Source organism: Neovison vison, chromosome 2 (assembly GCF_020171115.1).
Source record: "Neovison vison isolate M4711 chromosome 2, ASM_NN_V1, whole genome shotgun sequence".
In the NCBI taxonomy this organism is placed as follows: domain Eukaryota; kingdom Metazoa; phylum Chordata; class Mammalia; order Carnivora; family Mustelidae; genus Neogale; species Neogale vison.
This window is the reverse complement of record NC_058092.1, coordinates 17,409,439-17,481,176: the sequence shown is the minus strand read 5'-3', so window position 1 is coordinate 17,481,176 and position 71,738 is coordinate 17,409,439. Positions and strand designations below refer to the sequence as shown.

The 71,738-nt window shown below is 47.3% G+C and overlaps 1 protein-coding gene and 1 pseudogene across 1 annotated transcript; both read right to left on the bottom strand.

Annotated features, from left to right (window-relative positions):
• Positions 1–28,268: 28,268 nt before the first annotated feature.
• Positions 28,269–32,719, bottom strand: RPL11 (ribosomal protein L11). The gene is made up of 6 exons (XM_044237420.1): positions 32,690–32,719; positions 31,761–31,911; positions 30,439–30,545; positions 29,908–30,039; positions 28,784–28,894; positions 28,269–28,347 (listed from the first exon to the last, which is right to left on the bottom strand). The coding sequence occupies exons 1-6, from the start codon at positions 32,693–32,695 to the stop codon at positions 28,318–28,320; spliced, it is 537 nt and encodes a 178-aa protein (XP_044093355.1). The 5' UTR covers positions 32,696–32,719; the 3' UTR covers positions 28,269–28,317.
• Positions 32,720–35,027: 2,308 nt separating this feature from the next.
• LOC122899085 lies at positions 35,028–45,317 on the bottom strand (annotated as a pseudogene).
• Positions 45,318–71,738: the final 26,421 nt, after the last annotated feature.

The following is a 71,738-nucleotide window of genomic DNA, read 5'->3' as shown; positions in this document are numbered from 1 at the left end:
AAGCCCTTTGACCTCACTGCCCGTCGCGAGAGAAGCCACCTGGGAAGACACCATCCAACTGACACACTTCATTCATTCAATCCACCATTCATTCAATCAATGAATTTAGATTTGGTGAGTATGCTGGAGTGGAATGGGAAGGAGGAGATGCATTTTGATGAGGAAGGCAGATTAAGAAGGGTCTTAGAGGCCATGGCAAGGAGTTTGTATTTTACTGTAACCTTTTGAGGATTCAAGGTAGGAGAGTGTTAAAACCTATAAATTAAGTATTTTAACACTGTAGACAATGTGCCAAGAGTTAAGGACTACAATTAATCGGATATTGTCCTTTAAAACAAACTCCTCAATCCCTTTTAAAAGTCACTCAAGGGGCACCTGGGTGGCTCAGTGGTTAAGCCGCTGCCTTCGGCTCAGGTCATGATCTCAGGGTCCTGGGATCGAGCCCCGCATCGGGCTCTCTGCTCAGCGGGGAGCCTGCTTCCTCCTCTCTCTCTCTGCCTGCCTCTCTGCCTACTTGTGGTCTCTGTCTGTCAAATAAATAAATAAATAATCTTTAAGAAAAAAATAAAAATAAAAATAAAAGTCACTCAAGGGGCACTTGGGTGGCTCAGTGGGTAAAGGCCTCTGCTTTTGGCTCGTGTCATGGTCCTGGAGTCCTGGGATGGAGGCCCCCATCGGGCTCCCTGCTCAGCGGGGAGCCTGCTTCCCACCCCACTGCCTGCCTCTCTGCCTACCTGTGATCTCTGTTTGTCAAATAAATAAACAAAATGTATTTTTTTAAAAAGTCACTCAAAAAAATAAAGTCACTTGATTGTTGGCTCAGTTGGTTAAGTATCTGCCTTTGGCTCAGGTCATGATCCCTGGGTCCTGAGATCAAGATCGAGCCCCACATCAGGCTCCCTGTTCAGCAAGGACTCTGCTTCTCCCTCTCCCTTTGCCTGCTGTTCCCCCTGCTTGTGGTCTCTCTCTCTCTCTGCCAAATAAATAATTAAATAAATAAAATCTTTAGGGGGAAAAAAAAAGTCCCTCATTCAGAAACCTTATCTAATCACCCTATATAAAATAGCACATGCACAGATGCACACACACATCTGTCACTATTTTCAAAAAACTTACATCCACCTGGTATACTTGTATATAGTGTCTCTCTTTCTCTACTCTTAGAATATAAATTCCATAAAAGCAGGGACTTGTGTTCACTGCTTTACTCATTACCACCTAGAATACTGCCTGGCACATAGCAGTCAATAAATATTGAATGAATAAGTAAGAAAGGTACATTATACCTCCCCTAAAATACAGTCTACATTTGTCCAGGCTTGTTCCTCTCCTCAATGCTGTATGAATGCTGGTTTCTATTCTCACCACTCTACTGGAAACAACTTTTCTAAGGTCACCAGTAAAATCCCAGTTGCAAGCTGTTTTTCTGGTGGCAGACCTCTCTGCTACATACAGCTGACATCAGGGATTTCTCCTCTCTGGGAAATGCCACGCTATGGGCTCCCATGACACTTCTCTCTCCTGATTCTGTTCCTTCTCTGTCTCCTTAATGGTCTCTTTTCCCACCACTTCTGTCCCTTAAATGATGTAGTTCCTCTGGGTGTAGTACTGGGCCTGCTACTTTTTTCATACTATAGTCCGGGTGTTCTCAACCTCTCTCATGGTTTCTACCACTCTCTATAGGCTGGTCACTCTCAAATCTATAGGTTTAGTCTCAACCTTCAGAGTGCCCGGATGGAGTTCTGAATTTGTTGGGATGGGCATTTCCTCCTGGATGTCCCCCTGCATGGCCCTATGACTCAGCAGATTCAAGATGGAAATCGCCATCTTCTCCTTAAACCTCCCCTCCTCGCCCTTCTCCTCCTAAGAGCTCTTGAGGCAGAGATGACTAAGAGCACCATTGTCCCCTGGAAACTCCAACACTCCTCTGCAGGGGAGGGCAGAGACCTGTTCTCAGGCTGGGAGGATTTGTAGCAAAGCACACACCCTCACTACTCTACCAGAGGGCTTACACTGTCAGCTTCCAGGACCGTCTGTACCCAATAGCTCTGTTCCAAAGCCTCACCCGGCTGTCTGTTGGGTATCTCAACTGCAAGATGTACAGAAGTGACCTTATCCACCCACCCCCTTCTAAATTTGTGTTTCACCACATCTACAGCTGGAACCACCATCTACCCTCAGCCTTCCAGGCTAGACATTTGAAAGCCATTTAAAAATATATATTTTATTTATTTATTTGACAGACAGAGATCACAAGTAGGAAGAGAGGCAGGCAGAGAGAGAGGAAGGGAAGCAGGTTCCCCGCTGAGCACAGAGGCTGATGCGGGGCTCGATCCCAGGACCCTGAGATCATGACCTGAGCCGAAGGCAGAGGCTTTAATCCACTGAGCTACCCAGGCACCCCTGAAAGCCATTCTTGATTCCCCTTTTCTCTCCTACCACATCTCATTAAACACAGTGATTTTCATTCCCAAATGTTTCTCGATTCCATCCTCTCCTCAAAATCCCTGCCATGATCTTTCTTGGGCTCTTAAATGATGTCCACTCTCTCAGACTTTCCAGCGGCAAACTTCTCTAACAACTGTAGAGACCTCTCTTGGGGGGACAACTTTTAGGCAGAACACGGCGGGCAAGACGATCTAGCAAGAGTTTTGTTTTCAGAGCTTCTTTTTCTGTCAAATGATTTATACTTTTTTTTCCATCTTGACATAAAGTTTCCTTTTTTTTCTTTTTAAAGCTTTTATTTATTTATTTGAGAGAGAGAGGATGAGCAAGGGGAGGGAGAGGGAGAAGCAGACTCCCCACTGAGCAGGGAGCCCGATGCGGGGCTCTACACTATTTCTTTTCTCTGTGCCTCTGCCTGAGCCAGTCCCTCCACTTGTACACCCACACACTCTTAAGACTCAGGCCACCACCTTAGGAAACCTCCCTGCCATCTGTCCCCCAAGGCTGGTGTGGTGCTCCTCGTCAGTCCTTCCCTAACACAGTCAGCTTCTCTGTCCCCATGTTTGCATCAGTCTCTCCTGCTAGCCCGTGAACTTCTTTGGGGCAAGAACTGGGGTTTTTGTTTTTGTTTGTTTATTTTTTAGTGAGTCCAATAGCCTCTCCCTAGCACACAACAGACCCTCGACTAAGCTGTAGTTGACTGAGTAAGGGAATGAATGAATATGGACCAGGAAGAGAGGGCTAACTGCACTGGAGGGCCAAAGGAGGCTTCAGAGAGGGACCATTTAATCTAGCTCTTGAAGGATGAGATGGAAGGAATTTGCCAGGGGGAGAATGAGTGGAAGAACACTCCCGGAGAGACAACAGCAGGTATAAAGGCACTGGGGTTCTGACAGAATCTGCAGTAGTGGAGGAAATGGAAGTATGGCTTGCGTGGAGGGTAAATGAAGGAGAGCCAAGGGAAAAAGCAGTGCTCACAGGGTACTTCCCCTTTGCTTCAATCTTGACCAAGACACCCTGAAATTGATAAACACATCCACGGCTACTTCCAGTGGTATCGTGAGAGGGCCTATTCTTCTACCTTAAAAACAGAAAGCAGGTCATCTGAGCACAGGTGCAAAACCAGCCACGTAGAACACAGAACCACCATGTTCAAACCAGCATGACCTGCAGCCATACAGAACCACTGGGTTCAAACCAGCGTGACCGCCCTGCAGCCCTCAAGGAACATACTCTCGAGAGAAGTTGTTGTGTACGTAACCAAGAATCAGAGAAACTGCCACCACAGAGAGCAGGCTTGATCAGCAAATCAAATATTGGAAGACCACTCAGGGGAACAGAGATGCCTAAGACAGGTTGGCTGATTTAGAGTCACCCATGGGCCTAGATTCCTCCCTGCCCGGTAAGAGGTCCCGCTGACCTGGAATGAGGGAATACTAGTTACGGTAACATCAACAGGAAAAATCAAACGGGAGACATAGTATTATTATTATTTTTTAAAAGATTTATTTATTTATTGGACAGAGATCACAAGTAGGCAGAGAGGCAGGCAGAGAGAGGTGGAAGCAGGCTCCCCAGTGAGCAGAGAGCTCGATGCGAGGCTCGATCTCAGGACCCCAAGATCATGACCTGAGCCGAAGGCAGAGGCTTTAAACCCACTGAGCCACCCAGGCGCCCCGAGACATAGTATTATTAACATAAGTGAATGCTTTATATGCTTTCTCTTTTGTTGTTGTTGTTTTGTTTTCTCATTCAAAGGACAGCCTCATGAGTCAGGTTATTACTGTCCCCATTTTACAGAAAAAGAAACTGAGGCTCGGTGAGTTAACAGAAACCACTGGCAATGGAACCCAGGTCTCTGGCTGTGAAAACAATGTCTTTTCTACTTCACCGCAGAAAAGGCTTCACTCTGTGCCTGAGCGATGAAGGAGGGAGAACCCTCTGTGTGGTGGGGAAACGGGCACATTCAATTCCGGTGTTAATGGGAAACACCAACTCCTGAGGGAGCACTCACCTCTCAGCCTTATTATCCTCAGGCTCCTGTTAGGATAGTTTCTATGCAGATGATTATCAGAGATCCAATCTTGTCCTCTCTCAAGTGCCAATACTCCTTTCAAAAGATACTTCCCTAATCACCTAAAAGAATCACAGCTCCCTTAGCGCCGGTCAGTTCCTCTTTTTACTTTCTGGTCTTAATGGGGCAAGATACAGGTAAGTCTTTCTCAGTCTGTTTTCTCCTCAAAGAAAGGGAGTTATACTTGTCGAATAAGTTGATAGCTCAATCAGTAATACTTGTGTCAAGAACAGCAAAATAAATAAATATCATGCTCTTGAAATAGTCCTTGAGGGCGCCTGGGTGGGTTAGTCCATTAGGCAGCTGCCTTGGGCTCAGGTCATGATCCCAGGGTCCTAGGATGAAATCCCGCATCAGGCTTCTTGCTCAGCAGGGAGCCTGCTTCTCCCTCTGCCTCTGCCGCTCCTGCCTGTGCTCTTTCACTCTCTCCCTGACAAATAAATAAAATCTTAAAAAACAAACAAACAAAAAGAAATAGCACTTGATTCATTCAACTCTTTAGTGAGTCCCTACTCTGCCGCAGTGACTGTGTTTGGTGCTGGGTGTGCTGGGTGTCCTAAGACGGACAGACAGACCCCAACCTACACAAGGAGGCCCGTCTAGCAGGTGTGATGTTATTCAAAAAAAAATTCCATGAGGGAAGCTCTGAATCTATCAGCAGCTAGAGGACGAGCCAAGGACTCAAAACAAAAATTCTACTGAGGAAGAAGAAACACCTACAGATACATAAAAAAGATGATCGATCGTAGCAGTAATCCGGGAAATGCAAATTAAAGCCACAATGAAATGCTATTTCGAGCCCAGCGGAGTCAGTACCTGATGGGAATGGTAGGCTGGCAAACCTGAGGTGACGGGACGGTGAACGTGAGCAGGCACCGAAGGAGCATGGGGAGAGCAGGCACTCGGTCACTATTTTGCCAACCCCAACACAGGAAAGCTACAGTGGAGACGGAAACAGGAAGCTCGAGGGCTACGTACAACTGGCTGCCATGTTTTGTTTGCCCTCACTGAGTTTACAACATCAACATTTGCCAAGAGGAAAAATCAGAGAATTTCACAACTTCTCTCCAAAAATGGTAAAATCTGGCAGGTCTTGGGCCAGTCTCCACCGGACATGTGCCGGAGCTGAGTAGCAGCAGAAGTCTGCCTTCTCACCGCATCCCCACGAGTCCCCCAGCCTCTGGCACTGGGGCTGCTGGGCCCACTTCAGTTACTTTGAGCTCTGAAAGCACTGAAGTGTGCTCCCCCTTGACTGGAGATTTAATGGAATACACTCTCGGGTACAGAATCCAGAGACTGGGATTACCAATTCTGCAATGGGGCCAGGAATTGGAGCCAGAGACAACTTCTTCAGCGAGATATTTACTTACTATTATCCCAAATCCTTACAACTTTGTAGGAAACCAAGGCTCAGAGAAGTGAAAAAATTGCTCAATGAATTGCAAAGCTGGGATGCAAACTCAGGAATCTGATTTAGGGTTTAAACACTGTTAGGAGCTGTGCAAGAATTACATCATTTAATTCTCACTTCAACTCTGTAAGATGGGGACAATCACGATCTTCATTTGACTTAAGAGAAAATGAAGCCACAGAAGGGCAATGACTTGTCAAAGGTCACAGAGCTAGTAAGAAGAATGGGGCTGAGCCACAAGGCCTCCCTGTAGAGCCCGAATCTCAGGGCTACATGAGCAGGTTTCTGGAGCTTCGGGGGATCACGTCCCTGCCTCCCGAGTCTCACCAGTTCAGTCTTCAGGATCACCACTGCTCACAGGTCAGTGCCTGCCTTTCAAGACAGAAACACTTTGTGTTTGCCTTTACTGCTAAAAGGGGACACCGCATACCAACCTTCAGCGGGCCGTCTGCCGTAACACACCACGGAGCACTTTCCATATCGGCATCGGTCCACCTCAGTGGAAATACGGTGAATTATTTAACTTAGCTCCTTATAAGCACTTAGGTTGTCTCCCGTTTCTTCTTCTTTTATTAAATGAGATAGTAAACACCCTGTTCACCTGAATTTGTGTACACTTGAACATTTATTTCTGTAGGATAATTCCAAGCAGAATTATGGGGTCAAGGTCATGCCTATATAAGATTTTAGTAGATGTTGTCAAGTTTCCCCCCAGAAAGGCTATTGACGTACATTCATTCCCACCAACAACGTATGAGAGCCTGCTTCCCACGCTCCTGTCTCCACCGGATATCGCTCTCCGTTGCTTTCTCTGCACCACACTCAAGCTGCCTCCCTACGGCTGCCTTGTCATTTTTGTAATCAGTTCAGTTTCACCAGTATGATTACAACTATAAAAGGAGCAAAACAGAATCATCTATGTGTAGTGAAACGGGGGAGGGGTGCAGGAAACACACCAGAACAAGGGCGGCGACTGGATTACATGGATCTGAACGGATTAGACTTTTTTCCCCAGTATTTTCCAAATGTTCTTACATGAGGTGTGCTTAGATGACAATAGGGGGAAAACTTCTCCCTTGCTTCCCCCTTATTAATTTTTTAAAGAAAAGAGGCCCAGAGTGTGTCTTAGGGATGGCATGGAGGAGAAGAGCTAGGGACTGCTCCCTGTGAGCAGGATTTTGTGGAAGAAGTGTCATCCCCTCGCCTCAAGTGGATAGGATGGGTAGTGACCATGGTGAAGAAGAAAAGGAAGTGGCTGGAGCTATACTCAGGGCCTGAGGCAAGAGGAAAGAGATTAGGAAAAGCCTAGAGTTCAACAGTCACTCAATGTTAAATCACACTTAACATTATTCACCTAAATTGCCCAAGCCTGATGTCAGTGGCCTGTCCTAGATTCTTACCCAACCCCCGCCCCAGCCACCAGATCCTGCTGACTCTATCTTCCTAGACTCTCTCCAAATCTACTTGCTTCTACCATCTCCTTGAGTTGAGGCTCTTATCCTCTCTCACCTGGATCACCAAAATAACCTCTCAACAACCACCACCTTGGCCCCCAGCCCCATTCATTTCCCATAGAGCTGTCATTTCAGAGCATTTCTAACATGCAAATCTGATTTTGGGTAAAACCCTTCCCACAGCCTCCTATGGCCTGCAGCCCCGATTCTTCGTCAGGGCTACACATTAGAATCACCTAGGGAGTTTTTCAGATGATCCCAAGGAACCAAGTCCCCATATGCTGACTCAGACTAAACTGGTTTGGGGTGGGCCCAGATTTTTAGTTTTTTTGTTTGTTTTAAAGATTTTGTTTATTTATTTGACATAAAGAGAGATCACAAGCAGGCAGAAAGGCAGAGGGAGAGGGAGAAGCAGGCTCCCTGCCAAGCAGAGGGCCCGATGCGGGGCTTGATGACCTGAGCTGAAGGCAGAGGGTTTAACCCACTGAGTCACCCAGGCGCCCCAGATTTTTAGTTTTTAAAACCTCCCCCCCAGGTGATTCTAACGTGCAGCCAGGGTTGAGAACCACCGGGATCCATGGTATAGATCACAGCTTCCTTCCCATGGTTTTCAGGGACTCCATGTCACTCAATCTTTCAGCAAATTTTTTTTTTTTTTTAAGGATTTTATTTATGGGGCATCTGGATGGCTCAGTCGGTTAAGCATCTGCCTTTAGCTCAGGTCATGATCCCAGGGTCCGGGAACTGAGCCCCATATCTGGCTCCCTGGTTGGTGGGGAGCCTGCTTCTCCCTCCCCCTCTGCTGCTCCCCCTGCTTGTGCGCTCTTGCTCACTCTCTCAAATAAATAAATAAAATATATATAAAGAAGATTTTATTTATTTATTTGTCAGAGAGCACAGAAAGAGAGGGAGTGGCAGGCAGAGGGAGAAGCAGACTCCGCCCCTGAGCAAGGAGCCCCATGTGGGACTCGATCAGACTCTGGGATCATGACCTGAGCCAAAAGCAGACACTTAACTGACTGAGCCACCCAGGCAGCCCTCAGCAAATATTTATTAAACACCTGCCATGTACCAGAGAATCTGCTGGCACAGACGCTAAGCGAAGAATAACACTTAGGCCTATGGTTTATCAAGGGCAATCCAGATCTTAGTATTCTGAGCCTTACTTCTGCCTCCTCTTACCTCCCACTCTGTTCTATGATCATGACCTGACACTTGCCCTTCTGCGGCCTATGAACATGCCATTGTCTCAACCCAAATTCCATCCCTCAGCCTCCTGGCCTACTTAAGACTCAGCTTGAGAACCACTTTCTCTGAAAAGGCTTGACCTAACCCCAGCCCTGGATCTCCCCTGATGATCATCACACTTGCCACTGTACCTACTGTCATCATTGTCCATTTCGCTGTCTGGTGCCCTCACTATCCTGAGAGCTCCTTGGGGACAGGGAGAGTGACTAAACCATCTCCCCATCCCCCGTGGAGGTGCCAGCTCTTGGGTCTGTAAAAGAGGTACTCACACGGGGGCAATAAATGGTATGAGCAAGGGATGAGCAAAATGGAAATGAGTTAGAGGAGAACTGCAGCCTCAGAAGCTTCGTGAAGCCAATTTCAATTTCGAGATGGGAGTTTCAAAAACAGGCAGCCCTGTGACCACCAGGGAGGCAGGGAGATAAACACAGTATTACAACTGAGAAAAACAGGCGCACCTGGGTGGCTCAGTCGGTTAAGCATCTGCCTTTGGCTCTGATCATGATTCCAGGGTCCTGGAATTGAGAGCTCCCTGCTCTGTGGGGAGTCTGCTTCTTCCTCTCCCACTCCCCTTGCTTGTGCTCTCTCTCTCAAATAAATAAATTGCTAAAACAACAACAACAACAACAGAGTAGAGCAGTGGTAGCAACCTGTTGCCTTCCTTCTTGCATGGTGAAGTCTGTGTTCTAACTTGTACACTTATTATGTGACTTTGGGTTAGGTCTCCCCTACTATATGCAGGGCTGGTGGCAGGAGTACAAACGGAGGCCCATACTCCATATGTCCAAAGAGCTAAAAATTATAAACTAACAAACCATTGCGTATAGCTTCTATTCTATTCTCCTACTTTAATAAATTTACCTTCATAATGACCTGGAAGACTGGGTTTAAATCTGGACTTCTCAGAGTTGTTGGGATTATGATGGCGCAAAGAAAATTAGTCCCTAACCTAGCCACTTCTCTTCCCACCCGTGGTAGGCAGGATAACGTCCCCTTTGCCCAAGGTATCCACAGCCAAAGCCCTGAGGACTATGAATCTGTTATTTCACACAGCAAAGAGGAATTAAGATTGCTAATCACCCAACCTGGAGATAGGGAGATGATCCTGGATTATCTGGGTGGGCCCAATGCCATCACAAGGATCCTAACAAGGGAGAGAGCTGAGGCAAAAGAAATCACTGGAAAAGGCAAGTAAACGGACTCTTCTATAGAGCCTCCGGGAAGGGGCAGAGCTCTGCCAGCACCTGGATGACAGCCCACTGAGCCCCACTTCAGACTTCTGACCTCCAGAAATGTGGATACCTCTGTGATAATTTTTTACAGTAACGCTGGGAAACTAGTACACTGCCTGAGGCTCTGCCCTGCATGAGGGCCTCAGGCTCACCTGTGGGGCCATTTCAGCCACAAAACCAAAGTCACACTCCCCCAAACAACTGCCCCTTTGGTACCCCTTGGGCCCGGGGGGACACATACTAGCATTCTTGGGAGGAAAGACACACAGAAGAGACTCTGGAAGAGGGCTGAGGCTATTTGAGCAAGGAAAGGTGGCGTTTTGGCACTTAGAGTAAGGTCTGGGCTCTGGGTTGGCACAATTTCTGGACCACTTGGCTTTCTCACCCTGTAGGGAGGTACACAGCTCCTAAAGGGGGTCCAGGGAAGGACCCTGCAACGCACAGAGCCCAAGATCTCATACACAGCACTGTCATGGGTCAAATGGCTTTGCCTCCCCAAGCCTCATCTGTAAAGCCAACCATTCAGATCATTACCCAGTACCTCCTCTGTGCCACGTGTTACGCTTAGTGACAGCTGAATGGTAGGTAAAGCAGCTAGCCGATACGGAGGAATCCCTTGATAACATTAATTTACTTCCCCTCCTGCTTAATCTCAACTGAGTCAGTGGGCTTGCAAATTAGAAATAGAAACCCCATGCTCAAACTTTTCAGGGGACTTCATCTGCTCCTGGGAGGAACCTAAAATCCTTTGCAAGGCCCTGCAAACCCAATGTGCCCTCCCCACTCCGCCTCCTCCTGTGCTCCTCTGCACAGACCTTGGGAGTCCCCAACTGCACCAAGGGCCTTCCCTGCTCCTGCCTGGCCTTCCCTTGCTGTTCCTTCTGTCTGCAAGGTTGTGTCTTCCACACATACCACCTCTCTACCACCAATCTCTTTTAGGGCTTAGTTTAAATACCATTCTCTTGAGGAAGCCCTTCTGTTTCCCCCACCCCACTAACTAGAGCAGCTTTACCTGCTATCTTCTCTTCCAGGTCCAGGGAGCCCTCTCTGGCCCTTACCATGATGACCATCATATAACCATCTGGGTGACTTTTTATGGTTAATAGAAGATGAATCTATTTTTGTTAACTTTTCATTTTTTTCAAGACAGAGTCCCAAATGTATTATTTTTCTTTTTTTACTGTGGCAAAATAGACACAACATGAAATTAACCATTTTCACCATTTTTAAGGGTCCAGTTCAGTGGCATTAAGTACATTCATGGTCAAGGGACCAGCCCCTCTTTCCCACCATCCCAAACTGAAACTCAACCCCATTGTCTCCTCCCCTTAGTTCCTGGGGACCACTGTCCTACTGTCTCTGTGAATCTGACTAGGGACCTCATATACGTGGAATCATACAATACTTGTCCTTTTGTCACCAGCTTATTTCACATGGCACAACGCCTTCAACGTTCCTCCAACTTGTAACGTGTCAGAATTTTGCTTTATCTTATTTTCTCGCTCCCTCTTAAGGCTGAATACTGTTCTGTCGCTGTGGATGTGCAACATGTGTTTATATACTCATCCGTCGATGGGTACTTGGGCTGCTACCACCTGTTAACGATTGTGGCTAGTGCTGCCATGAACATGGGCGTGAAGAGTTCTGTTCCCTTGCTTTCAATTTTTCTGTGTCTATATGTGGACGTAGAATTGCTAGATCAAATGGTAATTCTATGATTAATATAGGTTGTTTTTTATCTGTTCTTCTACTCTCCTGGCTCCCTTCCTCCGCCATAGCCTTTAGCCCCGTGAGGGGAGGAACCATGTCTGTCTTCTGGGACCAGCATGAGCCGGTGCTTCAATCAGTGTTTGTTCAGTGAATGAACAGAAGGCAACTTAGCTGATTTGGGGGCAGGGGAAGCCTGAAGCAGATGGAAACAGAAGATAAGGGGCAGCGGTCCCTGACAGGTTTTCTGTCCCAGAGGGCGCCACACCAAAGACGGTGCCCACAAGCGGGTCCGTTTTGTTCCAGGTTTTTTTTGTTTTTTGTTTTTTTTTTAAAGTTTCCATGCCTTTTTGTGGGGCTCACCCTCCCTCTGGTCTTAAAGCTTTTAGAAGGAATCATATAAAAGGGAGTTCAAGTATCTTTGCCTCTCTTTTCTTCTTGAGGCAACAGGGCATAATGTGAAAGCTGTTTTTTGAGTCAGAGAAATGAGCTTAGAATTCAGGCTCCCCTGCTTCCTGGTAGTGACTCTGAGCCCGTCTTTCGTCATCTGTAAAATGGGAATATTATACAATTCATAGTGCAATTTTAAAGATTATCTCAAATATGTAAACAGCCTGGAACAAAGGAGGTGCTGTCAATGCTGGTTCTCCCTTATCTCCTTTTCTAAGAGCCACTACACACATCATGTGTGCTCAGCTGGCCGGCATGATAAGCCCTGTTTGAAAGCCTTTATGGTTTTGATCACCATGAGGCAACTTCTAAAACAGAGACCAAAGGAACGTACTCCGGCACAGAGGAGCTCATTATACACCCTGCGTTCTCTCCACGGAGGCCGAGCCCACAATTAGAGGTGGACTATTCTCAGGTCAAAAACGTTAGGCGCGTTGACAAACACTGAACACATCCGAAATGATGACAAAACACCTCTCAAGGATGCGCCATGCTGGACTTTGCATGGCACTTCCTCATAGGTTCTCTCTTTCAAGCCCGGCAGGAAGCAGACGGAGAGCTGGAGGGGTTGTCTCAGGTTACAAAGGCTGCATACAGCAGTGGGGTATAATGAAAAGCATTCAAAAGATCTGGGTTCAAATTCCGACTCTGCCCTTCATTCATGCTGTGATTTTAGGCAAGATCAAGTAAATGAGACCCAGCTCAGAAATGATCATTACTGAGGCATATGACTTTCAGTCATTTGTCCTACAATGCATGGTGTTTTGCTTCTTTGAGAGACAGGAAGGAAAAACTGAATACACAGGGGGAAAGGACAGCAAGTTCTACTCAGAGTATGTTTGAAGACCATCACCTGTGAAATGCAGATTCTCAACACCGCCGCAAATCTACTGAATCAGAATCCTTGGGAGGTCCAGGATCCATGTTTTCATAAGCTCTAGGAAATTTGCAAGCCTGCTAATGGTGTGAGAAGCGCTTTGCTATGCACAATGCATAAAAAATGAATTTATTTTGTATTCTGGTAACTCCCAACTTTATACTAACTTCCTCCACTTGTAACTGCTTACCTGACATCTTCATATAGACATCTCAAATATAATGTGTCTAAAACCAAACTCTTGATTTCTCTCTTTACACCTGCTCCTTTTGTAGGCCTTCACTGGGAACCGGCTCGGCAGTCACCCAACTATTTAAACCAAGAACCTAGGTGCCAATCTTGATGTCATCCTCTCTCCAGGGTCCCTTTATCCAATCTGATTCATCAACAAATCCTGTCAATCATCTTCAGGTAGATGCAGAATGAAACATCTAGAATCCTTCCCTACTCACCACAGCTGCACCACTACCAAGCTGAAGTCCCTCACACTCGCTGAAGGGTCTCCAATCCATCCTCTGCCCTCAGAGCCTGTGGTCCTCACTGCTAATCTTGGAAAAACATGCATGACGACTCTGTAAGTCTAAAATTATTCCAAAATAAAAAGTTAACGGGGTGCCTGGCAGACTCAGATAAAAGAGCACACGGCTCTTGGTTTCGGGCTATGAGTTCAAGGTCCCCCTTGGGGGAAGAGCTTGCTAAAATAAATAAACTTAAAACAATAATAAAAAGTTAAAGAGGGACGCCTGGGTGGCTCAGTTGGTTGGACGACTGCCTTCGGCTCAGGGCGTGATCCTGGAGTCCCGGGATTGAGTCCCACATCAGGCTCCCAGCTCCGTGGGGAGTCTGCTTCGCTCTCTGACCTTCTCCTCGCTCGTGCTCTCTCTCACTGTCTCTCTCTCTCAAATAAATAAATAAAATCTTTAAAAAAAAAAAAAAAAGTTAAAGAAAAAAGGTAGCTGATGAAACGCCACAGCAGGGGTACCTACTTCAGACTCCTTCAATCCCCTTTCCAGACCCACCCTCTGCCACCCTTCCGCCACACAACAAATCCAAAGTCTTGTCTTTTCTATTTTTTTTTTTTTTTTAGATTTTATTTATTTACTTGACAGGCAGCACAAGCAGGAGGAGCGGCAGGCAGAGGCAGAGGGAGAAGTAGGTTCCCTGCTGAGCAGGGAGCCTGCCATAGTGCTCCATCCCAGGATCCCGGCATCGTGACCTGAGCTGAAGGCGGACGCTTAACTGACTGAGTCACCCCAGTGCCCTCTGAAGTCTTTTCAACCACAGCCTCTTTTCCTTCCTTTCTCTCACTCTCTTGCTGTGCTTAGCATATTGGCCTTCTTGCTGTTTCTCAAAGCAGCCAAGTCCTTTCTCATGTCAAGATCTCTGTTAGTTACCCAATCGAGAATCAGCGCTGCCCTTGGATATTCACAAGGCTGCCTCTTTCACGTCCTTCTTCTGCTGGAATGTAACTCCCCTAACTTCCAAACACCTTCCATCATTCTCTACCGAGTTACATTTCATACCACTGCATTGTTGTTTGATGGTATACATTTGTTTACTAAATGTAAGCTCCACAAGAGTATGTACACCCAGAGATTAAACAGTACCTGAAACATAGCAGCCTCTGAGAAACATTTGTGAGACGAGTAACGAGACTGATGCTATCTGCTCCGTTCTATTTGATTGAATTTGATTCTAAACAAAGGCTGTTAAGAAGTTGCTGATGCAGGGCGCCTGGGTGGCTCAGTCTGTTAACTGTCTGCCTTTGGCTCAGGTCATGATCTGGGGGTTCTGGGATGGAGCCCTGCATAAGGTTCCCTGCTCAGCAGGGAGTCTGCTTCTCCCTCTCCCCTCTCCTCCTCCCCTTTATTCGTGTGTGCCTGTTCTCTCAAATACATACATACATACATACATACATACACACGTACACACATAAAATCTTTTAAAAAATGTTTACCTTAAAAAAAAAGTTGCTGATACTTGTTGGGGACCTACTATATGGCAGACACTATACAGGAATGGTCTTATTTAGTTCTCAATGATCTTGTGCAACAGTATTTTCTCCATTTTTTTGGACAAGGAAACTGAAGCTCAAAGAGGTCAATGCGTAAGCTCAAGTTCAACAGTACATGGCAGGTCTGAATTTAAGGTCCCTTTATCTTAGTTCTAACTGCTATTACAGCCCAGTAGGAGTCAGTCTTGGCAGAAGCCACCAGTCTGTACAATTATGTGTCTCTAGTTTAGATGAATGAGGCATATTTAAGATTTCAGATGGTCTAGACACCTTTTATACTTTTTACCTGGAGACCCTCCTTGGATCTTACTCTAATATGTCAACTTCTCTCTTAAAATATAAACCCTCAAACTGACTCGTCTTCCAAATATTCTCTAATCAGTGGCTAATGCTTTGAAAGACTGGACCAGGGTACTAGGTTAGTGTGTCTCAAGCTAAGCTCCCTGGCCTGTAACTGCTTTTCAGAACTACACTCGATGACTTCATTTGTTGTTTCCACTTTGATAAAAGTGGAATATATTTTTCTCCACAGAGAAAAATATAGCCTTCAAAGTTATAGACCAAAGCCTATCATATCTATAGAGAACTCCTGATATTCTGGAGGCATAGAAGACTTTTGAGAATTCTCCAAATGTATACTTCTACATAACTGCCTCCAAAACATGAAATAAAGTGTACTGGGAAAAAGGACCATCAGATAACTGCTGATCATGTAAATCCAGGGCTACGGTGCTTTGTAAAGCTAGGAAACTCTCCAACTTTCGCTTGACCTGTTCCATCTCCTCAGATGTGTGATTTTTACATTGGATTAAAATTTTTTTTGAAGATTTTGTTAATTTATTTGATAGTGAGAGACACAGCAAGAGCGGAACACAAGCAGAGGGAGTGGGAGAGGGAGAGGTAGGCTTCCTGCAGAGCAGGGAGCCCCATGCAGAGCTTGATCCCAGGACCCTGGGATCATGACCTGAGCCAAAGGCAGCTGCTTAACAACTGAGCCACCTAGGCACCCCTACACTGGATGAAGATCTTGAAAACAAATGGCTTTCCCTCTTTGCTGCAGGGTACACAGCGCTGCCTACACAGAGGCTGAGCCACATCGCAACCCAGCTCTGCAGAATCTGAACTTCACTCTTCATCACCAATTGGTTTCTACGTCAGAAACCATTTTCCTGGGGCGCCTGAGTGGCTCAGTGGGTTAAAGCCTCTGCCTTCAGCTCAGGTCATGATCTCAGGGTCCCGGGATCGAGCCCCGCGTCAGGCTCTCTGCTCAGCAGGGAGCCTGCCTCCCGCGCCTGCCTCTCTGCCTACTTGTGATTTCTGTCAAATAAATAAATAAAATCTTAAAAAAAAAAAAAGAAAAAGAAAAAGAAACCATTTTCCTGAGACCGCAGCATTTTCTGTTCACCTCCATCACCCTCAACAGCAAATAACTTTAATGAAAAACACCCCGTAGGAGATCTCAGCAAAATTACAAATTAGAATTTGCTATCGACTTTCAGGGTTACTTGTAAACAGCAGTACTTGTGAATAAAATTTGCTGACACCACGTATCACTCAGCTGTCCCCACTTACCATCCCCGCTCCAACTGCAATTCAGGCTTCATCATCTTCCATCAGCAGTGTGACAAAATACTCTGCTTCTGCCCAGTCTCTTTTTGTTTTTTAAGATTTTATTTATTTGACAGAGAGAGAGCAAAAAAGCACAAGCAGCAGGAGTGGCAGAGGGAGATGGAGAAGCAAACTTCCTGCTGAGCAGGGAGCTTGACATGGGGTTTGATCTCAGGAACCCAGGAACATGACCTGAGCTGAAGTCAGACACCTAACCGACTGAGCCACCCGGGAGCCCCTGCTTCTGCCCACTTTCGATGCACCCTATACAATGCTGCCAGCGTGAGATTCTAAACACAGAGATAACATATAATGACCATTCATGCCATAATAACTTTTTTAAAAAAAGATTTACTTATTTGTTGGACAGAGAGAGCGAGCGAGCGCACAAGCTGAGTGAGCAGCAGAGGGAGAGGGAGAAGCAAACTTCCTGCTGAGCAGGGAGTCTGATGGGGCTGGAACCCAGGACCCCAGGATCATGATCTGAGCTGAAGGCAGATGCTTAAGTGACTGAGCCTCCCAGGCACCCCATGGCATAATAGCTTCTTATATTATTTTTATTTCTCATAGTAACCAAGTCAGATAGGAATAATCATCCCCATTTACCAGACAAAGAAGAAACTGAATTCAGGGAAATTAAGAAACCCACCAAGATTAGATTATTAAGAGCCAGATCTCTGTGGGCCCATAGCCCATGTCCCCCTCATTACGGCTGTCTTCCGAAGCCTTCCTGTCATGCCCGCAACACGTCTCTCCGCTCCAGACATGCCAGTAACAGCTTCCTTTGTCTTGCATCCTTAGTTCACAGAACAGCCTAAGCAAACCTCTGGCCCACCACACGTAAGTCTTCTGATCTGCTGTAACTGCAAGCGTGGGGTGGGCTCTGCGGTGGCATACAGGATTTCTGATGGCGCACGGACAGACTGCTCATTAACACTGAATCACAAGGTGAGGACGTCATTCCAATGCTCTCTCAATCCCGGACTACAAGCCGGAAGCTGCAGGGGGTGGTAGTGACGGGCGGTGCTTGAGAACAGGGCCTCTGGAGCTAGGCCGCCTAGGTTCGACCCCTGCTGTGCGCATGGCCAGTGGGAGGTATTCCTAACACACAACAGAGGACAGATGCCTTCCAGGCTTACAAACTTAAACCCTAAGGAGAACACCATCCAGCTTGTGGTTCTCAAAGAATGGCTCTTGAATCAGTAGCTTCAGCATCACTTGGGAATTTGTTAGAAATGCAAATTCTCAGAGGCGCCGGGATGGCTCAGTTGGTTGGGCGTCTGCCTTCAGCTTGGGTTATGATCTCAGGGTACCGGGTTTGAGCCCCACGTCAGGCTCCCCGCTCGGTGGGGAGTCTGCTTCTCCCTCCCCACTGCTCGTGTGCTCGCTCTCTCTCCCCTTTCAAATAAATAAATAAAATCTTTAAAAAGAGGCAAATTCTCAGACATCACCCAGATGTACTAAATCAGACTCAGGGTGAGGCCCCAGCAGTGTAGGTTTGACAAATCTTATGGGAGACTCTGATGCACTCTTAATTTTGATCATCACTGATCCAGAGGACAAAGATAAAGAGCAGGACTAGAGACAACCAAGAAAGAATTAGAGACTAAGAGCAGAAATGAGAGAAAACTGCTCAAAGGGCAGCTCGCTCTCTCTCTATTATCAGAACAGTTCCACAGGTTGAGATGCTACTAGGGAAGAGCCAAGAGAATCCTATCTTGGAAAAGAGATTATTTCCATGTGGATCGATCAAGTACCAAGCCAGGAAACTAGGCAATTTGGGTTAGGCTTGGCTCTGCCATTACCAGCTGTGTGATCTTGAACACAGCCCTTTACCTCTCCAACCTGTTTCTTCACCTGTGGGTGCTCCATCGTGAGGCTCCTGCCCTTCGGTAGTGTCCCCCATACCTGGCGGACTCTCCCACATGGCCTCACCTTCCTTCTCTAATCCCTAACACCTCTTCCTCCATCCTTTCTCTCCCACTTGACTGTGAAAATCAGAAAAGAACTTTCACAGATCTCCATCCACCACCTACCACCCAGTAAGATCTATGCCCAGAGATTCAGCCTCAGCTTACTACCACACCCCAGGCACACTGCCATCAAATCTAAGCCCTCCCACTTATTCAAGGATGTTGCTACAAGTCTCCCACCTCTCACATCAATTCTCTCTAGTGGATTTTCCCAATCACCAGAAACACTTGCTTCTCCCATCTTTGTCCCCTTTGGCAGAACTTCTCTTAAGAGTTGTTTCTACGAGCTGTCCTCCCGCCCTCCCTCAGCCCGCTCGGGCCTTCATGCCTGTCACCCTCCAGCACCACTCATCTGGGTCACTAGAGAAAACCAATGGCCAATTCTCAGGCCTTGTTTTACCTACTGCATCAGCAGCAACCCTGGATTATTATGCCCTCCTCCAACACACATGTTCACCTGACTCCAAGGAGACCAACTGCTTACTTTTTCTCCTACTTTCCCTGTCCCTCCCCCCTGGTCTCCTTTGCCAGTTTCTTTTCTTTTCCCAGCTGTCCTCATGCTATAATACCAAGATGTTCAGTCCCAGGCCTCTTCATCATGCTCAGTCTTAAGATTCCACCCAGTCTCGAGATTTTATTTTATTTTTTAAAGATTCTATTTATTTGAGATAGAGAGCATGAGAGGGACAAGGGGCAGAGGGAGAAGGTGACTCCCTGCTGAGCAGAGGGCCCAATGTGGGACTCCATCCTGGGACTCCAAGATTATGACCTGAGCCGTAGGCAGTTGCTCGACCAACCAAGCCACCCAGGTGCCCAGTCTGGAGATTTTAAATACGGGTAGCTCCCAAACATGTATTTGTAGCCCGAACTCCAGACTCCAGGCTGCCTACAAAGCATCTCCCCTTAGATGATTAGCAGTCATCTTAAACGTGTTCAAAATGGAATTCCTAGTTGTCTGTCTTTACATACTGCCTTATCTGAATTAACAGCAACTCCGAATTTCCTAATGCTTAGGCTAGAAATTGTAGTCATTCTTGACTTTTCTTTCTCTGAGTCCTCAACAATTCATTCAGAGACATCCTAATGGTTTACCTTTAAAACATAGGCACTACGTGACCATTTCTCACTACTTCCAATGCTGTCACCCTGTCAGTAAGACTGCCTGGATTACTACAGGAATTTTAAGAGGTTTTCCTCCTTCTACCCAGGTCCCCCAAATTTTAGTTGCAACATAGCAGAGTTACTTTTATTTTTAAACATTTTATCTATCCATTTGAGAGAGAGAGAGAGAGAGACTGCACACAAGCAGGGGGAGCAGTAGGCAGAGGGAAAGGGAGAAGCAGGATCCCTGCCAAGCAAGGAGTCCAACTCAGGACTCAATCCCAGGACCCTAGGATCATGACCCAAGCTGAAGGCTGACGATCAACTGAATGAGTGACCCAGGAGCCCCCAGAGTTAGTTTTAAATGGAAGTCAGATCATGTGATGCCTCTGCTCAAAATTCTGTGAAGGGTGATTCATCTCATAAAGGCGAGGGTCTTTATAATGGCCTACAAAGCCCTACACAAACAGTTCCTCGTCCCCCTCTTACCTCTCTGACCTCATCCCCTCTCATTCTGCCTAACCATATTGGTCTCTGGGCCGCATGCTCCTCCAGCTGGCGGAGGGCCTTTTCACTAGTAGCTGATCCCCCTCTGGAAAGCTCTTCCTTACGGATCCATTTGGCCAACCCTTACCTCCCTCAAGTCATCTCAAATCTCACTTTCTCAGCGACTACCATGACCAGCCCTTACTCTGCTCCTTCTTTTCTCCACAGCACACATCATCGTGATGATGTACTTGACAATTTATTCATGTCTTGTTTATTGTCCATCTCTCCTTTAGAATGTAAGCATGAAGGCAGGGATCTTTGTCTCTGTTCATTGATGTATCCTAAGAACCTTAAACACTGCCGAGCACAGAGGAGGCACTCAAAAAATTATTCAATAAATGACTTTAGGGGCACCTGGGTGGCTCAGTGGGTTAAAGCCTCTGCCTTCTGTTATGATCCCAGAGTCCTGGGATCGAGCCCCACGTCGGGCTCTCCACTCAGCAGGGTGCCTGCTTCCTCCTCTCTCTCTGCCTACTTGTGATCTCTATCTGTCAAATAAATAAAATCTTTTAAAAAAAATAAATGACTTTAGCAGGGCACTTTTTTTAGACAGTTACAGATTTATTTTAGCACACTAGAAAGTAATATAATAAGCGTGCAAGCCTGTAAGGTCAGTAGCAACAGGTTCTTTCAGGACCTGTATTAAATAGTATTTCCTTTAAGAAAAAAAAAAAGATTTTATTAGACAGAGAGAAAGGGAGCATGAACAAGTTGGGGAGGTGGCCTGGGAGGGGCAGAGGGAGCAGCCAACTCTCTGCTGAGCAGGGAGCCTGACCGGGGCTTGATCCCAGACCCTGGATCATGACCTGAGCCGAAGGCAGACTCTTATTAACCAACCTGAGCCTTAACTGGTCCTGAGCCACCCAGGAGTCCCTAATAAGAGGATTTCCCAAGTAACCTGAAGATACTATATACAGCAGAGACAGACAAATTTGCCCTCTATACAGCACAGACAGGCAAATTCAAATCCTTTGCCAGAGGGACACAGAGGGACTTCGAGAACAAGAATTGTATCCTAGACTCTTCAGATCTGGCCGTGCATACAGATCATCTAGGAAACTTGCCAAAAATAGATTCTTGGGTTCTCTAAGCTTTCTGGGGTTGGGGCCCAGACTATACTTTAAATGAACGTCTCAGGTGATTTTAACAGTCCAGTATCGGTGAAGGATTAAGTCTTAGGGACTACTGGATCAGATGATCTGGGGGCTCCCCCCCCAATATTTTATTTATTTATTTGACAAAGAGAGAGAGATCACAAGTAGGCAGAGAGGCAAGCAGAGAGAGGGGGGAAGCAGGCTCCCCACTGAGCAGAGAGCTCAATGGGGGGCTTGATCCCAGGACCCTGAGATCATGACCTGAGCAGAAGGCAGAGGCTTAACCCACTGAGCCACCCAGGTACCCCTCTGAGGGCTCTCCTAACTAAGAAGTTCTAGCTTTGTTATTGAGACATGACTGACTACACCGTAGAACAATGTTTTTCAGACTGCAGATTTAATGGGTTAGAGCCAGCATTAGGAAAAAATTACAGACTATAAAATGCGGATGCATGGCGTACAGTAAGGCTAATCATTCCTTAAACCATTTTTTCAATGGTGAGTGCATGTACAGTGGTAACACAAAATACATTTAGTTCTTAAGAGGACTGTGGTTGAAAAATATTGGCAAGCCAACTGCTGTTGAGAGAAAAATGAACCTTAACTTTCTGTGTAGTAAAAATGTGAATTTCTGAGCCCCAATAAGTTCAAGTTTCCGAGTGGAGTTCAGGAATATGTATTTTTAACAGGTAACTGATGCAGATGGCCCTAGACCACATGTGGACTACTGTGTTCTGTGAACTCAAACCTGTCCACAGGACCCAACTCACCCAGAGCTTTTCAATATTGGGGGCTAGGGTGCAGTATGGAATGCCCTCAGGAGGAACAAATCCAAACCCTCCTTTTTGTGGTGGCAGTAGGGGATGACCTGGAAAAGCACAGTTAGCATCACTCTGTCATACTGGGCAGGAATCCTATTTTGCTATATAACAGGGCAGTGGATTTCTTTTCTACCTGAGAAGTTGGGGAGGTAGGAGGGACATGGGACTTTTTGTCCACTGAGCAGTGGATTGTATCTGTTTGGTTCAAGGCTGTGCTTTTTTAGGTAAGCGCTCAAGCACATGTTGAATGAATGTCAAGAGACAGAAATCCTGAACTGAACAGGCAGGAAACTGTAAGTGGTCTCTCTCCAAGTTGCCATCACTCCCAAAACCCAGTTCTTCTTTTTTTTAATTTTTCTTCTTCTTCTTTTTTTTTTTTTTAAGATTTTATTTATTTATTTGACAGGCAGAGATTACAAGTAGGCTGAGAGGCAGGCACAAAGAGGAAGCAGGCTCCCCGCGGAGCAGAGAGCCCGACGTGGGGCTCAATCCCAGGACCCTGGATCATGACCTGAGCCGAAGGCAGAGGCTTTAACACACTGAGCCACCCAGGCGCCCCTAAATTTTTCTTTTTAAGTAATCTCTACACCCAACATGGGGCTCAAACCCACAGCCCTGTCTTTGAAGAATGGCTCCATTACCACCACCGTGACTTTGGACAATTCATTTCCTCCTCTGTGCCTTTCTCTGTGTCTTAATCACTGTTAGCACCTCACAGTGCCATGAAAATGAAGTTAATCGGTGCCTGTCAGAAAGAATCCTGACTGACATCCAAGAAAGCAGAACCCTCCCCTGGAGTTTGCCTCCATGACCTCTCATGGGCCCAACAACCATTGTGTAATCTATCTGCTATCAGTAGAGGTAGATGAGGCGCCGGCTGGCAGCTAGTGGGCTTCTTCATGGGAAAGGAGCCTATGCTATCCATCAGGGACCTACATGGTATCGGAGATGCTTAGGGGCACCAGGGTGGCTCAGTTCGTTAAGCATCTGCCTGTGGCTCGGGTCATGATCCCAGGAGGGAGTCTGCTTCTCCCTCTGCCACTCCACCACTTGTGCTTGCTCATTCTCTCTCAAATAAATACAAATCTAAAAACAAAAACAAAAACAACAAACAGCTGAGATGCTTTAATTCCAAATTCTGTGCCCTTACACACCATGATATACCACATGTTTAAGCAGAACCAATCTCTAAAAGCAAAAGAACAGAAATACACTATAGGAAAACACTTTCAGAGGCAGTCACCATGGTATTAAAGGGTTAAAAGTCTTGTTATCAAAGCACATTCAGCAGGGTAACTGAGGGGGGTCTAGAACAGCACTTTGAATGCCTTTGCCTTCCAAGCTACTTTCACACCCCAGGTTAACTGTGGACATAATTTATCTAAAAACCAATTAAATTAATAGTGATACATACAATTATGTAACACCTTAAAATCAAATTATGTAAGGTCCTCAACTGATACAATCACAACTCCTCATTTTTGTTCAGATTTGTGAAAACACAAACCTCTCCATCTGTTTCCTGAGCCTTCCTGCACCTGGAGCAGAGTGAAGTTCCGTCCTCCTGGTGGTGCCCCCCCCTGACAACCACACACTGTGGTTTCCATAACAAGCTGCTTGCAAGTGGTTCTCTACCCCCAGGCACCAGTTAGGTCCCTAGTGAATGGCAGCTTAAACTATCGTGGGTGGTTCCTGGGCCCTGACCTGGCCACTCACCTGGAAAGCCTGGGCCTTAACCCTTTAGGACTCAGCCACTGGCAGCCTACTACTCACTGTTGTCCTTTCCCACGAGTTGGCTGGTGCACCTCAACCGACATGTGGACTTTAACAGACTGCGCCAAGCAGGTGGTTAAACTGCACCAAAAGGCAAAAGCACAAAATCAGAAGATAAAAAGTTCATAAAGTCTCAGACAAAATCTAGCAGGTCAGTCTGCTCTGGAGGGCCAGATGGCTTGCAATTTTTTTTGTTCTGGTCTTTGGGTCATGATGCTAACAGGGCAAGCAAAGCAGAAAACAGAACACAGCTGACGTCTCTCCAGCTTAGTGTTCTTTCAACACCACACCATCAGATAACTTGAAGATACTATGCAAGGTCCTCACAGATACTGCACAGAGGGCCAAAACAAGAGAGCCTGTACTGCACAGAGGGCCAAAACAAGAGAGCCTGTACTGGGGCACGGGGCAGTACTACAGAACTAACACTCGGATATTCAGTGCTGGCCACACAGATAACGCAGTATATCCCATACCTCTAAAAGATGGTGTATTATAAAGCCGCCATAATGACACGAGAATATACTTGAGGAAAAACACACAAATTAAAATTATATCTTGGGGGCGCCTGGGTGGCTCAGTGGGTTAAAGCCTCTGCCTTCGGCTCAGGTCATGATCCCAAGGTCCTGGGATTGAGCCCCGCATCGGGCTCTCTGCTCTGCAGGGAGCCTGCTTCTTCCTCTCTCCCTCTGCCTGCCTCTCTGCCTACTTGTGATCTCTGCCAAATGAATAAATAAAACCTTAAAAAAACAAAAAACAAAAAAAAAAGAAACAACAAACTTCAAAAAATAAATTGTATCTTGTTTCTCAATTATGTTAAAGAAAAAGCCAGGGCACCTGGGTGGCTCAGTGGGTTAAAGCCTCTGCCTTCTCAGCTCAGGTCATGATCCCAGGGTCCTGCGATCAAGTCCCACATCGGACTCTGCTTGGCAGGGAGTTTGCTTCCCTTCCTCTCTACCTGCCTTTCTGCCTACTTGTAATCTGTCAAATAAATAAAATCTTAAAAAAAAAAAAAAAGCCTACAAAGTACAGCTCTTGTTTGCTAACTAGTGTTTCTAATAGAGGAGCACCTACTGTCCCTAGACCTGGGATCATCACGTATCTTAGTTACTGGGCACACAGTCCTATGGATTGGGATTTCCTACCAACCAGCTCAAAATAGTAACATATCCATGTACACACACTATTCTGAAAAATATTTGATCCCATCTTTAAAAAGAACCCTAGACTACTCTTACCTGGATTGATCTCCCCTTTGCCCATCCTCTGCGGGTGAAAATGCCAAGCACTCTGGTACAACTTAAGTGGTTTCCCCATTTCCTTTAAAAATCTATCTTACTGCAGCGGCAATAATGGCAGGTTGTGATGTGGCCTCTCACTAGCCTGATCTGATCTACTCTGGACTTCCACCCTTGCTCTCTAGTTATAATCTCCCGGCCGTTTGTCAACCACACTGATTCCCTCCAAGCCTTCGCACAGCTAGCTGGCCCCATCTCATTACCTGCTCGAGTATCAGTGACCATCCTGTACCCACGTACACAGTGACTCACTACTTGCGTCATTATCCTGAATCCTAAAATGTTTGACACCCCTGACCTACAGGCACTAATACAAACGGCAGCCCTAGTTAAAGAAAAAATTGAAAGACATCACAAAAAAAATTTTAAATACCCCAGGATCGGGACAGATTATTGCCCCAGACTGAGAACACTGTCATAGAGGATAGTTGAGGAACTAGAACATTCACTCAGCAAAGTAGCATCCAGTATTTTCTGGGCCTGGTACTGGAATAGATGCCTGCTGGAGCACTACTGTATTCTGAAGACAACCATGTGACATGGGGGCAGAGGGTGACCTAACACTGATCTAAGTTTTTTCATGGATAATGCTGAAGTAATGAGAAAAACAGCCACACAGCGAGAACTTCACAAAACTAAATTTATTAAAGAAATCTCCATGGGTATTAGGTCTTCCCTCCCTGTTTTAGCACTAGTATGTAGGTAGTTTTTAGGCATTAGTGTGTGCACACGAATTACCTATGGATCTCATTAGAAAGGCAGATTCTAATTCAGTAGACCTGAGGTGAGGCCCAAGAGTTTTAGCTAAACCCCAGGTGACTGTATCCACTTAGCAGCAAGTGAATGGATGTAAACTCAAAATGAATGTACTTTAGAAACCAATGTGAAATGTTTGGAAGTCATGCTTCTAACCAGGACAGGAGGCAAGTTTTCCTGGCCCTGACCCCTCTAAAGTGGTTAGGGAAGTCTTCCATTTGTTCCAGGCTCCAATATGTTTCAGGACTCACCCAGACTATCACTGAGAGGTAGGGCTGAAACCCAGTCAGATCACCAAACTCCCAAGAGTTCCTTTTTCTACTAGGCCAGGAGCCCAGGGAGTTTAATTTTTAAAAATGGGGAGTCAGGGGCGCCTGGGTGGCTCAGTGGGTTGGGCCGCTGCCTTCGGCTCAGGTCATGATCTCAGAGTCCTGGGATCGAGTCCCGCGTTGGGCTCTCTGCTCAGCAGGGAGCCAGCTTCCCTCTCTCTCTCTCTGCCTGCCTCTCTGCCTACTTGTGATTTCTCTCTGTCAAATAAATAAATAAAATCTTTAAAAAAAAAAAAAAATAGGGAGTCAGGGGCACCTGGGTGGCTTAGTCTTTAAGCATCTGCCTTCAGCTCAGGTCATGATCCCAGGGTCCTGGGATTGAGCCACACATTGGGCTCCCTGCTCCTCAGGAAGCCTGCTTTCCCTCTCCCACTCACCCTGCTTGTGCTCTTGTTCTCACGGTCTCTGTCAAATAAATAAATAAAATATTTTTTAAAAGTGGGGGAGGGGAGTCAACTCAACTGAATACATGACATGGCAGGACCAAATGAAGGATAGGGAGGTTCATATTAAATAGGAACCCAAACAGAAAAAGATACAGATAACAACAAATGGCTGCAGCAGTAGTAAAGGGCCATTCACTTTCTACACTTACTTCTGAAATGCTTTAAACAAAATGAGCATAATGCTACCTGCTCTGTACAATATACTGACTCCCCAAGGCAGCTAGCACCTGCCGGCAGAAGTTATATATATTCACCAACAATTTGTTCTCACGTGTATATTTCAGTTGTAGTTGTTACTGTAATTACAGAGGTTAAGACAAGTCAAGTACACCCTCCCGCCATGAAGCTGAACCACAAGAATCATTCCCATACAAGTTTCACTCTGTATATAATGTGATAGTTCTGGCCCTACAGTCAGACTGGAAAATGAATGCATGCTAGTATTTTAAGTGAAACACAAAGTATATGGTAATACATTTTATAATTCTCCCTTTAACCAACTGTATCTGACCTTTCTGAGTAAGACTTCATTATCACAAAGACAGAAATGTCATATTTCCATAACAATGAAGGCACACCAAAGAGATTTCTGGGTTTTAAAGTAACTACAAAGGCAGGCAAGAAATTAGAGAACCATTTAATGGCAGTGAAAAGGCCGCTTGAGAAAAACTGAACTCCTTAGTCACAAGTGAGTAAATTATTGAACTGAATTAACAAGTGTTCAAAATGTAAACCCTAAATGGAAAACTATGAACCATCAGCCAAGCACTGTGTCCAATGGCCAGAGAAGTGGTGACTTTTGAATGTCACTGGTTCAGTGACAAGGAAAAGACAAGAAGTTTTACTTTCACACCAGAGGAAGAGCTAACTATTAAGGGTAACATTTCTCATATACTAAATCAGCCCACAAAATTAGCCCCTTTTGAGCCCTACATGCCTGGCACAAGTCTAAGAATTCTGTAAGTATTAAACTATTTAACCTTCTGAGGGCTATCACTTGCCTCCATGATACAGATGAGAAACTGGGGCAGAGATGAACTTGCTTAAGGTAGCACAGCAGATAAAGAGGAGGACAGGAATCAAATCCAGGAAATCTGCCTCAAACAGCATGCTCTTCTAAGCTTATTTTTGCTTCAACAATCCTATACATTCTCATTTTAAAGGAAAACTGAATCTGAACAGTTAAATCAAAATTTAATCCCAAACATGACACACCGAAGCCTGTAAAATTCCCTTCCTCAGACACAAGTGCTGGTATAATCTCTAGTGAAGAACAGAATTACTAAATAGAAGGGAGCCTCCTGCAACATGGGAACACTGTACCCCACCTTTAACCAAAGCGCTACATTCAAACCCCAGCGCTATATTCATACCCTCCCCTCCTCTACAATGAGTTTCCATGTGACTACCGCACCGCCACAGCCTAACGACAAGAGTGTGGGGAGCACAGGAAACGCAGCGAAGCTCACGCTTCGATCTGCCAGTAAACACTGGCATCCAGAGGACGAAAGGGTCGTTACCAGCTATTCCCATCGAAGCTTTAAGTGGCTGGAGGTCCAGGGACTTGAATATGGCCAGGCTCCTTTCACAGAACACACAACAGTAATATACATTTCACTGAAAAGTTTTTATTGGCCTTTTGGATAGAAACGGGAATTTATTTGCCAGGAAGGATGATCCCATCATACTGAAAGAGAAGAGATTTTATTTTTTCACAACAGGAGGCAACAGCAAAGATGGCATCAATGGCTAACATTTGAGAACTCCCATCTGATACATAAATTCAGCTCTGAACCCCACATCCCTTCTGAACTAAGCAGGAAACTGGCCAGTTTTAACAATTGCTACACTGTGCTAAACTGCACCACACCTTGAGAAAAGGGGGCTCCTATTAAAGACCTATTCCTCCCCTTCCAGATATCTGTGTATGTGGGGGTGGGGAGAAACCCTGATTTTGGGTGTCTGAACCACCAACCCTGGAAGCCCACATTTGCCAAGGTGCCCAAATACTCTATCTTTAAAGAAACTACCCACCAAATGGTGCTAGATTTTGCACCCCCAAATCCCAACTCCATTCACCAACACCACATTCCACCAGTTCACCTGAGATAAATCAGCTTTACCTTCTGCTGGAACCAGCGCATGGCCTCCTCTTTGCTGATTCTGTGTTTGGCCCCAATGCAGCCTGTCCTGCGCTTCTTGTCTGCGATGCTGAAACCTGGCCTACCCAGCACCTGTCCCAGGAATAACCAACAGTCACCTAGCCAGCTCACAGTCAAGAGTAGACGGACAAGACTCACACATTGGAGATTGATCATCAAGAGTCACCTGGTGGCCCAATGATTTCCGGAACAAGAGACCCATGATCTCAGGGTCTAATAAACCAGTTACCAGCATCCTGGACAACATACAACACTAGAGGTCTGCTTTGGAGGCTGGAACCTGCAGTACCTACCCCCCACTTCCCTGCCCAACTTCCAACAGTAGCCAAGGAGTCTCCATCACTGCTCCCCAGTCTCCAAAGCACATTATAAAAGTAACATTAAAAAAAAAGGGGGGGGGGGAGCTTACTGTAATATGTACATTACAGAAAACTTAAGATTCTGAGAAGCACAAAGTAATAGTTATTCTTCTCTTCTGCTTCAGCTCAAAAGTGCTTCTTAAAGGCTTGCTGTTCTCAAACCCTATGTGAGGGTGCTGCCATGACTCGGTTCCACACTAGCCAGGACTTCCGGTTTTTGCTGCATGGCTTTACAACTGGGCAAACATGATGCAGTAACACAAATGGTCATTTCTACATTGAAATCCCTATCCTGACTTAGCAGACAGACACCTCACCCAACTCACATCTACGTCCTCTGGATGGACCACACGCTACCCCCAAGGTCTAAGGGAAGGAGCTGGGAAAGGAGCAGCCTCCGTACAGCCAATCCACACACCACATACAGCACCAAACTCTCCAATTTTCAATTCAGTGGGTGGAACAGTTCTTTCTTCCACATATTAGCCACACTGGTGCTTGCTAGATCCTAGACATAAGCTTCGTGATAGCAGGATCTTGCTTATCTACTCAGTGCTGCATCCTGCCACCTGCCACAAATGAGGCACATCTTCCCAAAGGGCAGAACACAAAGGCAGACAAAACTCCAGGCTTCGATCCAACATCAAGGCAGCATGCACAAAATAAAGGAGTAGCAGATCCCACTCTCCTCACAGATCAGGAGTAGAGAAGACTAAATATTCGTACCACATAGAAGTCCAGGCCGTAGATCCCAATGCTTGGGTCATACTTGATACCCAGATCGATGTGCTCCTGGATCCCAAAGCCAAAGTTTCCAGTATCAGAGAAGTTATTTTTTCTTAACTCATACTCTCGAACCTAAGGAGAAAAATGCAGCAATCACACTCATTGTCATCTCAAATAAACCCACATTACTAGCTTAGACCTCAACACTCAGGACCCCAGAGATGCAATTCAGTATAATGGATCCTAAACAGAATCTCATCATTTCCCCAAGACACCAAATCACATCTTAAAGATGGATGTCCTAGAACTTTCCAAACATCTAAAAGGCATGGAAAAATCCAGAGAAATCATGAAGAACAGTTTAAATCTTGCTGAGTGCAGGAAACACCCTTTAGAGATTAAAAAATAATAAATTAAAAATTAAAAAGCCAAGGCACCGAAGACCGTAGTGAAGTATAACCACCACCACCATACCCTATCCACTTGTGAAGTCGACACTCTATTATGATGCCAGGATGAGATCAGTCTCACCTTTAGACCCTTCTCCAGGATTTCTTCTGCCTTGGCCCCACGGACTGTGCAGTGGACAGCAATCTTTTCATTTCTCCTGATACCAAAGGATCTAACCGTGTATCTAGCTGCAGGCAGGGGGAAACAAGGAGTCAGGTATCACACTCCCACTGCACTCACCTCTTCCCCGGAACATCATCTCCGTAACTCCCAAGAAACATTAAAGATCTACCCACATCCCACGTGATGGCATTCCAACCAGTGTCACCTACATCTCGTTTCTTCCATAACATAGAAAACATATTTTTCAACTCCCAAGTCCTCAGTCATACTTAGGCAATTAAGAGCTCGAAGGGGACGCTTGGGTGCCTGTCAGTCAAGCATCTATCTTTGGCTCAGGTCATGATCCCAGGGTCCTGGGATAGAGGCCCACTTTGGACTCCCTGCTTAGCAGGGAGCCTGCTTCTCCCTCTCCCTGCACTCTCCCTGCTTGTGCTCTGTCAAATAAATAAATAAAATCTTAAAAAATCAAAAAATGCTTGAAGTCATAATGTCTAAGTCTCAGGATGGGCCAAGTTCACAGCCAGAACAGGCCTCTAGAAAGAAACAGGATGACTGTGTTCTAAAGAAAATAAAACATTAATGAAAACACCTAAGATTCTCTAAAGCATTACTGTAAGGTTGTCCTCATATTACAGATGAAGTTCTGGGAGGTTAACTTGCCCCAAATCACAGTTGGTAATAAAAGACAGGATCTGAACCCAAGAACTTGCCGTATTCCACTACCATAAAGCAACGGAACTTCAAAAACAAAAAAAAGCAACAAAACAACGTTAATGTCTACACTGAATTTGTATATGGCAGGCACTTCAAAGAATCCGTTTGATCCTTCACAATCTTATTACGTGTTATCATCCCCTCTAGATAAATAAGGAAGCTAAGACCCAAAAAGGCCAAAGTCAGACCAGCAAATGATGGAGCCAGGATCTGAACGCAGCCCGTCCAGGTACACAGCTCTGTCCTTAATGGAACCTATAAATTCCAAATGTATATCAAGCCAAATACTATTTACAACATTCCCAACATCTCTAACTTTTCCAACTTTCCCTGGAAGAATCTCTACTTGGGACTAATCCTCCCTTAATCTCTACTAACTTAAAAACCTGGAACAAACCCCATCCTGAAAGTTAGATACTTCTTGGGTAGCTCAGGAAAGTAATGCTTTTAAGGGACACCAACTGTCACTTTCAAAATAGGCACTAAAGCGGCTGGACGCCAGGTCAATCAGTAAACATGCAGGCATACCGAGACTCCGGTCCTCTCCCCCAGCTGTCACCACTCACCTTTGGAGAACACGGGGGTCTGGCCTGTGAGCTGCTCCAGCACCTTGGCTGCCCGGGTCAGTCTGTCTCCACTCTCCCCCACACAGATGTTGAGGCAGAGCTTGCGGATGCGAAGTTCCCGCATGGGGTTCTCCTTTTCACCTTGATCCTGCTGCAACAAGGGAAGCGGGGCAGTCAACACACAACCCGACCCCAGACGGCCGCGAGCCCAGCGTCTGTATACACAGCATACCTACTTCCAAAGCCCTAAGAGTTTACAAAGTATCACGGTGTCTGTGTGGGAGGCACCAAGGCAGAAGACAGCTCGGGACTGGCTTCCCTCCTCCATGCACGGAACGAACGGGTTAACAGAAACTTAGGACAGGTATCGGGAGTTAAAGCTACACGGAGAAGAGGAACCCCAAGGAGCTCAGCGTGTAGGGTGTCGGAGCGCGTCCGCACTAACCGGCCGACCGGGGAGCAAACAGAGTTTAAACGCCGGGGAAACAGGAAACACGTGGTTGTGCGACCTCCCCCATTCCATTCCGAAGCAGCCCGCCGGCCGCGGCAGGAGGCCAGCGCCTTCCCCAACCTGAGGCAACAGGCTTAGGCTCCCTAGCACCCGGCAAGTCTCAAGTTCCCGGGACCGTTAACAGGTCTGCACACCGTGTGCCAGCCACTTCGTTCGCTCCCCTCGCCCGTCCTGCAGCCGACGGGCCGAGCTTCTGAGCCTTCCCGGCGGCTGCCCTGAGCCCGCTCATAAGAGGGAGGGAGGGGAAACCACAGGGTTCAGCTCCGCGCCCTCGGCCCGCACGGCTCTGCCAGTTTCGGCACGGCCAGCCCTACGGGCTCCCTTCTTCTCAGGCCGCGGACGAGGCAGCTCCCGCGGCCTCGGTCCGCTGAGGATGAAGGCGGATGAAAGGAAGCAAACCCAGGCCTCAGCTACTCACCGCCATGGTGGAGAACAGGAAGAGAAAGTGAAGCTTCCGGCCCAGGGCCTTATGGGTCGGGAGGCGGGCTCTTTCCCCCGGATACCCGGAGAGCTGCGGCGGAGGAAGAGGGGCGGGAGCGGCGCGGCGCGGCGTAACGTAGGACTCCGTCTGCTGCCAGCCGCCCACGACCGCGAGCCAGCCTAGCGGACGACCGGGACCCGGGCTTTCCAAAAATTCTCCTTTAAAGCTCCCTGAGCCGGCTTTTCCTTGAACTTCCGGTCTCGTGGGCGCCCTTCCTTCCCACAGTCTCCGAACCTTGTGGTTCTTGGAGTGATGAGACTTCCAGGACTACGTGAAGTCAGTTGTGCAAACTGTAATGCATAGAATTTATTCGGTAACATTGTAAATAAATGGAATTTATACAGTGAGAACAGGGATGGCTTAAGAGGCCTGAGCTGTGGAGACAGTTTGCTCTTGTCTTGGCTACACGACCCAGAGCAGATTACTAATTAGACCTCGTTCAGCCTCGGTTTTTCTCGGCTTTAATATGGGTACCTATATTATAGAAGATTGTGGTGACAATTGTGTAGAGTACAAAGTTAAGCTCGCAAGAAGGGTTACTTTTTTTTTTTAAGTTTCTATTTATTTGACAGAGAAATCCCAAGTAGGCAGAGGGGCAGGCAGAGAGAGAAGGAGGCAGACTCCCTGCTGAGCAGAGCCAGATACGCGCTGGATCCCAGGACCCTGAGATCATGACCTGAGCCGAAGGCAGAGGCTTTAACCCACTGAGCCACCCAGGCGCCCACAAGAAGTGTTACTCTGAATATAAACTCACTATATTCAAGCAACCCTTTACCCTCCACCCCGCCAAAAAGTGTTAGATATGGTTTATAATCAACAGTCATCCTGCACGCACAAAAATGGCTTGCAGATTAGTCTCTGTCAGGCTCCAGTGGCAAACAATAATAGGGCTTTCTGGTTTATGCTAATCCTCAGCAGCAGGACCCACATCCCGGGGAGATCTTGGTATTGAATCTGCCAGTTTCTCTAACAAGAATAAATGGGCAAAGGGCTTTGGTAGAAAAGGAGGCAAGCCTCTCGCTTCTGTCATAATTCCCTTCTCCCACTGCTATAGGGGAGGTAAAAGCCCTCAGGCTCTTCTGGTTTCATCCAGTAGGGATGCAAGGAACTTCTGGAAAGCTGGGCTGATGGAGGAGAGCAAGGAGATATCCACCTCCTCCTGCACCTTCGAGCTTCCTCCATCAGGCAGCCAGTCACTAGCCAGGGTGGAGATCTCAGGCCTCAAACAAACCTCTGGGAGGAACAGAGTCAAGGGAGGGGCTGCTCCAAAACTTGGAAGAAAGAGACAAGACTGCTGAATACAACACACGATCCTGAATTTTCTTTTGCTATAAAGCATGTTTTTGGAATAATTGACAAAGTCTGAATCAAGTCTGCAGATTTCAGAGGTGTACCCATGTTAATTTAGTATCTTCATTCTGATTATTTGACCTTGGTTATATCAGAGCATATTGTTGGATTTACAGTGTGTGTTGTAAATGGCCATCATGTCTTCAGCTTACTTTCAAATCAGGGAAAAAGTGGTAAATAAGATTCGGGGAATCTGGGTTGAATGGCCTCTTGCAACTTTGTAACTCAAATTGTTAAACTGAAGTTATGAGGGAAATATATACCTAGGAAATATAAAACAGCTCATCCTATAAATCTCAGGCTCATTCCCTTCCTCTCAACTTTTCTGCAACGCAAATTCCCTGTAATAGTGCTCACTTGCCTCTGGTGTCCACACCATGTGAATAAGAGTAGCTGATTACCATGCCCAGCAGGTGCCAGTTCACTCAAACTTCAGCATCCCCATGGAGGAAGATACTGTTGTTTTCCTGTTTTACAGATAAGCATAGCACACAGAAGGATCAGTAACTTTCATAGATACTATTTAAATTAGGCAGTTTAACACCAGACTCTTTGTGTTCATCTAGGAACTGATGAACTTGGCCTGGGCCAAAAGCTGCCCTAGACTTTCCCCTTTACACCTGTTCCTTCCTGTGACCTTAGTTCTCTGGTTCTTGTACCAGTTAGGCACCAGAAGGAAGATAAGGGCATTAGACTGAGCCCCCTCAGCATTAGACTGAGTACCCCACCTGCTTCCTCCTTGCTTACAACATCAAGGTCAGCAGAGGCAGAGGCAAAAAGTCTTGCTGTGCTTTATTCCCATGCCTCAAACTCATCAGCAAAAAGAAAAGTGCATTAGCAAGGCAGATATAAGACCATTCAGGCAAGAGAAGAGTAAGTCTAAGGCTTCTCCTTGAGCTGTTCTTTTCCAGCTATGGCTCACTGCTCACTTCCTGGCCGCTTTCATGGCAGACTTGGTGACTTTGCCACCAGTCACTGCTTTTTTCTCCACAGCCTTGATGACCCCAACAGCTACTGTTTGCCTCATGTCACGCACAGGGAAGCAACGTAGGACACAGGGCATGAAAAAACAGGTGGAGAATACTACCAGCGCATGAGCTATAGGACACTGGCACAGGAGGTCAAGTGAGTGATACTCTGAATTACACATAGGAGTGCATTAACTTCAGCAACTCGTAGATCTCATTATATCTATTTTACAATTGGGGAAACTAGGGAAAAGAAGTAGAAGGTCACTTTGCTGTGATGGTTGAAAACCCAGAAAGGGGGCGCCTGGGTGGCTCAGAGGGTTAAGCCTCTGCCTTTGGCTCAGGTCATGATCCCAGGGTCCTGGGATTGAGGCCCACATCGGGCTCTCTGCTCAGCGGGGAGCCTGCTTCCCCCCTCTCTCTGCCTGCCTCTCTGCCTGCCTCTCTGTGTACTTGTGATCTCTCTCTCTCTGTCAAATGTGAATAAATAAAATCTTTAAAAAAAAAAAAGAAAGAAAACCCAGAAAGTCTCACACCAGTACTTACATTTTTAGCCACTGGACTGTCCTACTTCCATATGTAAAGGTCACAGGGAAAACTTTGCTTTTAGTGCACCCACCGCCTGCTAATGCTAATACTCCCAGCCTCCAAGCAGCTAGCACCTTCTCTGTGCCCATCGCAACCACCCATATGATGGATCTCATATACATTCAACTGTGAACCTGGCAATTGCTTCTCCTAGAGGTTCTTGAATGCTCCTCTGATTTCAGGTTATGGAGGGCAAGGCTTTGGTGTCTGGCTTCAACCTCATAGTATTTTTGGCAGAAGTAGAAAGAACTAACCAGCTTTGCAAGATTAATGTGGCAACTTCTGTGGCCCGCCTCTAAAATTAGCCTTTTGAAATTCACCCCCTTCTCCATTAACTGGGAGGCCCTGATGGCAAGGACTTGTTTGTTTACAAATATCTTCTAGCACAGAGCAGGCACTAGGTAAAATTGCCTACTCCCTATATATTTGAATTCAGAATATTCTAAGTTAATTGTTCAAACCTAGCCATGCATAATATACTTGAAACAGATTCTTAGGCTGCAGCCTTGACCAGCTGAATCTCTCGGGGTCTGAGCCTCTGGGTTTAATAGGGTTCACCAGGTTTTCAAACCTGGATAATCACCAGGTTTGAAAACCACTACACTGAATAAGAAGGAAAAAGAAAAATCCTTACTAATTTCTGCTTTATTAACTTCCTCTAAATCAGGGTTTCTCAAACTGATGTGCATCCCAGTTACCTGGGGATCTTGTGAAACTGAAGATTTGAATTCAGCAGGTCTGGATGGTGCCTGAGGTTCTCCACTTCTAACCCACTCCCAGGGGATGCCCGCACTGCTGGTCCACTGACCACACTTTGAGTAACAAGTCTCTAAAGTGGCCCTGCCTTGCTGTGTCACCCTAGGCAAGCCACTTTCCTTTTTTTTCTTTATTTTTTTCCCCTTTCTAATCTGGAACTCTGGTCCTTCTGACCAGGTTCTGCAACCTGGCTTGGGAGTGACACGTTGGTTCCCCGGCTCCAGGAGGAGGAAGAGTTAGCTCCTAGGACCCAAGTGCTGTCTAAGGTGCTTACCAAGGGGCAGGTACTCTGAGAAGCTTTCTACACACGGTCTTTCCTGGAATCACCTGAATGATGGCCGAGTCCCCAGACTTCAGGGCTTTGGGATTGTCTTCCAGCTTCTTGCCCGAGCACCGGTCAGTCTTCTCCCTTAGGTCTGCAAATGTGAGCCATGTGGCAGTCCAGAACTGGTGAGCAGCCAGCTGCCATGCTGCCGGGGTGGTTGAGAGTGATCATCTGGAACCCACGGTGGGATGGGAGCTGGGAGGGTGTCAGCCCAGCATCCTCCAGGCGAGGTAGTCCTAACCAGCTAAGAGGTCAGGCACCTTGAACGCTATGTATGTATGTATGTATCTATCTATCTATCTGTGAGAAAGTGAACAAGTGCACCAGCAGAAGAGGCAGGCAAAGAGAGAAGCAGGCTTCCTGCTGATATGGGACTCTAGACCCCAGGACCCTGGGATCATGACCTGAGCTGAAGGCAGATGCTCAACTGACTGAGCCACCCAGGTGTCCCATCTTGGACACACTTTAAATTACAGTGAGCATTTGAACATTTGTAGAGTATACCAAGTTCTGTGCTAAGCGTGTCTCATGCATTCTAATTTAATTGGCTTAGCACAGGGCCTGGATAATTTACCCATGATGAAATAGCAGGAAGTGGCGGAGCTGGGGATGAGTGATACTAAAACCCACACACATACATGTTATTTATGTACTACTTTTCCCGGCCATTTAGAAAAATGCATTACAGTAGCAACTAACTAACTTGTTAGGTGACCCGTTGGCCCGAGGTCAGCTGTTTTACCTATCATCACCTTGTGTAATGCTCCCAAACTCACTGCGAGATAGTGCCAGCCTCCACCTTCAGAAGCAAGAATGTGCCAGGTGTTGCATTCAGAACAGCCTCCACATTCTAACTCTGGGCCAAAGAAACACCCGAGAGCTCTAACATACAGATTCCCAGTTTCCACCCATGTCTACCAAATCACTCCCTGGAACCACTGGGGAAAATGTTAGGAATCTGCATTTTTGAGTTGCATCCCAGGTGATTCTAATCCACCTGATTTGAAACTGACTACTTTAAGTCTTTAAGACCATACTGTGGAAATGAACAAGACCATTGACCTGCATTGTTTTGTTTAAGGGCAAAGTGACAAAGAAGTTATAGTCAGGATTCTAACCTGGACAGTCTGACTCTACCTACACTGCCGGTCAGTGCCCACTTCCTGAATGACCCAGTGAATCATTCTGCTCATAGGACAGTGTGACTATCTCAGGTGACACCCCTTAAATGGGCCTCCTCACCTGGGAGATGAACCTCACTACTTCCAAGGGTGGGTCATTCTTACTGTCTCCCACAACGTAGCCCTGCCCGATGTCCTTCACTGACACATTCCTCACATTGAAGCCCACATTATCTCCAGGCAGGACCTCAGCCAGGGCCTCGTGGTGCATCTTTACACACTTGACCTCTGTGGTGATGCTGCAGAGGGCAAAGGTCACCACCATGCCTGGCTTGAGGAAGCCTGTTTCCACCCACATCATGGGCAAGGTGCTGATGCCTGGGGGTCGGGGGGACAAAGCAACCAGAGCTGTCAGCAGCCAGACTTTAGTGAGCTCCCAACCCCAAGCACCCCCATATAACATATACTCACCCCCAATCTTGTATACATCCTACAGAGGCAGCCACAGGGGCTTATCTGTGGCTGGGCAGGGTGCATGATGGAGTCCAGTGTTTCTAGCAGTGTCATGCCCACCATGTTTCCTTCCTTCATGATGATCTTCCAGCCTTTAAACCAGGACTCTGAAAAAGCCACCAAATGTGCAGCTTGCTTAGCTTGAGGGAGCCTGTTCCAGGTGCCAACATGTATTAAACATGGGACCTCAAGCAATTTTTAATACATTCTGAGCTTCAGCTTCCTCATCTATGAAACAGATATCACCACTTACCTTGCAGGCTCAAGTAAAGGCACAAAAGACCACACACAATCCACCAAGCACAATGTTCGACATGTACTATACACCCACTAAATGGTGGCCATTACTCTAAATCTTACAGGTGTTGCTCCCCACTTGAGCCAATATTTTTAGGAAGTAGAGATTCCTTGAATCTGATTAGCCCTTGGGTCTCATTTCATCTGCTTGTTATACAGGAGGAGCAGAGAAAACATGCAGTACAGTTAAGTAAGACTCAGGAATGAGAATACAAACAAGACTCAAATCTCTAACATTTATACCTTCTAAAGACTAGTTATTCCCCAACATCTTAGGCAAGGGCAGCATTATTGAGCATAAGTCCTTCTAGAAGGATGACCTTAAGGATGACAGTTCATTGTATACAGGCCTTTTAAGTAGATACCATATTTGCTTCTCTAAAAACCTTGGCCAAAGCTCACCAGAGATATCATCTTTGCCTTCAGATATGGATCAATTAACTGGGATTCCAGTTGACGCCTTTCTATGGGCCAACTTCCCGCTCAAACACCAGTCTCATCGATGAAGATAAGCTCTTCTGTTAGTTTGAGGAACTTAGGAACTAACTTAGCTCTATGCCAACTCAGAGGCCTAACTAAGTCTATGAGGTCAGCATTATCCCCATCTTAAAAATGGGAAAACTGAGGTCTCTGATGTCACAGGTATTTCTTGGAAGTGGATGCTAAACCCTAAATCTACTATCCAGTCCACTGACTGCATGTTTTGTTCTTTTAGCATCTAGAACATACTAGATATGGCACCTGGGTGGCTCAGACGGTTTAAGTATCTGCCTTCAGTTCAGTCATGACCCTGGGATCAAGCCCCACATCAGGCTTCCTGTTCAAGGGGGAGCTTACTTCTCCTTCTTCCTCTGCCTCTCCCCGTGCCTAAGCACGTACACACTCTCTCTCTGTCAGATGAATAAATAAAATCCTTTAGAACATACTAGATGTCTAATAAATACCCAAAGGTACAAAGAATGAAATCCCCTATTTCACTAGCTGAACTATGTGGTAATACTTAGGAAATGAGGAAATGGGCATCAGAGCTTCAGGTTTTAGTTCTACTGTTGCTTAGAAGAGCCCCCCACCGCCCCCTTCACCACCCAATATAGAGGAAAAGATCATACCATGCCTCCCTCACCCTTACCTTTTTCTTAGCACTTGTCATCATCCACTGCATTACCACCATCCCCAGAAGACCATTAGTGTCCCAGCACCGTGTCATCTTGTTTGCTACCACACCTTCAGCACCAAGGACAGTGTCCAGTATGCAAATATCAATTTACCACCCAAAGAAACACACTGCCCAGTGATAACTCTAATCTCTCCTAAGCACAACTGGGCAGTATGTGTCAGAAGACTTGAAGATAATGCCTACCCTTTGTTTCACTAGAAACTTATTCTAATTAAGTTGAAGACACATGCAAGGATTTATTTATGAAGATGTTTATGGCAGTTTTTAATAAAACTAGAAACAATATTCTTAGAAGCTGGTGACCTTGGGCTACTAGTTAACTACACTGTGTCCAAGTTCTCTTATTTTACATGGGAATAAAATGCCTTCTTTACGGGGTTATATGCATGTAAAGTGTTTAGTCTGGTGTGTGGCACATAGTAATCTCTCAATACCGTTTTCCCTTAATAAAGGGTATGACCACACAGTCTAATGCACCTCTGTGATCTACAACATAAAACACCCACTAAGTATTCAAAGGAAATTTTAAAAAATAAGGAGTTTTATAGAAAATTACATACAGTTTTAGTCCAGCTGTGGATATCTAGAAAGAACTGCATGAAAACTAGGTTATCTATAGGCCATGGAGTTTATGCTTCATATCTGCATGAAAGGGTCATTGTAAAAATGTTAGACATTACTTTTATCTTCAGAAAAAGATTATGCTATGTAAACGTGGAAGAAAAAGCTAAGAACCCTCAAGACAGTTGTGGAAAAGGTAGGCTTTAGGCGGTAAAGTAGTAAGGGATAGCAGCTAGTATTTGAGCACTAACTGGATGCATGAGCTGATCTCATTTAATTCTCACAGTCCCATGAAGTGAGTCCATTAGGAATTAATATTAAGAATATTAATTCCTGGGGCGCCTGGGTGGCTCAGTGGGTTAAGCCGCTGCCTTCGGCTCAGGTCATGATCTCAGGGTCCTGGGATCGAGTCCCGCATCGGGCTCTCTGCTCAGCAGGGAGCCTGCTTCCTCCTCTCCTCTCTCTCTGCCTGCCTCTCTGCCTACTTGTGATCTCTCTCTCTGTCAAATAAATAAATATAATCTTTAAAAAAAAAGAATATTAATTCCTTATTGTGGGCAAGGGAGAACGCTGGGGTTTGACCCCAGGTCTGATGCCGGAGATAGACTTCCTTTGTAGGGAGACACTCATTTAATAATTTTAAACCCTGCTAGACTCTGGGATCCATGAGCACAGTGACTCTATCTTAGACACACTTATATTGTCCTGACACTTTCCAACTTGCCTAGAGAAGTAGATGCTGTGAGCATGGACTAGAATTCTATACTTTGCCAGGACTGCTCAACAGAACTTTCTGCAATGATGGAAATATTTTGTAACTTCACTGTCCAATATGGCAGCCACATGTGGTTGTGCGGCCCTTGAAATACAGCTAATACAACTAAGGAACTGAAATGATTTTATGCTACTTAAATTATTAAAGTTAATATCTAGTGGCTCAGTTAATTGTCTGCCTTCAGCTCAGGTCATAATTCCAAGGTCCTGGGATCAAGCCCTGCATCAGGCTCCCTGCTCAGTGGGGAGTCTGCTTCTCCCTCTCCTCCATCCCTCCCCTCCCCCACTTGTGTTCTCTCACTCACTCTCAAATAAATAAATAAAATCTTTAAAAAAAATAAACTTAATAACCCCATGTAACTAAATGCTACATTGCACAATGCAGCTCTATGCTTACTAGTTGTGTAGTCTTGAGTAATGTAAAATGGGGATCATTCACAGTGATTGGCCCATTAGCATGCTATAAATTCTCAAAGACACTCAGAGATTTGAGTGGGAAGGTTGCATTTGATTAATCCCATGCCAGTCAGTTCTCACCTTGGTGCTGGGTTCTATCATGTTGTCCCCATACCAGCCTGAGATGGGCACAAAGGCAACAGCTTCAGAGTTGTAACCGATATTCTTGATATAGGCGTGCACCTCCTTGCTGATCTCCTTAAAGCGTGCGCTACTATAAGGAGGCTCCATGATGTCCATTTTATCCACTGCCACAATGAGCTGCTTCACACTCAGCGTGTAAGCCAGGAGTACATGCTCATGGGTCTGCCCATTCTTGGAAATGTCAGACTCAAATTCACCTACAGCACTTGCCATAATCAGCACAGCACAGTCTGCCTGGCCCAAGTGACAGAGGGGAGAAGGCCCAACTCAGACTTGGCCAGGGACACTCACTGCCCACCCCTGAAGCAGAGCCAAGTTGACACTGCCCATCCCTGAAGCACAGCCAAGACGACTCAGAGCCAAGATGACAGAGGTGCCTGTGATCATGTTCTTGATGGAGTCATGGTGACCTTGGGCATTGATGATGGTGATGTAGAATTTTCTGGTCTCAAACTTCCACAGGAGATGTCAATGGTTTTGCCACGTCCCCACTCTGCCTGCAGCTTGTCCAGCACCCATGCATACTTTAAAGAGCCTTTCCCACCTGGGTCTGGAATAAGAGGGAAAGGCCCAGGGTCACCCCTAGATCCAAAGCTGCCCCATCAACCAAGAAGGAAGTTCCAAAATGAGTTGAGAGTCAAAGGGATGGGAACAGGGCAGTGTACGGAGAGAACTTTGAATTTTTCAAACAATAGAATTTATTACTTGTATAATTAAGTTTCTCTTTCAGAGCTGGTTTGAGAGTCACAGTGACCCAGGGCCAAATGATAAAGTGCCTAGGCAGGCATGCGGACCTGGCACAAGGTCAGCAAGCCCTCACATCAGTAATCGCAAACACGTAAGTAATGCTGACCCTGAACTTGGAGCTGTTTTAAGCACTTAACGTGGGTTAGCTCATTTAATCTCACAACTTAGTGAAGTATTACCCTTATCTTGCAGATGAAGAAACAGAGAAATTAACTGACTCACCCAAGATCATAGGATTAATAAACAACGGCGGCGTCAGGATTTGAACCGCAAAGCATCAGACTCAAGTTCAAAATCTTAACCCCTACCCTATGTTAGTTAAGTGGTATCTATGACTGATGATTAACCATGGCAGCCTGGGGAATTTGAGCTGCTTTCAGCCCTGGTAAAAGGCTACCAGAAGCTGGTAGCATATTCAAGTTAACATGCTGGTCTCGGGTATACGCTACCACTTGCCAGCTCCGGGTTCCTGAGCATCTGTTCATTTTGGCTCTAATTAGAGGGAAGAGTGGAGAAAAGGAAAGATTGGAGACCAGGTGGCTTCCTTAAGAAAGCTAATTAGTTTGAAAGATAGAAATAGAACCCACGTGTCCTAACTTATGCTACTGTAGGAACTTCTATTTTATGAAGTCCATTAGATAAGCAGCTATCAAAGAGTGGTCAGGGACGCCCAAACCTTTTAGGGTTTGCATGGTCAAAACTGTTTTAATAATGTTAAGACATTATTTGCCTTTTCCCTCTCTCATTTTCTCATCTTTGTGCAGTGGTATTTTCTAGAGGCTAAATGACAAGTGAAATCACAACAGGTTGATTGCAGAAACAGATGAGAATCCAGCTGTCTTCTATTAAGCCAGACATTAAAGATATCAGCAAAAATGTCACCCTCCCAAGATTCTTTTTTTGAAAAACAGTTATTTTTCATACATAAAAAAGTGTCACATTTACATTAATATAAGAAGTTTATTACTACTATTTTTAAGCGAATGAAGCATTTTTAAACCTCAGTTTCAATTTTGAATATCATAAATATATAGATCTAATTTACATAAACAAACTCATTGGGGTGCCTTTAAGAATGCAGAGGGTTCCTGAGACCCGAAAGTTTGAGAACCACATCAATTCATTTGTTTTTCCATAACAAATGGCTAGGCTTCTACCATATTGGCTATGGACCAGTCTCTTTCTCATGGTTCTAATGATTTCCTTGGCAGCCCCTGTCACATAAGCGCCCCCACAACAATTCTGACTGTATCCGAGGAAGCCAGCTGATGGCACTGATTTATGACCTGTTGCTTTTTCTCCTCTGTCCTATTTCTATCTCTGCAGCAGCTGGTTCTACAGACTACTCCGGTCTTGTCTGATGGTTCACCAACTCTAAGATCTCTCACTCCCCTCCCTGGCTCTCCCTTCTTCTTCCCCTGCATGGGCTCTTGCTCTGCCCATCTCAGGGCTCTGTCCCTCACCCTTTCCAGCTCACTCCCATGGTTTCGTCTCTAGCCTGGGTTTCCGTCTTGAGCTCCAGACTTCAATATTCAGCTGCCCTCCTGGATGTGAGCACAGAAAGCCCCGTGGACACCTCAGATTTCCCACGTCTAGAGCAGACCTGTTCAGACTCCAGATCAGCTCTGCTGCTGGTAGTCACTGACCTTCCAATTGCCAAAGCTGGAAACTTGGAAGCCACCCTCAACTCTTCTTCTTCCCTTACCCCCTCCTCTACAGCTAACTCCCAAGTTCTGTGGATTCCCCATTTCCACATCCTTGGGTTCCACCCATTACTCTCCATGCCCATTGCTGCTGCCTGAGCCCAGGCCACCGTCCTCACTCCTGTGGTCGATGGCAACAACCTCCCGACCTGCTTCCCAGCCCCTAGCATTGGGCCCTTTAGCCTGTTCTTCCCATGCTGCAGCAGTGTGCTCTTCCTAAAAAGATCTTGCCTGATTCCCATCACTCCCAAGCCTAAAATCCTTTAGTTGCTGCAGGGAAAGTGACCAGGCTCTTTGGCAGGACATTCAAGGCCCATGTCTCCTGTCCTACCAGGCAATGACTCTCTATCTCAGATGCTCTACCCCTGCTGTTCCAATCTCCTTGTGGTCACAAACACCTACCCCATTTCCCCAAGGCTCAGAGGAGATCCCTTCCTTTGGGAGTCCTTCAAGGCTTCTCTAAACATGTTCATTGTCCATGACCTGGGTTCCTACAACACCCATGCTGTTACAGAGCTTACTGTGTGATGGAAGGGTGCGTGGCCAGGAGTTTCTGGGGGGCAAGGCTTGCTTGCCCTTAACACTGTATCCATGGGGGCTACCCTAAGGTCCATGGTAGATGCATGGAAAATAAATCCTTTCCCTGCTTCTAAATGGCAGCTTTAGCTCCTGAGATATGGCATGGCATCTGTGTCACACTGGGATTTAAATCTTGGCACCATCCTCAGGTAAGTTATTTAACCCTTCTGAGCCTCATTTGTCTCACCTGGAAGATGGCAACCACAGCACCTGCCTGGCATGATTGAGAGGGAAAGCACCTACCAGCCCAGCAGGTGCTCAGCGAAGGTGAGTGTTCACCACCCCCACCAGGAGGAGTCCCTCCTAGGGAATCCAAGGCTAGGAAGGAGGGGGGTGGGGAGGCGCAGGCAGAGCAGCCTCACCTCTGAAGTCTCCTTCTCAAACCTGTCGATGGTCCTCTTGTCAATGCCACCACATTTGTAGATGAGATGCCCTGTCATGGTGGACTTGCTCGAATCCACGTGGTCGATGACCATAATGTTGATGTGGGTCTTCTCTTTGCCCATGCTGGGAGTTGCTCAGAGAGAGGACAGGCATTCTTGGGGCATGAATTGCCCACTATCACTTCTCTTCCTTGGGATTGGGTCAGCCCAACCAGCAGAGGGTGAGGCAAGAGAAGAAAACAGGTGGCCAGGAGGGCGGAGAGGGGGGGTCTCTTCAACACCTCACACCTGCGGATGCTCTGGTCCCTCCGACAGCCCCAAGGAGAATGTGCCTACCTCCAGAGCCAGGAGAAGCCCCTCCGTACCTCCTCCCATCTAGAACAGACCAACACAGCACTGCGCCCCACCCCCTTTTACAGACAAGTTCTCCAGCCCGCCCCTTAGGTCCCTTGTTCCTGTTGGCCCGCTGGCCCTGGGATGCATGGGAAGAACCCAGCACCCATCTCACAGGGGGTGGACTCTCCCCCTCCAGCCTGGGATGAGGGTGAGCCTGCTGCCCACCGAAATGAGGCTCCTTTGGGCTTTCAGATGCTGATTGATACCCCACCACTACCCCTAGTACCAGGCTGGGCATTAGGAAGTGGCCCTAGGAAGGGTGGCCCTAAGTGACCATTAGGAAGGGTCAAAGACGGGCCTGGGGTGGGAGGTGGTCCCCAGACTTGCTGTCCCTGGGTATTCAGGCCTGTGTGTTTGTGGGAGGGAGGCGTCTAGGAAAGGGTGGGGAGAGAAGGAGCAAGGGGGTCAGAGCTCTAGCCTTTCACATATTTGCCTCTTGGTCCTGCCTGGGCATCACAAACCGCATGGATTTATCCCTGTCTCCAGCCGCCTGCATACGGCCTGACCCATGGCAAACCCTGAGTTTGGTGAATGATGCAGAATGACTGCTACCGCCTTCAGGGCCCAACTCCTGTACTACTGTCACCTTTATGCGACCGCTAATTCCACCTGAGCGATGAGGGAGTTGAGGGTCTGGAGCAGATCCGCTGGGGAGAAAGTAGCAGGACTCAAGTTGTCTGACCCCAGAGTCTCCACCAGAGCCCAGCGCTGCCTCTCAGTGAACTCATGAACTCATGAACTCAGTGAACATGCCTGAAGGAAGGCTCTAAGTCCGACCCTACTCATTTCCGTGGTCCCAGCCTCCAGCCCTGGCTTGCTAAATGAATGTTTAGGGTAGGACCTGGGAAGAAGATGAGCAGGGACCGGGGGGCGGGGCAGTCTCCCACAGGGAAGGGCTGGCCCCAGAATTGAGGACAAGCTACTGGACTGAGGCCAGTACAGTCCTGGCAGCCTCCAGAGGTTCTGGAACCCTGTGCCTGGAGACTAGTTCGGTGAAAGGGAAGGTGGTGGAAAGAGCGGGCTTCTGAGAAGGCTGACACAGTCGGATCAGAGTCCTGGCCACGCCACTCCCATTCATTCAGTGGCCCTTTAGCCCCTCCGGGTGTGGGTGTCCACCAGCTTCTTGTTGTGGTGGTGATTCAAGGAGATAAGCCCCTCACTCGTAAATCTTGATGATACTGATAAAGGCTCCTTCCAAGAACTTATGACACAGTGGAAACACACGGGGGCGCTCTAACCACAAACCACAGGGTAACGTGCTCTTAGAACCTGGGCAACAGTTAGGTGGGACCTGGGGGCAGCTGGGGGGCTATTAGCACAGCACTGAGCTGATCCCACTGCCCCACCCTGGCCCTCCCTCTTCCGACACAGGTGGTGGCAGAGAAATGATCTGTGAGTGGTGGGATCCTGAAGCTAATTTCACCTGCGTCTAAGCTTTGTTTGTCACTCATTATTTGGCATCTGGGTGTGTTGATACTTCCTTAGCTGTAAGTCCCACAAGTTATAAGAGGTAAAGTGAGGCCCTTGGGATCGTTGTGTTTATCACCATCCCTAGACGTTCAGCTTCTGATTCTGAGTATCTGTGGAGCGTTGGGAAGGAAACTGGTTTCAGGATCCAAAGACCTGGCGATTCAGCTCTGCCAGCTCATGGCTCGTTCCCCTTGCTTCTGCCTCCTCTTCATTCTCACCAGGCCAGCCTCCTCTTGCAGGATGGAAGGAGGGAGCTCCCTCCCCACACCAGCAGGTCTGCAGCAGCCGCCCCCTCCCCAGTGTGTATAATCCAGGAGGTTCCCAATGCATGGAGGGGTGCTTGGGAGCTCGGTCTGAGCGACAACCAGAATCTAGAGACCCCACAGAGTCACCAGCGTTCCAGAGGCAGGGGAATAGGGAAGGGAGGAGTGGGGGCAGAAGGGAGAGTGCTAATGGATCCTGAGCCATGTAAAGAAACAGCCCAGAGGAAGGCTTTGGAGACAGAGACCCCTCCGTGTGAATCTTGGCCTCAACCCTTAACAGGTGTGCAATTTGGAGCAAGCTGGTTGCCCTCCCTGAGCCACATGTAAAATGGAGATAACAATCCCTGCTCACATGTACGGAGTATGTATCGCGTGCCGGGTACTGTGCTGAGCCCTCTGCATGCAGTTTTCCATTTGCCCCTAGAAAACACTCTCTCATGTAGATAGTCATATTAATAACAGACAAGGAAATGAAGGCTAAGTTGTTTATTCGGGAACACACAGGTCATCAAGGGCGGAGGCATGATTGGCCCAGGCATTCTGAGAACACTCAAAATTATTATTTCACAAGGTTGTTGGGAGATTAGATTGTATAATTTACAGCTGTTAGTTATTTTCACCAGTTTGACAGGCAAAAAGGAGAGAGCTTAAGGCAATTTTGGTTTAGATTTCCATAATTACTAAATACTTTCAAAGTAATAGTTTTCTCCATGTATCTTCTCGCATGAATTCTCTGTTGTTATCTTTTGATTCTTCAGTTAGTGGGGATTTGATGTCTACTCCTTTCCCGAGAGATCAGAAGACTTCAGGTTGTAGGACTATCCTGTCTAATACAGGAGTCACTACCCACATGTGGTGGTTTAGATCTAGATTAATTAAAATTAAATAAAACTTAAAATTCAGTTCCTCAATTTCAATGTCCACAGGTGAAGAGCTCAAGGGCAGCCATTTTGAACAGCATGGACATGAAACATTTCCATCATCACAGAAATTTCTACCAGACAGCACTGCTCTTGGAGAAATCGAGTCTGGTCTTCTGAAACCTAGAGATGGGGCCATAGTGCCAGGAGCTCTGGTTCTAACTCAGTCACTGATTGGCTGGACTGCCCCAGACAAACACATACCTCTGGGCCTCGTTCCTTCTCTATAAAATGTGGACAGAGGTTAAACAAGGTAATGTATGAAGGTCTTTTCAAAGATTTTATTTATTTGACAGAGAGAGATCACAAGTAGACAGAGAGGCAGGCAGAGAGAGAGAGAGAGAGAGGGAAGCAGGCTCCCTGCTGAGCAGAGAGCCCAGTGCGGGACTCGATCCCAGGACCCTGAGATCATGACCTGAGCCGAAGGCAATGGCTCAACCCACTGAGCCACCCAGGCGCCCGCATGAAGGTCTTTTAAGGTCTGACCTTCTGGGGGCAATTCTGGGAGCTCTGGATTCAATTTCTGGTCACCTCTCCCCTAATCCCTCTCAAAGCTTAAGCTTCTCAGCTGGCTCTGCTATAAAGAGGAACTTTGGTGAACTTGTTGGCCCTCTGCCAGTTACTTACTATGTATTTAAGGGACAGCATCTGATTGGATGTGGCCAAATCTGGGCCAATCAAAATCTTTCTAACCAGATCCTGGTTTGAGGATCTAGGGTCAGTTAGTGGGTCTCTACATATGGTAGAGACTGTAACCGAGAGAAGCATTTGGTGATGGCTAGAGTGGGGGAGAAAGCCAGTCTAGAGCAAGACAGGGAGACAAGGAGAGGGAAACACATCAGACCTTCAGGGAGAAACAGGGAGAAAAATCCCCATTTCAACTCTTGGAATCTTTGAGACACCACTGAGTCTTTGTAAGAAATTCTCCCCACTTCCTTCTTTTGTGTTTTGTTTTGTTTTGTGTTAAGATTTTGTTTGACAGAGAGAGAGAGCACTAGCAGGGGGAGTGGGAAAAGAGGGAAAAGCAGGCTCCCTGATTAGTGGGGAGCCTGATGTGGGGCTTGATCCCAGAACACTGGGATCATGACCTGAGCTGAAGGCAGACGCTTAACGACTGAGCCACCCAGGTGCCCCTCCTTCTTTTCTGTTAAGCTCTAGTTAATTCATTCCTTTTTCTTTTTTAAAAAAGATTTTATTTATTTATTTGACAGACAGAGATCACAAATAGACAAAGAGGCAGGCAGAGAGAGAGGGGGAAGCAGGCTCCCTGCTGAGCAGAGAGCCCAATGCGGGACTCGATCCCAGGACCCTGGGATCATGACCTGAGCTGAAGGCAGAGGCTTTAACCCGCTGAGCCACCCAGGCACCCCTTCCTTTAAAAAAAAAAGAAAAATATTTTATTTATTAATTGACAGAAACACAGTGAGAGAAGGAACACAAGCAGGAGGAGTGGGAGAGGGAGAAGCAGGCCCCCTGCCAAGCAGGGATTCCAGTGCAGGCCCAATCCCAGGACCATGGGATCAGGACCTGAGCTGAAGGCAGACGCCCAACAACTGAGCTACCCAGGTGCTCTAGTTAATTTCTATTGCTTGTCACCAAAGGCTTCAAAACCATGTGGGTTAAGGCAAAAGGGCTTGGTTTATTGTTGTTCTGAAAAGTTGAGTGAATTTTTAGCTGAAAGAAAGAGAAAGCTAAACAAGGACACCCCTCACACATAGACACCAATAACAAACTGAAAGGAAAACCATCATCAGTTATTAATGTGATGGATGCTTCTTGAGCACCTACACCGTGGCCAATGCCTTATAGAGATTACTTTATCTAATCTTGACAAAAACGCTTGAGAGGTAATGCTTTCCCCATTTCAGAGGGAGTTGAGGCACAGAGAGGTTAGGGGACTCAAGCAAGGACACACAGCTGGTGAGTGACAGAGACATGGTGCATCAGGGTTTGTGAGATGACAATAAGTGGGGTCTTCTCTGCAGAAACACAGCTTGTGAGTGAGGAGGTTTCCTGGGTGGGGACCTACTTGGCCCAGAGAGTAAAGTAAGCCAGAAAGATCACATGAGGTATGATTCAGTTTTTCTGGCTACAAAGAACACAGCAACCTTTCTACAGCTCGAAGTGGGAAATGGTAGATTGGAGAGGAAAATCCTCTAAAATAAAAAGCCCTTGTAATCTCAGCATCTTTTGTTCTCTGTCTCAAGATTTCTCTTATGAAAAGCCTTCCCAGAATGAGTAAAAATCATTCCTCTCTTAACTCCGTGGAAAGAATTAAAAGGAATAGGAGAGGGAAAAACAGTCCCCAGACCCGTTCTGGAATCCAAATGTTTCCTTTGCATTTCCATCACCTTCATAGTCAAAGGTCTGTTACAAAACAGGAAAAAGAGGCCCTACCAAAGCACAAATAGGCAAATAGCCAATAAACCAAGAAAGAATATTCAGCATTTTGAGGAATGAAAGAAAAGCACATTGAAGCAACATACCATTTTTTACCTTTCAGGTTTTTGAGCAAAAACAACAACAACAAAAACTACAAAAAAAACAACAAACGTTGGAGAAGACATGGAAAAATGGCCACTTTCATACTTCGTTGCTGGGCGTTTCAGTCAACATATACTTTCTACAGGGCATTTTGAAAAACTGAATCTGAAACCTTAGAATATGCATTCTTTTTATTCAATTCAATTCTAGGTATTTACCAAAAGGTGGTCCAATTATGGGGGTGTTCTTTCTAGAATTATTTATGACCATGAGAGGGTCTCTGTGGTGGTCTGATGCTACAGGGATGCTGGGGACACTTGCAGGGTCTAGGGCGGCTGTTACGTATCAACTGAAGGAGAACTATTCCCACAGTTTATCACTTGTACACCATCCCGTCTGTCTGTAATGCTGGCTTTATTTTATTTTTTAGAGATTTTTATTTATTTATTTGACAGAGAGAGAGACACAGCGAGAGAGGGAACACAAGCAGGGGCAGTAGAAGAGGGAGAAGCAGGCTCCCCACCGAGAAGGGAGCCCGATGCGGGGCTCCATCCCAGGACCCTGGGATCATGACCTGAGCCGAAGGCAGAGGCTTAACGACTGAGCCACCCAGGCGCCCCTGTAATGCTGATTTTAAAAAAAAATTTTTTTTAATAGTCTCTTTGCCTGCTGTGGGGCTTAAGTTACAACCCTAAGGTCAAGAGTCACAGGCTCGGGCGCCTGGGTGGCTCAGTGGGTTAAGCCGCTGCCTTCGGCTCAGGTCATGATCTCAGGGTCCTGGGATCGAGTCCCACATCGGGCTCTCTGCTCAGCAGGGAGCCTGCTTCCCTCTCTGTCTCTCTCTGTCTGCCTCTCTGTCTACTTGTGATTTCTCTCTGTCAAATAAATAAATAAAATCTTTTTAAAAAAAAAAAAAAAAGAGTCACAGGCTCAAGGGTTGATGGAGGGGTGGGGGGCTGGAGGGGGGGTAACTGGGTGACTGGCACTAAGTAGGGCATGTACAGTAATGAACACTGGCTGTTATATACACCTGATGAGTCACTGAACTCTACCTCTGAAACTAATAATATACTATTTGTTAAGTAAAGTAAATTTTACATTTAAGTAAAATAAATTTAAGTAAAACAAAATTTAAAAAAAAAAGAGAGAGAGACTCAGGCTCTACTGACTGAGCCAGCCAGGTGTCCCTAAAACAATTTTTTTTTTAAAGAAAGATTTGATTTATTTATTTGAGAGAGAGAGGGAGAAAGAGCACAAGTGAGGGGAGGAGCAGAGGGAGAGGGACAGGCAGACTCCATGCTGGGCTCAGAGCCCTACTCAGGGCTCCATCTCAGGACCCTGAGACCGTGACCTGAGCTGAAATCAAGAGTTAGACACTCAAATGACACCTTCCCAGGCACCCCTCTAAATTTTTTTTTTAAAGGTTGTTTCTGCTTCTTCATAAAGTTAGAGCTGGGATCTAGGATTTTGTTTCTCACTCTTCTGGTTGAGCACAGGTCCTGGGGAAAGATTATGTCATTACTCTGGTGGGAAATGGAATATATGTGTGTTCTCAGGTTTTTAGCATGTCTTAGTTCTCATTTTCAGTACAGTAAATACTGAAAGAAATAATGCACATAAACAAAAGATCTGTAGGGGCTTCAATAATGCTTAACAGTGTACAGGAGTCTCAGGAAGTCTGAGAATGGCTCATCCATACAGGTGGATGTCAGGGTCATTTTCAAGGTAAAAAAAAGTGGGGCATGTGGATTGCCTAGGGTCGCCAACTAATGAAGACCGAAGCCTGGATGCAAATACAGGCTTGTCTGATCGGAGTCCTCTCTTTCTCCTGACTTGCCAGGGAGACCCTCTTTCAGTATAGCGTGATGTCTGTGTCTGTGTGTCTCCTGGTGGGGACCCACGCACCTTCTCTGCAGCATCCAGCACCCCACCCTGGGCCCCGCCCTTCCTGGGAGAGCAATGGTTGTTTGTTGAGTGAGTAAATGAATGACCCAGTCCAAAAAGACGCGGTTGAAATTCTCCCTGGGAAGAGGGAGAGTGCAAAGTTAACCGAACTCTCTCCTGGCACCCTCGGCCCTGCTCCTTTGGCCCTGTTCTTTGGCTTCAAGTTTTCTGGGAGGGCTTCCAGGGACAAGAAGTTGTGGGAACAGCAGTTGCTGGGGAATACGGTCCCTGTCCTCAAGGAGCTCCTGAACAACAGGTAAGAGAAGCCCAAAATATGCAGTGACCCGAGTAACAAGTGCAACAGACAAGAGAGGGAGCCTGGAGGGGCTGTGAGGGCAGGGAAAAGGGGCCCTACCTTGATTGTGCAGGCATGGGGAATGTCAGGGAGGTTTCATTTCCAAGCTGGGGACTGGAGTTGGCCAGTTGAAGAGGTGGAGAGGACAGTCCCGAGGCAGGAGAAGAACGTGTGGAAGAGCCAAGGGAGAGAGAGCTTGGGGAGCACCAGAGACAGGAAAGATGTTCTGGCAATACCCAGAGAGGTAGGTCCCAACCATACAGGGCCACAACGACCAGGGACAGAGCTCAGGGAGTGGGGAACAATATTGGTCCGCTCAGGCTGCTATAACAAAATACCACCAGTTCCGTGGCTTAAAGAACAGAAATTAATTTTCTTAGAGTTCTGGAGGCCAAAAGCCCAAGGTCAAGGTGGCAACAGATTCAGTTTCTGGTGATGGTTTCTTCCTGGCCTGTAGATGGCCACCTTTGTCCTGGGTCCTCACATGGCATTGTTTCCTCTGTGCCTGTGCTGGGCAGAGGGCGGGGCCAGGTCACTGTTTTCTCTTCCTATAAGGACACAAGTCCAATCAGATCAGGACCCCGCCCTGTGACCTCATTTAATCTCAATTACCTCCTCAAGGTCCTATTTCCAAATACAGTCACATTGGGGCTTAGGGCTTTACCACGTGAACTTGGGGAGAAACACAGTTCAATCCATTGCAGGTGCCATTGGAGGTGGCTGGGAGGTGCTGGGGTCGGGTTGGCCTGTAGGAAGCTCTGTCTGGCTGCAAAGGGGAAAATGGGCAAGAGCAGGCAAGTCTGGAAGCTGGATCAGCTGTTGTCGGGGGTGAGAGGTGCTGCCTAGATCAGAGGCATGGCATTTGGGGTGAAGAAGGGGCAGCCATTTAATGAGCTTGAATCCACAGGACTCAATGTATGGGGTAGTGGGGAAGAAGAGGCAAAGACGGCAGTCAGGTTTCCACTGTGGATAATGGGTGGTTGTAGGGTCAGCTTTCTGGGCCTGTGACCTGCCCCATTCCATACTCAGAAGGGCTCAGTGCCTATTTAATGTCTTATTGTCACTGTCCTGAAGTTAATAACTTTTTTAAAAAGATTTTTTAAAAATTTATTTGGGAGACAGAGAGAGCAAGCAAGGGGAGCGGCAGACAGAGGGAGAAGCACCTGCTGCTCCCTCCCTCTGGAATGCTCTTTCTCCCTCTTTGCCTGTCAAACTCCTATTCATCCTTCAAGACCCCGCTCAGCTTGCAAACATTCATTCTCTTTCAGCTGATCCTTCTGCTTTTGGTCATCCGTTCTAGGGTTTATCGCTCCCTCTTCTGTGCCATAGAACCAATCACTTGCTAGGGTGGGTTTTCTTAAAGTGTCTATCCTCAGCCAGAACCAGACAGGGAGCTCTCTGTTGCCTCCTTTTCTATCCCACCACAGGGTCTGGCACCAGTGAGTGATCAGCAAATGCTGAACCGGACAAATAGCAACGAGGTGAGAATGATGACCATTCCCAATGACAGAGTCACATGAAAACTGCTGACAGCCCGACAATACAAGTATGTGGCGGAGTGGCGAGGAACACCAACTCTGGAGCCAGACAGTCTGGGTCAAACCCCAGCTCCACCCCTTCCCGGCCGTGCCTGAGACCCCCTATCTTTGTTCTCAGTCAGGCACAAGAGGGTAGTAGGGCTTAAATGACTTGGTGCAGGTGAAGGGCTACGAACGCTATCTGGCGTATAGTAAGTGCTCAGTAAACACACAGTATAGATGTTAGCGAGGGATGAAATATGAAGGCGGACTCTTCACTGTTTTGTACTGGTAGTGGTGGCATCTACCATTTCCTAGACGCTCAACTACATTCCAGAACTTTGTGTAACTTTCACAGAAAATTCTGGAATAGCTACTAGTATTACCCCCTTTCCATATGAGGATGTGGAGCCTCACATATCTCTGCTAGGTAAGTAGCAGAGTCCTTCTGAGGCGCTCCCATGCCCTCTTCCCCTGTGTCACTATTTCCAAGCCCTGCTTCTGGATGAGGCCTGCGGATGGGGGTAGAGGGGCTGTGGGGGAGTTTCCTATTTCTGTTAGCCCTGTTCCTGGGGATGCTGAGGGTGATGGTGTTGAGGGGGGTGTCCAGTGGCAGTGCCTAGCCAGGTGCCTGGTGGGGTGGTTTGGCCTGGCTGTCCTGGGATGGTTTACTGACCCCCCTTGGCTCCTGGAGAAGGAGAGGGTGGGACAAGAGGAGCCCAACCACGTGGGACAGCAGTTGGGGGAGGTGGGGGGACACGCTTCCTTCCTGTCCCCTCGGTCTGGGCTCAGTGCCCATCTCCCAGGAGATCCAGGAGAAGGGGTCAGAAAACCAGACTTACCTGATTCCTGGCTGAGCCAGGGCCACTGAGGGACAGAGAGGCAGGCCTGGACCATTCCCTGGGCAGCTTCCCAGGGGAGGTGACTTCTCAGCCGAGTCAGGAAGGATGACTCATATCTACTTGCATGTGACCTTGAGCACATCCTTGAGTCAACCCAGAAATGTGGGGCACAAGAAAGGCCCCTCACCAACCCTGGTCTGCTCAACCACAGCCCAGCAATTCACCATGGCTGTTACCAAGACATGACAAGAGACTCTCAGACCCTCTCCCTCCCCATGACATAAACACACATACACACACACACTCTCAAGGACAAGACGACCCCCCCCCCCGGCAGCAGGACCCCTTTGCTGCAGCCCCATACCCAGTCTGATCTCTGTTCCAAAATCTTGTCGCCCCTTTCTCTCTGCTTTCCATCATTCCCTCTCTCCTGGGAGTCTTGCTTCCTGGGTTTAGATGCCAGTTTCATATCTACTTGCATGTGACCTTGAGCACATTATTCAAATTCCCTCATTTTGCTCCTCAACTGTAAACGAGGGTAATAATCCTTCCTGTCTGTCGGAGTCATTGAGATAGTTAAGGGTCCTAGCTCTGTGAAGTAAGTGCCTCAGTGCCTGTCCCTCAGTGGTGGTGGCTCAGCTTAGGATCGTGTCTGTCCTTATCACCCATCTTGGCCTTGCTCTGGCCCCACTCTCTCTCCCCTTTCGCAGGGGTCCTGCCTCTCTGTCTCCCAGCTCATTGTCCTCCCTTCTCCCTGGGCCTCGTTTTTTTTCCCCTCCCCCCCTCCTTCTTGAACCTGAGACTCACAATACCTGAGGGGTTATGGAAGGAGAAAGGGCAATCATTTCTCCAAAGAGCAATGCTGCCTGGCTTAGGTTCCCCTGTGGAAAGAGGGGACAGGGCTTCTGCCCAGCCTGAGAACCCAGGACACCGTCTCTCGATCCAGAAGTAACCTCTGTAAGCCAAACCCCCACACAGAGACACACCTTGATAGGTCAGGCAACTGCCTGAAGCTGTCTTCCCATCAGTAAAGCAGGAAGAGAGAGACTTGACCTAGATGCCCCTGGATGCCCTCGGGGACACTGTGGGGCTCTCTATAGGATGTGGAGAGCATCTCATGGACATGGACTTGAATCCTGGGTCCTCCTCTACTTCTCTAGTCATCTTCTCCTATCTAAGCCTTGGTGTCCTCATTGGCAAATTGAGGCCAGCCAATAATCGCTGTCTACTAGCTCTCAGGCCTAGTGGGAGGAAGCACTGTTGAGAGGGGAAGAAAAAGAATTGTGCCAAGTTGGGGAATGAGCACTGCCCATCGCCGGCCAAGCTCCACACCTGGGCCAGCAGATGGCGCCATTGTAGCGCCTGTGTCTCGGCCCCAGGTCTCTTGGCAGTGGGCTCCCAGGATCCAGCCCCACTACCTGCCTCTTCTCCGATGGGGCATTTGTTCTATGTGGCAAAACTTGATCCAGGGTTAATTAAAAGCCCAAACTTCGGAACCAATAGACCTGGACTGAACGGATTCTACTCCTTTAATGAAGGCAAGGTGACTTTGGGTAACCTCTCTGAACCTTAGTTTCCCCAACTGTAAAATGAGGATGGCATCATGTTTCTGGGGTTGTCCGGAGGATTGATTCAGTCTAAGAAGCAGAGGTTCCCGCACCACCTGCAGGGGGCCAGTGCTCAGTAGCCTGTGAGCAAGGCACTTCCTTCACAGCTGCCCGAATTCTGTCACACCATGTTACACCCCTCACTCCACCCCCGCCCCATCCTGTCCCCAGGCCTTCACTCCTGCCCTCTGCCTTCCCTCTGGAATGTTCACCCCCTCCCTGTTTTCATGACTTTTTGAGACTTGTTGGGTTTTTTCCCTAGTCGCATTTTTGAACTTAATTGGGATATAATTCATGTCATAAAAATCAGCTCATTTTTTAAATGATTTTTTAATAGATTATTTATTTATTTATTTGACAGAGAGAGATCACAAGTAGGCAGAGAGGCAGGCAGAGAGAGAGAAGGGGGAAGCAGGCTCCCTGCTGAGCAGAGAGCCCGACGTGGGGCTCGATCCCAGGACCCTGAGATCATGACCCGAGCTGCAGGCAGAGGCTTAAACCACTGAGCCACCCAGGCGCCCCCAAATCAGCTCATTTTAAGTGTACAGATCAATGATGTTCAGTAAATTTAACAAGTTGCCCTCAAGTCTTGATTTTCAAAATCCAGTATCTCAAATGCGCCTCTCTCCCAAGGCCCAGACCCCTTACCCAATGCCCCTTGGATGTTGTCCCATAGCTGTCCCCCACCCCTCCAACTCAGTACCTCCCCAACAAAACTCATCATTGTCTCCCCCGTCCCTTCTTCTCTTCTTGCATTTCCCCCTCCCTTCTTGGCATCCTACCAATTTCATCTTTTTTCTCTGGGTTCTCAGTAATTTGCTCTGAACCTGGCACTTAGTAGGTGCTTAGTAAAAGTTTACTCTATGCATGAATAAAATACACAGCATGCTCCTGTGACCCAAGTTTGAATCCTCATCCCTCAAATCCTGCCGGCCAGCCACCCTGTCTGTCTGGAGTCCATCCCTGCTGCCCAGAGACCCACTGCTCGTCTCACAGCCTGCCCCTCACTGTTGCAATGGCCCCTTCCCTGGGCGCCCCCATGCCCTGCCTTAGTCTCATCCCCTCTGGAACTCCATCCCCCCATCTGGTCTCCCTGGTCCCAGAGTGAGTTTTCCAAAAAAAGCCTATCTGACATCATCACCTCCACCCTAAGAATGTGCTACTCATTCCGCCACAGCCAGGTCCAGACCCCCTAACCTGACGAGGGCAGCCCATCCATCAGTGTTCGGGGAACCCATCTCTCCAGCTTCCGCCTCACCCCTCCCACCTTTTCCAGCTCCTCCGGGCTCTTGTCACTGCAAACCACAAGAGCAGTATGACACCACCCCGAAAAGGCGGAACTGGGCTCAGCCTGGCTGGGATTCACCTCACAGCATCAATGCCTCTTTGACCCTCAGTTTCCTCCTCTGTAAAATGGGAGTTGTAATAGCACCGATGTCCTAGGATTGCTGTAGGGATTAAATCAGGCGATGAAGGTGCAGCCCTTGGAATAGGGCCTGGCACACAGCCAGGGCTCAACAAACCTCAGTTTCATTTCTCTGCGAGCTCCCAAGGCACACAGAGGACGGTCTTAGCGGAGACTGACTGCAGACACTGTCTTTCTCCTTTGTCTCCACCGGGGGCGCTGCAGCCCCTTGCACAGCCCCGCAGAGATGCACCCCTCAAGTCAGTTTTAATCAGACCTCCTTCACAGAACTCACCACACTGGGACCCCTCTTGCCACGTCCCCGGGGCGAATCCAATGCCAAGTCTCCAAACAGCTCCCAGATCTCTCCCCGTCTCTGCCTCCCGCTGCCACCCCATTACCTCAGCAGCATTGTGCCCTCCCTACCTCCATCCTGCCCTTTCAGCATTCATCCCAGAATGAACAACTGTGCTCCCCGCCCCTCCCCTGCCACGGTTCATCGGTTGGAGCTTGGTCTGGCGGACCCAGCAGGCTGGGCCCCTGCCCCAGCCGGGTGGCAGACCCCGTTCCTTCTGCCTATGGGTTCCAGCCACACTGGCCTCAGGAGTGCTCATCTGCCTCCCACCCAAGCCTTCTGTCCCCACCCCATCACCCCCTATGAAGCCCCTTCAGAGCCTGCTCTCCTCCGAGACAGCATCTCTGACCCTCCTACTCCCATTAAATCAAGATGTCCCCTGACATGTCTTCCTAGCGCTCTGCTTCCTCCCCGTAACCCTTATCACAGTTTGTAATTATATATTTGAGCGGCTATTTGATGAACAGCTGCCTCCTGGCTTCCTTTGGAAGCTTCCTGATAGCAGAGGCTGTCTTGTTCCATTGTGTCCCTAGTGACCCAGCATATACCAGTGGGACGGCCGAGTGGAGTTTGCCTGTTTCCTTATGTGTCCCCTCTGCTCTCTTGCCAAGATCCCAAGGGGAGGATGGTAATACAGGTCTGTATTTCCAGACAGAACCCCGATTCCCCCTTGACCTGGAGCAGACATCTCATGGATGGATGACTACATCTTCTTCTGTTCTTCCTAAGGTTGATAGGTTTTTTTTTTTTTTTTAAGATTTTATTTATTTATTTGACAGAGAGAGATCACACAGACTGAGAGGCAGGCACAGAGAGAGGGGAGGTAGGGTCCCAGCTGAGCAGAAAGCCCGATGCGGGGCTCGATCCCAGGACCCTGAGATCATGACCCGATCCAAAGGCAGAGGCTTTAACCCACTGAGCCACCCAGGCACCCCTATTTTTTTTTTTTTAAGATTTTATTTGTCAGAGAGAGAGAGCATGAGCAGGGGGAGTGGGAGGCAGAGGCAGAAGCAGGCTGAGCAAGGGATCCCAATGCGAGACTTGATCCCAGGACCCTGGGATGACAACCTGAGCCAAAGGCAGACGCTTAACCAAATGAGTCACCCAGGCGCCCCTAAGGTTGATACATTAACTATGCTTAAAGAATCCAAAATAATATCTGTGGTAGGCATCGGACTGGCTCTCACTACCCAGTTGTTTCCCCAGGAAAGCACATTCTCTGACCATGAACATCTCTGCAAGCCTTTGTAATGAGCTTTCCCAGCTCTGGTCAACACTGTGCTTCCGCAGGGCAGTGTCCCTCTTTTCTGGCTTTTATAGAAGAGAAAGTGAAGGCTTAGGGAGATTAAGTGCTGTGCCCCGAGGAGGCTGAGCCGGGGGCACAAAGCCAGGCAGGCCTCCATGTCCCAGCCCTGTGACTTTCCACTCCCCCGCCTGTCCCACGCCATCTCCACAGGAGCAGATACATGTGTCATTGTCCCACTGTCCCCTGTGCTAAAGCGGTGCCTGGCCAGGAGAGGGAGGGCTCACAATGACTGCTGAATGAATGAATGTGTGAATGAATGCTTTCTTCGTGGCGGGGGGCGGGGCGAACAGACCCCAAGACACCCTCCCCGATTCCAGAGACCACCTGGAGATGCTGTCTCTAGCCAGGGCTCCAGGAGGGAAGGACGAAAAAGGGGCTGGATAAGAAGAGTCACCGATGGCAGCACTCCTGAGCACAGCACTTCACAGTTTGCAAAGCCCTGATGCTCCGTGCGCCTCTTAAGGAGATCTCCAAGGAGTTCGACAAGTAGCAGAATAAATAAACAAACAAGAAAAAAGAAAGAAAACTCTTTTTTTTCCCTCTTTGCAAAACCACTGTGTGTTCTCTGTAAACAATTCAAACCAGTTAAGTAACTACTTTGTACACATGGCCATTCACATTTATATTAAACATGTTTGGGGCGCCTGGGTGGCTCAGTCAGTTAAGCCTCTGCCTTTGGCTCAGGTCATGATCTCAGGGTCCTGGGATCGGAGCCCCACATGGGGGCGCTCTGCTCAGCGGGGAGCCTGCTTCCCTGTCTCTCTCTGTCTGCTGCTCTGCCTACTTGTGATCTCTCTCCCTCTGTCAAATAAATAAATCAAATCTTAAAAAAAAAAAATTGTTTAAAAATAAATAAATAAACACAGTTAAGTAAAATGTAAAATTCCACTCTTCAGACTCACTAGCCACATTGAAAGTGCTCCGGAGCCACACGTGGCTAGGCGCTGCCCTACTAGACAGAACAGATACAGATCATTTCCATCACTGCGGAACGTTCTATCGGACAAAACTGATTTATGACATACAAATAAGCAAAAGGAAGGGGGAAACCACCTGCAATGCCATTTCCCAAAGAAAACCACTGCTGACATTTTGGCGTGGATGTTTCCAGTTTTTTCTAGGGGCGGGAATTATATGCTGTTTTTTTTCAAAAACAGGTTAATACTGTATAAACTGTTTTATGGCCTGTTTTTTAACTTATCAAAGTACTACAAATATCTTTTCTGTAACACCTTTTTAAACAGTAGCACAGTATTTGTATGACTACCACAATTAATTTACCCAATTCTCCATTCCCAGGTGTCTGCGTTGCCTTCCTCCCCCTGCCCTTTTTTATAATCTATCAGGGCAACTATTCTTTTTTGTTTTTTGTTTTTTTTAAGATTTTATTCATTTTATTTGAGAGAGAGAGAGAGAGGGAGCAGGACTAGAGGGAGAGGGAGAAGCAGGTGCCCCACTGAGCAGGGAGTCCGATGCGGAACTTGATCCCAGGACCCCAGTACCATGACCTGAGCCGAAGGCAGACGCTTAATGACTAAGCCACCCAGGAGCCCCAACAAAACTGATTTAAACATTTTGTGTAACAAGGGCTCTATTTTAATTTGAAATCACTTAATTATTTTTGTAAAAGTGGTCGTTAGGGTGCCTGGCTCCAGCAGTTAGGCATCTGACTCTTGATCTCAGCTCAGGCCTTGATCTCAGGGTTGTGGGTTCAAGCCCCACAATGGGCTTCATGCTGGGCATAGAGCCTACTTAAAAAAAAAGAAGTGGTAGAGTCTCATTATAGGAATTTAAATTAAATACATAAAGTACAAAGAAATTAAAAAAAAACCCTCCCCAAATTACTCTACTCAAAAATAACCACATTTTCTTTCAACTTTATAGTGTAAGATTTTTTTCAAACAGACAAAAAGGTTGAAAGAGTAGCATGTAAACACCCATACACCCATCACCTCAATTCAGCAATTGAAACCACCACATTTTAAACATGTGGGGGCCCTATTTCTGAACTTCTTTGTGATCTAAACAGATACAAATGTGTATATATAAGAATGATGTCACACTTTACATGTTGTTCTGCAATCTGGTTTTTTAAAGTTTTTCACTTATAATGATCATATATTGCAAATATCTTTCCAAGTTTCACTAAATATCCTTGCACAGAATCATGTTTAATGGTCCCTTAGTATCAGTTAGATGAATCTATCATTCTTTTCATAACCAGCCGCCTATGATGGGGCATTGGTGTTTCCAATTTTTCACGATCATGGGGAAAAAAACGTTCAGTGACAATCCCTGTGTCTTTGTGTCTTTGGGTGGTAACACATTCTGAAGGTAAATTCCTAGACCGGAGATTCAGTAGCAAAAGGACAAGTCATCTACAAAGGTTGTGCCCATTTACAACGGATAAGGCACCAGACTCTCCAATGACCACATCCTCACCAATACTTTTACTCTTAGGGGAATTGTGTATTTAAGTTATTTATTTTCATCTCTCCAGAGATTATCTTATTTTGATCCAACTTTTTGAATTTTAGAACCTAACACAATAGCTGACACATAATAGATGCTCAACAAACAAATGTGGAATGTATGACTGTTGCATCTTATGGCTGAGCCTAGGGAAGGGCACGGTACAGAGAATTTAGGGGAAATTCACCCTAGCAGGCAGGGTAGGCTTTAAAGTGGGCACATAAATAAAATACCCCATAAAATGTTTGTTGAATCAGCAAATGCTTGAAAATCCTTTAGGGAAGATGCCACCGTGGATACCAAAAAATAACTTCTCAGTTATTCGAGCACTTGAATGCATTTCATGTATATTTCCTCAGCACCTACTATGGTGCAGGAACTGTTCTGGGTAATACAGTGGAGTGTGAAACAAAGTCCCTGCCTTTGTGGAACTGACATTCAAATGGGGAGCTATGATAAGCAAATTTTTAAAAATGCTCAGAATGTCCTTTGATGGTGATGAATGCCAGGAAGTAAAGGAAAGCAGAAGAGGGACTAAAAAGTGGCAGAGGTGACAGAGGGAGGATGGGGTGCTTCTTTTTGGGGAGTGGCCAGGGAAACCTCCTTAATGATGAGCAGAAGTGAACCCTGCGGATGGATCCAGGGTAGTCTCCTTTAGCAGAGGGGAGAGCAAGTGCAAAAGCCCTGAGGCATGATTATATTTGGCTGCTCCAAGATCAGCAGGGATGCCAGAGTGGCTGAAGAGAGGGAAAGGAAAGCAAGAGGAGAGTAGGTGAGGAGGGACATGCCCAGCTCAGGTAGGACCTCCTAGGTCATGGGAAGGTGCCCAGATGCTCTTAAAATGACAAGGGAGCCATTGGAGCATTCATTTGAAAAGAGGATGGAAGTAGTTTGACTCATGTTTTTAAAAGATCCTGCTGGCTACTGTATGGAGAATAGAAGGTGAAGCAGGGAGCAAGGGCAAAAGAAAGGAATCCCACCAGAAGGCTTTACACGGATCCGGGCAAGAGAAGATGGTCACTCAGAGTGGTAGCATCAAGACAGTGAGCATCAGATTCTGAACACCTTTCGAAGGCAGGGCTGGAGGTATTTGTGCCGGGTCAGGTGTGAGTGTGAGAGAGAGAGGTCAGAGATGACCCGCCCCAAGCCATGGGAGGGATGGAGTTGCCTTTCGCTGAGGTGGGAAGACCAAGAGAGGATCAGGTTTGGGGGTAAAAATTAAGACTTCTGTTGGGCTATATTGAGTTTGGGCTTCTTGTTAAATAGCTGAGCAGGGATGTGTGATTCTAGAGTTGATTGGGAAGGTCTGGGTTGGAGAAACATATCAACAGTCATCATCAGCAGGATGTGTATAAAGCCTCAGGACCAGAGTGGAGCACCCTGGAATGAGCTGGGGAAGTGGAGAGGACTAAGGGCCAACTTCCAGGGCCAATCTCCACGTGGAGATTGGGAAGATGAAGGAGAAGGAGAATGGAAATGGGTCCCAAGAGATGCAAGGGGAACTGAGAGAGGAAGGTCAAGATTCAGGGAGGATGTGTTCAACTAGGAGAGCTCAGTCACCTGGTCAGATGCTGCTGATGAGGACTGGGCATTGACCATTGCGTTGGGCAGCATGAAATCATCAATGACCTTGACAAGAGCACTTTCAATGGGTCAGAGTGGATGAAAGCCTAACTAAAAGGCACTGAAGAAAGAAGGGGACAAGCAATTAAGATTGTCAATCGGAAAACTCTTGGAGAACTTCTACTGTAGAGGGAAAGCCAAAGAGCCACTGTGTGTGTGCGTGTGTGTGCACGCACGCATGTTAGGACTGGGAGAATGACAGCATGATTATATGCTGATGGGAAAGAGCCAGGAGGAGAGAAGGAAACCTGTTGCTGCAGGAGATGCAGGAGGAATTGCTGGATGAGCTCTGGAGGCAAGAGAGGAGGCAGTATGGTGCCCTTGCGGTGGGGGTGGTCTTGGAAGCACACAAGAGGGCTCCTTGCAACAGGGAGAGGCAGAGAACTGGCCCAGACACTGGCAGGTGAGCACAGGGTGAGGTGGGAGCCAGGGGAAGTTTCCTTCTGATTACTTCTGTTTTCCCACTGCAACAGGTAGCAGGGTCATCCTTCGGTGGACAGTGGATAGCGCAGGTTCTTTCCCCGGGGTTGCACAGATAGCTGTGGCTTCCGTAGACCACCAGATGATTAGGTTGGTTTGTATTTAGGGCCACACAGTCTGAAACACCTTTGAAAGCCTGGATCACACTGGGCATGGTGAGAGCCCACACTCTGCTGGGAGTGGGGGATCTGGGGCCAACTGGGGGCAGGTCCCGTGAGGTCATGTCCCTGTCAAGGTGTCCGTGCCTACAGGGCAGGATGGGAGTGTAAATCCCTAATAGTGATTTGTGCATACAGTGGCATCATCTGGTGTAACACTCTTATTTCACAAGTTTACTTCACAACATCATTATTTCATCTTATTTCCCAGCTCAGGGTAGAGATGTTCAATGACTCACCCAAGATCATGCAGCAGAAACCCCATCGCCCCTGCCATCATCATCTTCAGAGCCACTGGCCTGCACTGGCCTCTCAGTGCTGCCAAGCTACCTCTCACTTCCTCCTTCCAGCCTCTCTGAGTGGTCACTCTCATTGGACAGGTAGGCAAACATCACAGCACAGGTAAGATGCCACCTGGGGGACAATCCTCTCACCCCTTCTGTAAAATATCTTGAGCAGAGACTGACTGGGGCTGGTAACCCTATGAGACAATGCAGAAGGGGGCTCCCCTTGAAACCCGAGAGCAGTAAATTTAAGACCAATAAGGGGAAGTTTTGCTTTGCACAGAGGGGGTACTGGCTAAAAATACTAGTGGCTACAAGAAGTATTTAGATGAATTCATAGATAGTTGATCTTCACACAACAGTTGGAGTGATCTTTTAAAAACATAAATCATATCATAACACTTCACTGTTTAAAACCTTCCTCTATACTTAGAGTAAAATCCAGACTCCGCCCCTGGGTGGTTTTCCTGCCCTTTTCTCCTGCCCATCAGCAACTTGCTTATTTGGGTCCAGCCTTGCTTCTCTCCTTGCAGTCTCTTGAGCATGCCAAGTGCTTCCTGCCTCAGGGCATTTGCATGTGCCCTTCCAGCTGCTGGACTACTCTCCTCTCTGCTCTTTGCCTGGGTGACTTTCTTATCCTCCATGCTTCATCCTAAGTGTTACCTCCTACAGGGGGCTTTCCCTGCATGACCTCTTTCTCATCCTCTGTGCCTCATCCTAAGTGTCACCTCCTACAGGGGGGCTTTCCCTGCATGACCACCCAGCTGACTCAGTACCTGGTCACTTGGTTTTGTCACCTTGTGGTTTTCTTCCTTGCCCTTATCACAAGACACATTACGTTATTTATTTTGTGTCCATTTCCTTCTGCGGAACAGTGGGTTCCATGAGGGCAGGATCCTTGTCTGTCATTTCACCCTCATGTCCCCAGAACAAGTACGCTGCTAGCATAGTGCATGGCATGTGCTGGTTATTTATTCAGTACTGACTGTGCCGGACATAGTCCTAAAAACTTTCATTTAAATTAATTCACTCAATCCCCACACATCAACCCTATAGAAGAGGTAGTATTACTATCATTCTTAATTTATAGATGAAGAAACTAAGGAACAGACTGGTTAGAAATTTACCCAAAGACACAGTTAGTGAGTGGCAGAGAAAATATTAAAATCCAGCCAGGGAAAAAAAAAAAATAAATAAATAAATAAATAAATAAATCCAGCCAGGGGAGCTCCAGAGTCTACACTCTGAACCACGACTCTGCTCCCTCTTCAGTATTTAATGAGAAGAGCATCAGTGGACATTTCAGGAATGAAGGAAGGAAGAAGAGGTAGAGGGATTGGTACAAAGGCCCTTGGAATGTGGGTTTGGGATCCAGCTCTGTCTCCTGTGAACTTGAGTCACCAATCCTAACTCTATTATGAAATAAAAACACAAGTGCCTGGCTGGCTCGATCAGTACAGCATGCAACTCTTGATCTCAGGGTTGTGAGTTTGAGCCCCACATTGGGCATGGAGTTTATTTAAAGAAAAAAGAAAAGAAACAGAAACACAAAATCTCCCTGAGAATGCCTCAAAGTAAAAACCTAACAACCTAGTAGGAAAGTGGGCAAAAGGCTTGAACAGGCAATTTACTGAAAAAGAAGCCAGGATGCAAAATGAACAAATAAAAAAATGTTTCATCTGATTAGGGAAATGCAAATGAAGACTGACCTATTAGGAACAACGAAGGAGTCTAATCGTGGGTATTGGTGAGGATGTGGAGCAACTGGAACTCTCCTTCACCGTGGTAGACAAAGTGAAGTGTGTTCATTGGGACCAGCACTTAGGAAAACAATTTGGCAGCAGTTGTAAAGCTAACAACGTGCATACTTGATGACCCACGATTTAAATCTTAGGCATGAAAGCTAGAGAAACTCAGGCGTGCCTGCACCAGGAGATACGTATTAGAAAACAAGAGGCACCCTACATGCCCATTGACTAGAGAGTAGATGAAGTAATGGAAATCCATGTAGATGATGGAGTACTAGGCAGTGGAGAAAATGAATCAATGACAGCTGAAATGCAAGGTCATATATTTAGAAACACAGTGACCTTGAAAAAAATCAAGCCACAGAGAAATGCCTATGGGTCGTACTATTTACATAAAGGTAAAAAAGCAAACGAAACAGTATGTTGTATAGTATCCATCCCCATATGAGGACACTATTTTTTTTTTGTTTCCAAAGCAAGTGAACTGTGACCACAAAATTCCATACTGTGTTGACTTCTGGAGGGAGGCAGGGAACTGAACGAGGAGAACAGAACAGGGGGCCTCAAAGGTGCTGGTGAAGTGCTAGTTCTTAAGTTGGGCAGTGGGTCCACAGATGCTTATATTCATAAACCAGACACTCAACACACATTTTTTTGGTAATCATCAAATATTACATAGTAACAAAAATTGAGAACTTCTGTAGTTCCTAGATTTGTTATATGGATCAAATGGAAATGTGGATAGAGTTGTTCATTCATTCCACCGGCATCTGCCATATGCCAGGCACCCTCTCAGACACAAGAGAAGATGCAAAAAGAGAGAACATGATCCAATTAGGAAGAGGTAGCTCAAGGCAGAGCAGTGAAGAGAACCAGCTCTTTGGAACCAGAGAGGCCTTGGGTATGAATGCCCAGCTACTGGGCAAGTTACCCAACCTCTCTTGTCCTCAGTTTTCTCATCTGTAAATCCAGGAATAACACTCTTGGCAATGCTATGAGGCTCAGTTAAAGCTCTAGAGATAGCTGGCTCGCCTTGGTACTGAGCACTTAGCAAAAGCTCAGTAAATATCCCTGTTTGTACAAATCGCTGAGTGGAGAGGAGTGGAGAGGAGCGTTTCACTCTGCCCCGGTGAGCATTGAATGGGAGGAGAAGTTTGCACTGACTATTGACAGCTCCAATGGGTGACAGAAAGTTGGAGGCAAGGCAGAGACTGCATTCTTGTCTCCGAAAGATCCATCTGGGCTACAGTGAGGGGCTTAGACCAGAACCAGGAAGTCTGTTTAAGAGGCTGTTAAAACAATCCAGGTGAGAGATTATTATAGAGTCCTGAACTAGCAGGTCTGGAGTGCACAGGGACAGGAGGAGTGGAAAGGACATATTTGAAAACAACTGGGGAGGCAAACCTAATTGGACCGGAAGACTGTGTATGGGGGCAAAGGAGAGAACTCACCTGGGATAATATCCAGATGTGATACCCCGAGACAGGAACCCAGAAGGCAAATGAGGTTGGAGGGAAAAGCAAGATGATGCCTCCAGAGTTGGTTGAGTTGATTTGGGGTGTAGAGGGAGCACTAAGTGGAGACGTGAGGATATACTGCATTTACACCCTGGGCGCTCAAGCAGAGCTCAGCGTGGAGAAGGTAACTGGGGGTGGGTGAGGTTGTCCAGGAAGGGTATGGAGGGCATGCAGTAGTGCAAGGTGCTCGTGATCCTAGGGCCAGGAGCAGGAGGAGCTGGGGAGAGAGGAGAAGAGCTGAGGGTGAGGTGGAGAACAATAGGAACACGGGGTTTTCCTGAAGCTGAGCGAGGCGAGGGCTTGAAGAAGGGTGTGGCCAACCCCGAAGTCAGAGATCACAGAGAGGCACCCAAGAAGCCACCAGATCTAGACATCAGGGGTTGTCAGTGCTGTGGGCAGGAACATTTTCCCAGCACGGTAGGACGCAACTTTGGAGGAGCTCCACAATGAAGCGCTTTTCTTTCCCAATGTACCTGGAGTGAATTATGGCCCTTCCCATGTCTCCTCTAGAGCTCCCGTTTTCCCTCCCCATCCTCCCCCCATCCAGGTCCTCAGCATATTAGATCAGTTTTTATTCCTGCTGGGACTGTAAACTTCAGGAACCACCACCAGAAATCCTGCAAAGCATAGTATCTCATTTGAGCCTGTTTCAGTCCAAGAAGTCGGTATTATTTTCATACCCATGTAACAGATGAGCAGAGGCCCTGGGGTCAGGGACTTCCTTAGCCAATACAGGGGATAGGATCCATCCCTAACTTGCGGGTGGTAGTCAAGAAGAACCCAGGACACGTAAACCTATGACATTGATCTATGTGGGTCTCGGACTTGAGCCCGCACACAGATCACCAGAGACTAGTACGGATTTGCAGACTCTTGGGCCCTAACTGCAGAGATTCAGAATCAGCAGGTGCAAAGCAGTGTCTGGGGACCTGTTTGGTGAACCAGCACCCCAGGTGATTCGTGACCAAGGGCCTCTCTGGGGGCAACCCTTAACCCAACCGCGCGCCGCGCACACGGTGGAATTTCAGGCAGCCGAGTGGTCCTGGACCCTGAAGCTATTGGTTTCTGGCCATCGGTTAGGGCCCTGGCTGCAGCTGGGAGCTGGGCCGGGGCTGGGGAAGGCAGAGGGTGGTAATAAAGAAACAACAGGAAGCTCAGCTTTTATTAGCGCGGGGTAGTCGCAGCTGCAGGTGAGTAATCTGATTTCTGCGGCGTCCTGTTTTCTCGGCTGCCTGGCGGTTCCTCGACACCCACTCACCTGCCACCAGCCACGGGAGAAAGGGCGGGCGGGAGGGAGGATGGGCGTGGGGCGCCACCCGCCCGGGTCCCTCGCCCGCGCCCACGCGGGCACAGCCGCCGCGCCGCGGCCACCGGCGCGCACCTGGCGCGTTCCGCTGCGGGAAGCTGGGCCCGCGCGGCCCGCGGGGGAGGTGGCGCGCACGCGCACTCGCGGCCCTATCTCCCCTCCCCACCGCGCGCCTCCCCCGCGCCCCTCCCGCTCCAGCTGCGCTCTTGGCCCCCGGCGCTTAAGGGAGTCGAAAGGCCTTGTGCCCTCCTGGCGTCGGGCTGGTGAGACGGGGAAAGTGATGTAGAAGTAAGTGCTGGACCAAAAACCCAGACGTCAGGAAGACCCCAAGAGAGGCAATTCTCAACTGCTCCGTGCCTCAGTTTCCTCATTTGTAAAATGAGAATGATGAACCCTTCCTCCTGAGCTTCTAATGCTAACGAAGCGCCTAGAGCACTCATGCACAATAAGGACAGTAGCTGTCGTCGTGGTCATTGGTGTTGCTGTTAGCCCCAGGGACGCTGGTCTTCCGTGCTTCACAGCCCTCATCTAGGAAATGGGGAGGTCGGGGAGGGCTTGGATGGGAAAGTCTGAGGGTCTGAGAGACCCTAAGAGGCCCTCAGACTTGCCCAAGACTGGGGGTGGGTTCTGTCCTTAACTGAATCAAGTTTTCCATTGTGAAATGGGGTTAATAATACCTTCCCCGACATTCCATAGGGATGTAAAGACCAAATGAGAAACCCAGAAACACTTTGTAAATTCTGAAGTGCTGTCCATGTGAAAAGAACTGAAATTGTGATTTTTTTCCAGGTGCCTCTTTGTCCTAAAGGGTCAAGGATTAATCAAGAACCAAACTAGATTTAGCCAGTGAGCTTCCAAGGATCCGCAAGAGAAGGGCCACCTGGCATTCACCTTCTCTGGCAGAGCACACGGCATCCTGCCTCATACGCGCCAGGGTGGAGAAGGAGGGAGATCCCACCCTCAGGCTGTTCATGGTCTAGTTAGCCAAAAGGTAAAAGAGTCATGGGGGCTCTGAAGGTTGGGGGAGTGGACCTCCCACCCCCCGGGAAGGATACAGGGAAGAGGACTCTTCTCAGGGGAGTCTGTCTTGAGAAGACTCTTTGAAGGATGGTTGTAGTTCCGGTGGGGAGAAGGGGAGGCACATTCCAAGCAGAGACAGTTCCAGGAGAAAATCTGGGGACAAGAAAGGATGTAGTGTGTTCAGGGAAGGGCATGAAATGTGTCAGAAGTGCTGGATGGGGAGAAGAGAGGGTTGCAGGGTGAAGATAATTGGGCAGGGTTTCCAATGTCACTGTAGGGAGCTTGACTTTGTACTGGGGTTGATGGGGGAGCCTTGCAGGGTTCGAAGCCGGGGAGCCGTGTGGTCAGCTGTGGGTTCTGTGGGTTCACAGTGAGATCACTGTGGCAACAAGGATGGAGGATGGATAAAACGAAGAGGAAAGAGAGGACGGATGGAAGCTATTGCAGTGAGTTAAAGGTGATGTGAACCAAGGCAAGGGCAAGGGGGCAGGAGAGGGGGACAGATGGGAAGGAACTTTCCGAAGCAGAACAGCAGTACGTAGGGCAGAATAATTTGAAGGAGAGAAGGTAAGGACAACTGGATTTTCTGTCTCTGGAACCCAGGAAAGGAGCAGGGGGAGGTCACTTTCAGGGTACGTGTGAGACATCCATTTCTTCAAGAGCCATCTGTGCCAGACCCCCAGATGTGGGAGTAGATAAGATCCAACATCATCCATGGGAAACTAGAGAGAGAGAAGAGAATATTGTATTAAGAATCTTTGGTTCTAAGTGACCCAAACTCAATTCAAACCAAGTTAAGGGGGAAAAAAATTTTTTTTTAAGATTTATTTATTTGTCTGAGAGAGAGAGAGAGAGAGCAAGCACAGGCAGACAGAATGGCAGGCAGAGGCAGAGGGAAGCAGGCTCCCTTGCTGAGCAAGGAGCCCGATGTGGGACTCGATCCCAGGATGCTGGGATCATGACCTGAGCCAAAGGCAGCTGCTTAACCAACTGAGGCATCCCAAGGGGGAACGTTTTAAAGGAAAAGGAGAGATTGAGAATGAAGTGGCTCCTTTACCTTTAAGTTTCAAAGCGTGTGTCAGCTTCAGGCACTGTTGGATCCTGGGTTCCTAATGATGTCGCACCCCATCAG

Coding starts and splice junctions, on each gene's coding strand:
- RPL11 (XM_044237420.1), bottom strand. Junction 30,546..31,760: donor GACCCCCGTGTTCTCCAAAG/GTGAGTGGTGAC, acceptor CCCTGCCTGCAG/CTAGATACACGGTTAGATCC. Junction 28,348..28,783: donor TGCGCTGGTTCCAGCAGAAG/GTAAAGCTGATT, acceptor CTTCTCTTTCAG/TATGATGGGATCATCCTTCC.